This window comes from Helianthus annuus, chromosome 16, assembly GCF_002127325.2.
Source record: "Helianthus annuus cultivar XRQ/B chromosome 16, HanXRQr2.0-SUNRISE, whole genome shotgun sequence".
Classification (NCBI taxonomy): Eukaryota; Viridiplantae; Streptophyta; class Magnoliopsida; order Asterales; family Asteraceae; genus Helianthus; species Helianthus annuus.
The window spans coordinates 2,356,224-2,428,312 of NC_035448.2; the positions used below are offsets into that span (position 1 = coordinate 2,356,224).

The following is a 72,089-nucleotide window of genomic DNA, read 5'->3' on the forward strand; positions in this document are numbered from 1 at the left end:
TGCAATCACTCCTTAGTTTGCCACTTTTGTGGTCCATCTCATTATTCTTAGTTTGCCACTTTTGGTGGTCCATCTCATTATTAAAATAATCATCATTACAAATTTTTCAATTATGTCCATGATCACAAATTTTTCTCTCTAAGGAATGGAATAACCGAACAAGCTTCATAGCTTTCCGTTATTTACTTGGTTACACGAATATAAAGTCATTTCAATCTTTTCATACTCTCTTAATGATATTGCTACTTCAAGAGCATATCTTATGTGTGATAAATGGAAATTTTTATCCGGTTTTTCAACATAAATAATCTTTCTCTTCAGTCTTCACATCATATAAAATGATAAATAAATACATGATCGAGTCATATAAGATTTATCGGTACAAAATTGTATATCCTTTTTTTCAAACTGATAAAGAGATTTACAGAGTAATACTTTAGATGTCATATCTAAGCATATTATACTTTATCATGATAATGATAATGATAATAAACCACAACTTGGCTTCAGTTATTCTAATCAATATCATTTATATAAACAAACGATTACATATAAAAGACATATATGAATGCAATACTAATAATATACACAAAGTTTAACTATGCAATACATAACGTTATAGCATGTTATCATATAAAACAAATTATGCTAAAAACATTATGATATAAGATGCTTTTCTTTCATCAATTATAAAGAAATACACATAGATACATACATGCACATATATATCATATCTGTACAAATACATCTCCACTTGTCGATACAAATATATATAGCATAACATTCAAATTTCTATCATTTTACAAGTTATATTGAATATTTTAAAATAATTATTTTGACATACAAATATATCATGTATACGTTCGCATATTATTTTTCAGTGAAGTTAAAATATTAAAAAGTGTATGATAAGTGAACCCCTAGAACTGGACGAGATCCAAATAGATAAAGCCACCAACAATAAACCATAATATACTATTCTTAAAAGAAATCGTAGCCTACCTTTTCTCTAATTCAAATTTAAATTGATTTTGAGATTTTGTTACCAAAACAATAAAAACAAAAGGAGCCATGAATCGTAGATAGATTTTGGTAGGTATTATTTTCTTAACTTTTTAATCGTTGTAACTAGATTTATAAAAAGTTATAATTTCCACATAAAATATGCTATTAAAATCACAAAGAATAAAGGTTATACCATTTTAGTAATATTTTGAAAGAAATATTAAATATTAAAAATTTAAGAAAACATTATTCCTTAACCTATACCTAACATTATTCTGTTAACAAAGCGTATTAAGTTGATAACTATGGGCGAGTGTTATAAATATATTATTATATTATATGGTTATCAACTCCTAAAAAAGACCGACTTTTTCTCCAAGTTTTCTTCTCCTATATATACTACATTGTATCTCTTGTATTAGACATATCTATCAATAAAATATCAGTCTCTTTTTCCCTACATATATTTCTCTTATTGTTTGTTATTAGGCTAGTAGGTCGTTGTTTCACAACACACACAAGTAATACTGTTTCCTATTAACTAAACCAACCCATCCGGCTCCACCCTTAGTCCCACTCCTTGTTTGATCATGATGTTTAGGGTGATCGGGGCGTTAGCGTGTAGGGGTGTGGTACTCGGGTTGGTGTGGCAACGCCGCCACCATTGAAGCGGGTGTGTGTTCGGAAAAGGCTTGAGGCTGGTAACGAGTTTGATTTTTTAAAATAATTTGTGTAACATGTCATGACGTGTTGCTTGAATGTCGGTCCTATATATTAACGCACTACTAGAAAAATGGTCATTTTGCTACCAAAATTTCCTACGCAAAAAAATGTGTCGCAAATTCTGACACGTTTACTACGCATTTCCTCCGGAAAAAAGACCTTGATTTTTTTGGCCAATTTGCGACACAGTTGTGACAAAAATACTAATTCTAAGTATTGTGTCGGAAATGCGTAACAACTTGCTACGCATTTACGACGGATGAATTGTATTTATATTTGAATTATATTTAAACGTTTAATTATTATTATTATTAACTATTGCATCGGAAATGCGTAGTAACTTGCTAAGCATTTCCGACGGAACTATTATTTATTTGTTGGAATTAGATTTATATGTTAAATTCATTTAAATATTAATTGTTGCGTCAGAAATGCGTAGCAACTTCCTACGCATTTATGACGAAATATTTATTATTATACTTAGATTATATTTTAATGTTTAATTAACATTACTATTAATTATTGAGTAGGAAATGTGTAGCAACTTGCTATGCATTTGTGATGGAAAATTTATTGCGTAGGAAATATGTAGCAACTTGCTACGCGTTTATGACGAAATATTTATTATTATACTTAGATTATATTTTAATGTTTAATCAACATTATTATTAATTATTGCTTAGGAAATGTGTAGCAACTTGCTACGCATTTGTGATGGAAAATTTATTGCGTAGGAAATGTGTAGCAACTTGCTACGCATTTGTGATGGAAAATTTATTACCATATTTAAATATTTAACTAGTTTTACACATGGCTAACAACCCATACTTTAACCTTCTAAATTTAGACTTGAATTGAAAAATTATTGAAATGTTTGAAAATGTTGCATGTTATGTCCTTTAGGTGCGGTGACGGCAGTTGATTTCGGTTCGACGGCGCTCGTGATGATGGGTGAAGGTGAAGGGGTGGATGTGGTGGTGGGTTAGTTCGACGACGGTAATGGTGGTCATCCGGTGTGACGGTGATGGTGGTGATTCGTTTATCTTTAAAATTGCCGAGTATGTGGTCGTTATGTTGTCTATCACCTGGGTATCATGGTTGCTTCTTTTACGGAAAATAATGAGGGCGCAAGTCCAGAACTTCCATGATGCTAACATATGTGTACATAATGCATAAGACCATCAATTAGTGATATTCCTATCACATCCATCTCATGAATAAGTGATTTTTAATCACATTGTATACATCTATCATCCGAGAGTCAAGTTCGTCTCTTTGTCGGTTAATACCCCTTAAAGGACATTTTTTACTACGTCAACATCATAACGCTCATTCAACAACGTGAAAAAAAACTTTGATTCTATTTGATCATTCCCAGCAACAACAACGTGAAAAAAAACTTTGGATTCATTAAAGTTGTTGGATTTGATTCTTTTTTTTTTTATTTATAAATTTCTATAAATTTATGTTCGTAGATTTTACACATATTTTGTTTGTAAATTTCTATAAATTTTTTATTAATGTTATTGAACTTGTATAGTTGAATTTTTAGTTTTATTTGCTTTTGTATCCGATCTCCCGGATGTTTTATAATAGAATAAAATTAGAAAAAACATTTTTTTTAAAACAAAGCATATTTTTTCTGACGAGTTTGTGACACAAAATCCATCGCCAAAAACCTTTTCTTTTTTCATTTTATTTATTACAAATTCGTCACAAATGTGTAGTAAACAGGTAGTCAGAAATTTGTCATAAACTATAAACTATTAAAAAATATAAAAATATAAAAATTAAATTTCGTGACAATTGTGTAGCAAAAATAAAAAATTAACTTCCTTTAAATGGGTAGGAAAATGCGTAGAAAATGTGTAGCAATTTGTGACAGCCCTTTTCTGTCAGAAATGGGTAGGAAAATGCGTAGAAAATGCGTAAGAAACCAGTTTCCTACGAGTGGTTTTCCTACATATGCATTTCGTCACAAATTCGTAGAAAATTGCGAGTTGTGACGCATTTCCTATGAAAATTGGTGTCAGAAGTTTTATTTTTTCTAGTAGTGACGGTGGATAAGTCACATGTCATGACGTGTTACTTGTAAGTTTTGTGTCACGACACATGTCATCTTGCGAAACGTGGAGTCTCGTGAACTGAGATATACAAGATTAATAGTTATTTCAAAAGAACAAAGTTGTTTTTTTGACACATGAGTAAAAAAATATTGTATTACATAGTTGATGGTATTTTAGTGCTATTTTTGTGATTTTCCGATGATCTAGAAAAAAATGAAGTAATATTTGAAGAGGGTTTTAAGTTAGAAAAATATAGGAATTTTCAATTTTGTACTTGTATATAGAGGTGCACAAACCGGGTTCTGGGTCTAAAACGGTTCATTTAATATGATCAACATCGGTTTTTGGCTTAAACTAGTTTAATTTTGTACTTGTATATAAAAGTGCACAAACCGGGTTCTGGGTCTAAACCGGTTCGTTTAATATGATCAACATCAGTTTTTGGCTTAAAGTAGTTTATGCGAAGAAACTTGTTGGTTTGATTTGAAACCAGCTTGGGTCTTTAAAACCATTTATAATTGGTTTCAAAAAAGGAGTTACCGAATCAATTACAACCATACGATTCAGTTCGATTCTGGTCCAAACTGCTTTCTATCAAACAATTTTATGGGTTTGGTTCGAGTTAAAAAGCAGTTCCCTTTCCGGTCCCTTCTTTTGCACCTCGTATGCTTAAATTAATTTGGGATGCGCTACACATCAATCTCTTTATGGGCTAATTTCTTGTATTATTTCAAGTTTACTTTTACCATTTAGTTATTTTTATAAGAGGTAGGCTGACGGACTCTCTGTTTTACTTTTCACACCCTTTTTAAAAAAAAAAATAGTTTTGAAGTTGTCAAATTCTACCCTTATAGAAATCTTTACTTTTAATTATCGATCTACACTGACGACGTTCATGGAAACACCAATTGCATACGCAACCAACAGTACGATTCTTCTCTGGTGTTAACAAACCACCATGAAACCACCAACTCATCTTCTTTCTCCAAGTCCCGATTTGAAGCCTACAACTGCCTTCAGTCTGCCACTGTCGCATTTGGAGAAAAGCTTACTATTTCCGGGATTGTGGCACTCGGAGGTCAATCCAATGGTAAAAGCTCGCTTCTAGAAACTCTTCTTAGCTTTTGATTTAATGTTCAGGAGGTCAAAATGGGTACCTGTCGCCCGCTCATAGTTTAGATGGTCCATGGTCCTACCGCTCTTTATTCTTGGTGTCGTTGGATGACGAATAAGTGAAAGGTGGGATTAGCATGGGGAATATTTAAAGGTTGGATTGGCAATGACCAATGACGTCTAGTTGGGATTATTATAGGCCAATCCCCCCTCCCCCAATTTTTTTGCTTTAATGCATAAAGTACAATCTAAAGAGGTTAAATTAGTGTTTCAAACACTATTTACACTTTAATCCACTCATCTTACTATCACATCTAAATCTGTCATCTTTAACAAAATTATAGATATTTAGTTAGTAGTTACATTTTATGACCTTATAAAAACTAACTACCCATAAGGGTTTTAAACAATTATATTTTTTTGTACATTAATAATTTTTTTTAAATTACATAATAAAAACGAGTATTTTGTTCTTTTTAATTTGAGTATAGTATTGCTATAGTTTTGTCAATTAAAAAATGAGTTAATTACTATTTTCGTCCCTGTGGTTTGTCAATAATCACTATTTTAGTCCATTATTCTGTTAAGTACACATGAATTAACCATAATGCCCTTATTAATAAAAAACAAAAAGATATCTAAATGAGTTAATTACTGTTTTCGTCCCTGTGGTTTGTCAAAAATCACTATTTCAGTCCATGTGGTTAGGGCTGTTCATGAGCCGAGCTGAGCCGAGCCAGGCCAAGCTCGGGCTCGGCTTGATTATAAACCGAGCTGGCTCGGCTCGGCTCGGATTTGAAACCGAGCTGAAAATCTAAGCTCAGGCTCGGCTTGGTTTTAAACCGAGCTAGCTCGGCTCGGCTTGGTTTGGCTCGATTTTATAAAAAAAAAAACTAATATATATCTCTTAAAATTTAATAGCCTAAAATATTATTCAATAATTTAAAAGAATATATTCAAAATAAGTTCAACCTAATACAATTCAAACCAAAATCAAGTTTAACAACGCAAAATAAGTTTAATTTCAATAAAATACAATATTAGTTCATTAGTATGGTAATCAATCTTTAAATATGCCATAAATATCAAATTACAAACCTATATACATGTAAATAATAATCAGTTTTTTTTGTAATATATTATAATGTATATAAAATTAAAACTTATTGTAAGTAAAATAATTCGAGCTAAACCGAGCCGAGCTACAAAGCGAGCCGAACTGAGCCAGCTCGGCTCGTTACGAGCCGAGCCGAGCCGAGCTAGGCTCACTTTCTAACCGATTCGAGCCGAATCGACTCACTTTTAAACCGAGCCAAATCGAGCGAGCTTTTTCCGAGCTAAATCCGAGCGAGCTCCGAGCCGCGAGCTTTTTGAACAGCCCTACATGTGGTTTCACTTTCGTAACCATTTTAGTCCAGTCTCCTAACACTGTATATTTTACCGTTAAGTTTTTAATGAAATACCTAAATTACCCTTGTGTTAATTAAATAAAAAATCATGGAAATTTAAAAGATTGTATTCTAGGACCCACTTGTTAAAACACAACCCCACGCTACCGCCCCCAGTCCATCCCTGCTCTCATTTCCGGCAAAAGTTTCCGGTCATCTTCTCCGGCATCACAACCCCACCCTCTTAATGTTCGGCGACCCATTATCCCACCCCAATTAATATATTCCTAGCAGCATCAATTAACATAATAACTTTAAAAAATAATGCTTACCTGGATATTTTCTCATTCTAAAATCCAAAATTAAAATTTTGAAACCATATATATAAAAATAGTGCTAGACTTCTACTTCTACTAAAGCCATGGTTGGTCGAACCCTACAATCCAATTTAAGTCCATATGTCATACATCAATAAAATCATATAAATCCAATAATAATATCATATAATTCCATATTTAATTAAGTAATTTAGGTATTTCATTAAAAACTTAATGGTAAAATAGACGGTGTTAGCAGACTGGACTGAAATGGTTACGAAAGTGAAACCACAGGGACTGAAATCACAATTTTTAAACTAATGGACTGAAATAGTGATTTTTGACAAACCACAAGGACGAAAACAGTAATTAATTCATTTAGATATCTTTTTGTTTTTTATTAATAAGGGCATTATGGTCAATTCACGTGTACTTAAAAGAATAAGTGGATGGGGTTAACGGAGGTGGACTGAAATGGTTGCGAAAGTGAAACCACATTGATTGAAATCACAATTTTTAAACTAATGGACTGAATTAGTGATTTTTGACAAACCACGGGGACCAAAACAGTAATTAACTCTAAATAAATAATGATATGTTAAGTGATTAACACTGTCTCAGGATGAGCAATAACAGAATCGTTAACCGAAACCGAACTGAAAGCAGATGGAATCGAACCAAAATCAATCAAAAAACTGAATTAATGAAAACCAATTATTGATTTTTTTTCTACCCTCGTTTAAGCAAATTTAACCGAATCGCACCATTCATATTTTCATATAATTTTTTCCTTTTACACCTTCAAGTCATATATTTCATATTTTATACCTTAATTATATGTATTTATACTTCCATTTCATGTATTTCTAAGAAAAAGTTTTAGCAAAAGTCTGGCATTGCCTTTTAACCGAAATTAAATGAATCACACCAAAAACCGTTAATCTAACTGAATAAACCACACTATTTAACTGAAAACCAGTTGTTTAATAATATAGACTAACTGATGACTTTAGTGTTTTAACTATTAGAGATACTCTTAGTCTGTAAGGTATGGGCGTCGTTGCCCATGCCACTTTAGTGTTTTAACCATCAATAGGGGGGGGGGGGTAATTGTGTGCTAGCAATTGCATTAGCGAGCTGTTGTGTGTGTGTATGGGAATGGGCTCCATCCCATACCATGTCAGCTGCTAGCTATTGAGAAGAGGCAATAGAATCCGCTAGTTGACGTGGCTAGTGTCGATGATGAGAGTGTGTGGGGAGGACCACCGCACAAGGCCTGCCATTTCGAGGGGCATGTGTTTTTTTTTAAATCCGATATATATATATATGTTAGTTTTTTAAATAGTATACTCATACCAACTCCAAGATAGGCTCATTTACAAAACAATTTTTATGGTTTAGAAGTTAGCCCGTTGGTATCAGGTTTAGTGAGTCAAATACTCATTTGAATTTAAAAAATATTAATACAAACATTATGGAAGAACACGATTTTTCGAGCTTGAACAATGTACATAAATCAAATACGTGGTATAATAGAGCCCTTACCACCTCCAAATCGTATCCTTATAGAAATGGATAAATTTCTTGAGGAGATTTTGCATCTTTATTATTCCCTGGAATGAGGGACCCCAAATTTTAATGCACTGTGGAACTCAAGAATCTTGAAATTATTTCATATAGAGTTTGCAAAGCTTATATAGAGTTTGTAAAATCTATACGCATGTATTTGTTCGATTAAAGACTACATTTTGTTACTAAGAAAATCGTGACTTGTTACTTATATTAAATAAGTTAAAGTTGGATAAAAAAAATTATTCGGGCCTACTTAAACTATAAAAACGTGTCAATTTATACCAACGAGACTTAAGACAACCAGTAAAATTGGTCACTTTTAAAACATTTCAAACTTAAAATAGACCCAAATGGCGAAGAAACGAGGTGGTGTGCAGGACGTTATTGAGATGAGGTGGCTATGGACGTGAGCCCATTAGGCCATTACACATATTCTAATAAGTTATTTTATAAGGTGCGACACTTGATCCAAGCTCAGGAAGCCGCTACAACCAGTCACAAACCAGATAACTCACATGACTGTTGTTTAATTGGATTCCATTGTTTATTGAACACTTTTATCAAATGATGTTGGTTAATACTTTAACTGCAATGATATAGACGAATGAAATATAGAATAAATCGATATAAACGAATAAAATCCCAATCCGGTCAAAATGTCAACTGTCAAAATACGCAAATTTCATGAGAGTTGACTTTGAAATCAACAGTTGACACTTCACAACTTTAGCACCAATCAGCATGTTTGTGAGGGCAGGAGTAACATCAATTTGTGACCATCAGTAAACCAAAATCACATACTTCTCAAATGCCCACTTTGCAAATCGTGTTTGAACACATGAGGAATAAGGAAAAGCAAAGAATAAAGGAACAACTTTAAGTCGAATGTCAATATTTGTCAATTTTAGATGCTAAAAGTCAAAATTATCTAGTCCATAACAAATAGTCATGTGAAGTTCTATCGTATAAAGTCCATTGGATGATTTAGTGAACGTCCAAGCTAAATAAGGTGTATCTAATGGATATAGAAGTGATATCGATTTTGAGAATATATTCTGTTATGGGAAATAGAGAAGCATTTTTTTTTCACAAGTGGACATCTGTAATTTGGAGAGGATTGAATCAATTTTTTATTGAATGACCAAGTAATACAAGCCCTAATATATATACTGTATACATCATCAGCTCTCTCTAACAGATTACCAGCTCACTAACCAACTTATTAACAAACTAACTAATTAAATACATGAGGGGTAAAATGGTAAAAACACTATAAAGCTAGTCAAAATAGAAATTGACTTATATACAGTCAACATCCCCCCTCAAGTTGGTGGTACAAAAACACCCAACTTGTGCAATAAATCGCGATGTTGTGGTGTAGCCAAACTCTTAGTAAAAATGTCAGCAACTTGAGTATTCGAGCGAGTATGAGACAAGGAAATCAAGCCTTCTTGCAATTTTTCGCGTACAAAATGACAATCAAGCTCGATGTGTTTAGTTCGCTCGTGGAAAACGGGATTCTTAGCAATGTAAATTGCAGCCTGATTGTCACATTTTAAAGGAATAGGGGTTACTTTGGGAACTTGAAACTCATGTAATAAACGAGTCAACCATGCCAACTCAGCAGTGACTCTTCTCATTGATCTATACTCAGCTTCTGCAGAACTCAAAGCAACAGTTGGTTGCTTCTTAGATTTCCAGGAAATAGGACAACCACCAAGTGAAATAAAATACCCACTAACTGAACGCCTGGTATTCGGACACGAGGCCCAATCAGAATCACAATAGGCAAGCAGTTCAAAGTCCGGAGAATTATTAAAAAACAAGCCTTGAGAGTGAGTGCCTTTAACATAACCCAGAGTATGTAAGGCTGCAGTCCAATGAGGAACACGAGGGTCCTGCATAAATTGGCTTAAAAATTGGACTGCAAAAGCTAAATCGGGGCGAGTATGGGTAAGATAGTTCAATTTTCCCACCAATTGTCTAAACTGTAAAGGATCTGAAAGGGCATCACCTTCTTTGGCTTTCAGCTGTAAATGAGCAGGAAGAGGAGTATGTGTGATAGGCAACTCTGAAGCATTAAAGTCTTTCAAAAGATCAGTTGCAAACTTTCTTTGAGTCATTAAAATCCCATCAGAATGATGTAACACTTCCATACCAAGAAAGTAGTTTAGAAAACCAAGATCTTTGATTTGAAAAGTAGAATGAAGGAAATCTTTAAGAGCGGATATTTCATCATGATTGTTCCCGGTGACCAAAATATCATCAACATAAATTGCCACATGAACAGTAGAAGTGCCCATAGATTTGGTAAACAAAGAATAATCGTTAGAAGATCTAACATATCCTTTAGATTTTAGAACAGTGGACAATTTACCATACCATTGACGAGAGGCTTGTTTCAAACCATAAAGTGATTTTTGAAGCTTCAAGACTTGATTAGAAGGTAAGGTCATGCCAGGAGGAGGAGACATATAAATTTCTTCATCTAAGTCTCCGTGCAAAAAAGCGTTGTTGACATCAAGTTGGTATAATGGCCACTTCAATTTGGTAGCAAGAACAATAAGACTTCGTATGGTAGTCATCTTGATAACAGGGGAAAAAGTTTCATTGTAATCAATTCCCGGTTTTTGAGTGTCACCTCTGACTACTAGACGAGCTTTGCACCTCTCAACACTACCATTGGCTTTATATTTTATCTTGTAAACCCATTTGCATTTTATCGGTTTCTTGCCTAAAGGCAAATCTACCACAGACCAAGTGTTATTGTTTTGAAGAGCTGTGAATTCCTTATCCATGGCCTCTTTCCAGGCAGGAAACTGAATGGCCTGTTTGTATGAGTTTGGCTCATGTAAAATATCAAGATTGTGAACAAAATTTTGACTTGAGGCAGACAAAGCATGAGAAGAAACATTATTTGTGACTGAAGTAACATTTGTGACAGTATGACAACAATCGACAGGCGTGTCAAGGGAACTATGAACATTATTGCAAACATAATCTTGCAAATAAGCTGGTGGAACAGATGGCCTAGTAGATTTTCGAAGAGGAATAGCTGGAGAATCAAAAACAGGAACATATGAAGAGGGATCAGAAATTGGAGAAGAAGAAAAACTAGGAGAAGAAGAAGAACTGAAAGATGGAGAAGGAGGATCATCAAAAAAAGAAAAAAAATTATCAAGTGGAGGAAAAATAGATGAAGGATTTGAAGAGGTAATAGAGGGAAAAAGATGTTCAAAAAACACAACATCCCTAGAAATAAAGACAGAATTGGTATGAAGATTATAAAGTTTATAACCTTTCTTACCAAAAGGGTAACCAAGAAACAAACAAGGTAAAGCTCGGGGTTGGAATTTATCACGCCCTTTTGTAATTGTTGATGCATAACAAAGACAACCAAAAGCTTTGAGGTGTTTATAAGTGGGAGGTTTATTTGTTAAAACTTCATATGGAGTCTTTCCATCAAGTAAAGTAGTGGGAAATCTATTAATGAGATATGTGGCTGTCAAAACACAGTCTCCCCAGAATTGTAAAGGAAGATTGGACTGAAATAACAAGGCTCTTGAAGTTTCTAACAGATGTTTGTGTTTCCTCTCAACAACACCGTTTTGTTGAGGGACATGAACACAACTGGTCTGGTGAAGAATACCTTTACTCAGAAGATATTCTGCATGTTTATGACTAGTGCCTAATTCAAATGCATTATCAGATCTAATACATTTAATTCTGGCATGAAACTGTGTAGCAACCATTTCTATAAAACCTTGAAGAACAGAAAAAGCATTTCCCTTGGTTGCTAACAGATGGGTCCAAGTAGCACGACTAAAATCATCTACAATGGTTAAAAAATACTTATAACCATTGTAGGTTGATGTATTGTAAGGACCCCAAATGTCAATGTGAATTAAATCAAAAATTGCAGATGTAGATCTGGTACTATTAGGAAATGGCAAACGATGTTGCCTAGCCTTAGGACAAATAGTACAATGATCAATAGAATCCATTGATTTATTTGAAAGAACATTCAATTGTTTCATCTTATAAGATGGCAAGTGGCCAAGTCTATGATGCCAAACAGAATTCGTAACAACAGAATTACATTTAGAAGTACTAAACAAAGAATGACAAGTGAATGAGATATTGCTTGCTTTGAGGATGTACAGCCCATCAAGAAGGTTACCAAGAGCCAGTGGCTTCATCGTTACAAGTTCTCTCGGTAATCAAGATCTTCAATTGATTCTCTCTTTGTTTTTTTTTAATTCGTCTTGTTCGTCTTGTTCGTATCAATTTCATCCAAAATCACATTGAAATCGAAGACTATTCGCATAATCAACCGTCACATCCTTTCAATTTCACAAATTCACCAGTCAATCGATTCAATTTCATCTCAAATTGTTCATTTCGCTTCACGTTTCTCAGATCTTTCTTCTTCAATCATGTCTGATACAAGTAGCGAAACAATTAACACATCAATGACGATCGATTCGTCTAATCCTCTTTACCTGCATCCTTCTGATCATCCTGGCATGATATTAGTTTCAAAATCATTCGATGGAACTGGATTTGGTGCTTGGAAGCGAGCTATGACTATCGCACTTTCAGCCAAAAACAAATTAGGTTTTGTGACTGGTCAGTTTGTTCAGCCTAATGTTTCTTCTCAAATTCATCTTTGGAATCGTTGCAATGATATGGTAATATCCTGGATCTTGAACAGCTTGTCACGAGAAATTGGTGCAAGTGTATTGTATGTTGAATCTGCACATCAGCTGTGGATGGAATTGAATGATCGTTACGGTCAAGTGAACGGCGCCAAATTTTACCAGCTACAGAAGAATTTGTGTGAAATTGTTCAAGGCAATTGCGATGTTGCAACATATTTCACTAAACTCAAGACAAATTGGGATGAATTGAATGCCATTAATGTGATTCCACCATGTACCTGTGCTACGGCTCATCTGATTGCTAAACGAGATGAAGATCAGCGTCTGATGCAGTTCTTAATGGGGCTGAACTCATGTTATGACACAGTTAGAGGTAATATCCTAATGATGCAACCTTTACCTTCACTAAATCAAGCGTATTCACTTGTTATTCAAGATGAGAAGCAACGTGAAATTCATGCGGCTTCTATGTTTCATTCTGAATCCGCCTCTATGAATGTTAGTTCTCAAATTCATAGTACTCAATACAGCAGATATGATAACAAGAAATCTATTATTTGTTCAAATTGCAAAAAAAATGGGCATCATGCAAGTAAATGCTATAGGCTTATTGGTTTTCCTAAAGATTTCAAGTTTACAAAGTCTAGACGTGGTGCTGCTAATATGGTAGGGGATGAGAAGGATCTGTCTAATCAAGAATTTACAAATCCTTTTCTTTCAAACGATTTACAAGAAAATGCACCTACTGGCCCTTCTATCACTGTTCAGCAGTATAATGAACTCATGCAATTACTACAAAGAACTCAGTTGAACAAAGAATCAAATGCACAGCCTACTACCTCTCTTAGCTATGCTAATTTCGCAGGTATGATGGCTTGCAACTCAACAACGTTTCATAGTAATTGGATTATTGACACAGGGGCTAGTGATCATATGTGCCATAATGCAAAATTGTTCACAAATCTTAAACCTGTTCCAAAACCATTCTTAATCAGTCTTCCTAATGGTCATGTTATCACAATTCATCAATATGGGACTGTAAATCTCAGTCATGAACTCTCTCTTCATAATGTCTTGTTTGTACCAGATTTCAAACATAATCTTCTTTCAGTGTCTAAACTTTGTGCTGACACCAATGGGATAGTGTATTTTTCTAACAAGTGTTGCTTGTTACAGGCCCCTTCAATGAAGAAGCCACTGGCTCTGATACCATGTAATTTGGAGAGGATTGAATCAATTTTTTATTGAATGACCAAGTAATACAAGCCCTAATATATATACTGTATACATCATCAGCTCTCTCTAACAGATTACCAGCTCACTAACCAACTTATTAACAAACTAACTAATTAAATACATGAGGGGTAAAATGGTAAAAACACTATAAAGCTAGTCAAAATAGAAATTGACTTATATACAGTCAACAACATCTTCTCCTTTACTTGAGTAGGGGTCGGGATAATACTTGTTGCGACTTCACATATTCTCATATTCTTGAGTCCTTTATAAATGGATGTCACTCAATAGCTATAAGCATGACAATAGAGTGCAATGTGTCAGAAAATAGACAACGATAAAAGAGGGGGATGTTATATCTGATGGTTCATAGTGTGACGGTTAGTATAACACGTTGTTACTTGAAATGCTTTGTCTATTTTTTCTTCTTGTGATAGATTTGGAATGAGTGTAATGCGGAAGATGAAATGGCAATGAAGAGAGGCCTTATATGAAGGTTAAAGGGCGATTTGGATAGCCAAGGATGACTTGCCTAAAATCATGTACTAAAATGTTGTAAATTGTACCCATACAATGACACAACTTTTGAGGTTGATTTTTAGCAAGTCATCTTTGGCTAGTCTGAAATGCTCTTATCTTTCATGTTAGACCTCTTCTTCCATTATTATTATCGTGTACCGATCTATCTTATCTAGCACACAAATAATAGGTATAATATCTTGTTAATAGGAAACAGTTATCTTCTATTAACTTCTTAAGATTTCTAATCTGGAAATCCTCATTTAAGCTTATATCATTCAACATACCATGTAATATGTTTATGTTTAGAGGTGTGCGTCGAGAAACCTAAAATCAGAGTAACCTGAAAACATAAATCTCAGAGAGTAACTAGATTTACGAGTCTTCATCTTGTTTATTTGTTACCATTGGTAACTAGATTTAAGAGTTAACTAGAAAGTAGAGTAATATGTACCTTTGCGAGCTCAATATTCCAAGAAGAAGTATTGCCATGGTTGTCTTCTTTGTAGAAACTCTCCATAATGTAAGTGATTATTTATCTCAAAAAGTCAAATTTCAAGTTCTAGTGCATGAGTTTAAACTTGTTCCATTATCAAGTCAGCTCGTAAATGAAACTTTTATCATATACTTGCATTCGCCTTATTTGACTTATGATTTAATTATATATGCACTTAGCATAGATTTAAACATAACAATAAAAAAATTGGAGGGTAAGATGGTAATAGAATAATTTTGCTGATCAAAGGTTTTTGACAAAGAGCAACCTGGTCCTCACATATAATTGGATGCCATGTGTTGAAAAATAATATGATTACACTTTTACCTCATCTAAACAAAGACACAAAAACATTGCAAAAACAATGAAAACCAATTCAATTATGAACATGGCAAGTAATTTTTTTACCACGCTGATTTTCCATTATGATAGAGTTGTGTGGTAGAATGTTTTGAACCCTTATGATAGAGTTGTGTGGTAGAATGTTTTGAGTTGTTTTGAGTTGTGAATTTCTGTTTTGTTATGTTGTTCGGCTAATAGAATTAAGATTTGGTATGTTTAGTTGTTCCACTAATCATGGATTGAATTGCTTTACAGAAGCAATGGGGCATGCATAAAATTTTGAATTGCTTTTGAAGTTGTTAGAGTTTATTTTAACACATGCAAATATACACCGATCATCAGCCATAGATAGATGGATCACTCTACAGTTTATACATAACTAACTTGCTTTATAAATGTGAAAATGATTATTTGTCTAATATGAACTTTTAACTCTATACCTTAGACCATGCGTTGTGGAATAATGGAGAGGTGACACCTCTCTCATTAACGACATTCACACAACACAACATAGCTAATGGAGGGAGCCAATGGGGTGGTTGTCATTGGGTTAACGGACTTAACGAGGGAAGGGGCTTTTGTTGTGGGGTCATCACCTTTTGCAACCAATCACATGTCTTTCTTTTAGAAAAAAATGTTTTAGTTATTGGTATTGCGTGTTTAGTTATTCCAGTACACCTAGAGGCGTATGGATCGATCCCAATTCTTTTTTTTAACTGATTTAGCATGTGCTTATGTAGCACCTTGGGCACTCAGAGGTGTATGGATCGATCCTAGTTCTTTTTCTGGCTTCTGGAGATGGAATAATGGGTGCACGCAACACTCTCCATCTCATTGGTGCATAGAGTAGATACTTGTGTACCCCTCTGATTCTGGCTCTGGGTGCTTCTGTGTTACATGACTTATTTTGTTATATATGCATCTGATTATGGTTCTGGTTGTAAACCGGATTATGTTTCTGATACGTTCAGTTTCTGATTATGTTTTTTGTATTTTATTATGCATCTATCTCTGATTTGGGTTTGTTTCTACATTGGTTGAACATGTCCGCTTCATCACCCATATTAGTTTTGTATCAGTATTCATGTCAGTATTAGTATTAGTTTCTGATTTAGATTCGGACTTCGTGTTATACATTTAATTTTTGTAAGTGCAGTTCCTGCCCGATAACTGTGCTTTATCAGTTCTGGTCAACGGTCAACAAAGTCCAAGCCAAGCCAAGAATTCGGAAGCTTTATCAGTTCCGAGTTTATGATGTTAAACTCGGATTACGTTGATTATTATTGTTGTCCGAATTATTTATTTTGTATTCCGGACAATATGTTTTGTCCGGGTTTAGTCCCTAGTCTATATATATGTGTTGTATAGGGTAGATTAGGGCAATCCTTTAGAGCTTGGTACACCTCTCACAAATCCCAGCCATCCTCCATCAGTGTGTGGGATTCTAGAGAAAGAGGGGGATATTATGTGTTAGTGAGAGAAAGCAAGGTTTAGATCTTTGTGATCTAAACCAACTTGTAGATGATGTGTACTCTTTTGGTTTGTGTAACTTGTGATGACTGATTCAATAATAAAGGGTTTCATCTTCTACATCTTTCTATCTTGTTCATACTTTGATGTTTCATATCTTGAATCAAGTGCAATGTTGATGTTCGTTATCAATCCAGGGGGTCTAGGGGACTTACAATTTTGTGTATGCCCGCATCTATTTTCAGTATTTTTTAAGCGTTTGTCTTATCATCTCAATACCTCTTTTAGTGTCTGTTTTAATATTTGTTTTTGAAATTGCTTTTTTCGTATCAGTTTACAAATTTTTTCACAAGGATTTAACTATTTTTGTTTTAAACTCAGTTTGACTAAATTGTTTTGTTTATTAAATATTTTCAAAGTTACAAAAATTGTTATTGTTATTGTTATTTTAATTAAATTTTAACTTATGAAATTTGATTAAGTAATAGATATTGTTTTTGAATCTAAACAATTATTTGAAGATAATATTCCTAATTAAAGTAACATTTTCAAACGTGAACATTGCTATTATCATATTGGTTCACCCATTATTATTCATATTAAGATTTTATTATTCTTTTAGTATATATATATATATATATATATATATATATATATATATATATATATATAGGGTAAGGTTTATGCGAGAACCATCCTTATTGCGAGAACCGCGAGAACCAATGTGAACACAAAATAAAATCTAAAAGAAATAAAAAAAAGCACTCAAAAATTTTTTTTATTTTTTTTAATAATATTTTTCTTCAAAAAATCGCTATATTTCGTTACCTAAAAAAAAAAAAAAAAAAAAAAAAAAAAAAAAAAAAACTTTTTTTTTTCGACTAACAGTTATCCATGCACATGTGCATATGTATCATTACTTCGACAAATTCGGTAATACGTTATCAGGAATAGACAATTCCACTTTAATTTACAATACCATTAGTAATACACTACTTTTTACATTACCAATATTCAAAATGCACATGTGCATCATTAGGTATAACCATGATATAACGTGTTTTGTAACAAAAAGTTTGTGATTTTGAATGGAGAAGTAGGCCCATATACATGTTTTTGGTTAGTTATATCTAGTGGTTGATGGTTTGGTTATAGTTGTCAATTTATGATGTAATGTGTTGATTGGATGGGTATAAATGGTGTTTACATACATGTAATAAAGTGAAAATATTGTTAATGGTATTGTATTATGGATGGTAGGACGTAATGGTATTGTATTATGGATGGTAGGAGGTAATGGTAGTGTATTATGGATGGTATGATAGATGAAAGGGAAAGTGTATTCAAAGTAGTGTACCAAAACACCTTATTTCATGTTGATACATATAAATGCACATGTGCATTTCTAATATTGGTAATGTAAAAAGTAGTGTATTACATATGGTAGTGTAAATGAAAGTGCAATTGTCTAATATGTGTAATGAATTACGGAATTTGTCAAAGAAATGACAAAAATGCACATGTGCATGCTTGTGTATTATGGATGGAATGATAGATGAAAGAGAAAGTAGTGTACCAAAACACCTTATTTCATGTTGATACATATAGATGCACATGTGCATTTCTAATATTGTTAACGTAAAAAGTAGTGTATTACACGTGGCAGTGTAAATGAAAGTGCAATTGACTATTATTTGTAATGAATTACGGAATTTGACAAAAAAATGATACATATGCACATGTGCATGGATAACTGTTACTCGATTTTTTTTTTTTTTGGATTTTTTTTATTTTTTTATTAACAAAATATAGCGATTTTTCCAAAAAAAAATGAAAAAATTTTTTTGGGTGTTTTTTAGATTTTTTTAGGAATTACTGTTTGTGTTCACACTGGTTCTCGCGATTCTCGCAATAAAGGGTTCTAGAGTGAACAAGGGTTAAGTTGTGAACAAAGTGAACAAATCCTAGCCATTGGTTTTGTTAGATCTTTAGATTAGATTTTAAATCAATTTATTAATTATGTATTAAAATATAATAGGTATTATTAATAGGGGGGTTATTTTAGTCAAATTACAATCATTTTAAAAATGGAAACAAGGGTCGATTTGTTAGGATTTGATACTGAGATACATCTCTCACCCGTAATAATAGTTACTATCTATCAAATTCTAACTAAATATCCTGGAATCTAGATACTTTTCAGAAGAGGCTCTTTCAAAAACCCCTAAACAGCGATTAGAAGAATCATGATGGAGAAGCAATCCGGAGACGGTAGAGAAGCTAGGGTTGACGAAAGTAAGTTTATACTTCATTACACTGATTATTGATGAACGTTAGTGTTAATTTCGTTTAATTTTTTATAATCGATGAGTTAGGGTTTGTTCAATCGGTTTGTTTGGAATCAATATGGTGTTGTTTTATATGTTAAATACAACGATGTTCGTATAAGAATGTAATTTTTGCTGAGTTTTCAATCGATTTCATGATAACATTGTGCCGTCTGAATGTGGGTTATGAATCGGTTGTTCGACAGTGCACTCTGTCGCCGGAAATTCTGATTCTAGCCATGGTTTGGGGGATGAAGATGTTCTTCATATGTTGGTGATAATTTTTCGGTGTACACTTGTGGTTACGGTAGTTATTGTGTACAACAATTTGAAGTACACAAGTGTAAATGGATGTGGTTATAGTGTACAAGTGTAAATGGATGTGGTTATGTGTACAACAAACTTACACATATGTGTACATCAACTGTATGCATATGTGTACAGCTGCAACCTTTGTTTGCAAATCCCATACCAAAAAAGCTTTTTTCAGTAACAAAGCAACAAGATATGTTACAACAAATGTTCATGTGCGTCCACAAGTGTATTAATTTATTTTGAATACGCCTCTACTCAGTACATAAACATTTTATACCAAAAAACAGAACATCATCTATCATAATCCCAGAATATTAAACACAAAATAAGCCCCAAATGTAAGATTTTTTGGAACCAAATAGAACATCATCTATTGGTTGAAGAAAGAAGAGACACACTGGAAATCGACTTAATCGGAAACAAATTCTTCACAAAAAAGACATGTAACTTATATCCAGCAACTAATACACAAAAAAAATTCAACAATTCAAGCTTTATTGTACCAAATATGAACTTCAAACCCTAGATTAAACTTGAATAAAAAAAGGGATAAACCAAGAAACCTAAACACAATCGGACACAAATCAGAGAAAGATGAAACCATTACGTGAATTATTGTGTACCTTGATTACTTAAGAGAGCAGCAAAGCAGGGTCAATTTTTGTTCTTCGGCGGGAGCAGATTTTGCATCTTAGATTACGTCTTGCGTCTTGGATATTTGATTCAGGGATTCATTAGTATTTGAGTTTCCATCTGATGTTCATAACTAAAAATTGAACAGATGAGATAAAGAATTTCGCAAATTTTTTCAAGATAGAAAGGAATCAAGGAATAAAGTAAGCGAAAATCTCATAATTTCGTAAATATAGGAAGTGTAACTGATTATTTAAGAGAAAGAATTATGAATTAATAAAAAAATAAATGTAAAATTACCATCCTATCCTTTTCATAAAAAAACAAATGGATGGTTGAGATTAGTTCACAAGGTTCACAACCAAGGATGTTGTTCACTCATGATCCCTATCCTATATATATATATATATATATATATGTATATATATAGGATTAGGTTCAAACGTGAACAAAATCTCAAGAGTGAACTGCGTGAACTGATCTGGACCATTGATTATTAGGATCTTGATATTTTGAATGGGTGGCATGATTTTAATTATTAGGTTATTTGATACTATTTAATTAAGCTAATAAGGGTAAATATGTAATCTCCATATCATGTTGATTGCATAAATCTCATTTATATCTACGTTTAGGTTTCAAAATCCCACAAATATCTTTCTCTCACATATCAAAGCCAACATTAAAGAAAATCCCACACCACACAGATCCATCGCCCGAACTGCATTACCGACATCAACAGGAAAAGTGGAGATCGAAGGTCGCCGGACTGCATCGCCGACATCAACAAGAACGGAAAAGATTAGAAGAGTTGATGAGGGAGAGAAGTAATCGACTGTGGTTCAACGGCGTACAACGGCGGTGGAGCCGTCTGTGACGGCGGCTGCGGTTAGGGGTTCGGACGCGGCGGCGATGAACGGTGGCAACAGGGCACCTTCCCCCTTGTCACGAAGTCCCTCGGTTAGTGAGGTATTTGTCATCGGTGAATATTTGTTAAGGTATCTGTTATGTATATGATTTTAAAAGAGAAATAAGATGTTTCTTGCATACTTGAAGTTTGGGTACATACAGTAGTTAACTATCTTGGCCAATGTGTATAAATTGCCTACGCTTGTAAGTCTTGGTTAAGATATAGAGAATTGTTAAATTGTTGTGAAGTATATATCTTGGAAATCTTGTGGCCCGTAGTTAAAATCATATTTGCAGATAATTTGTGTGATAGTAATAAGCTGTTTTAAATATAAAATTGGGAATAGAGTAAAATGGTTGTTGTTGGAGTATGCTTGATCTGGAAGCCGATTGTTTGCCTTTAATCCATTGTGATTTTGATTGTGAAAGGAAAGTGTGCACATGTTGATAACAAACTGTTAGTTTTGGCATTTACATATATGTTTGTTGATTTATTGAAACAAGGATGTGCGTCATGACTGTGAAATGTGTCCTTTGAAACTCCTACATAATATGATTTTTTTTATTTGAATTGTGTATCAAAATTCATTAGAAATAATGGGTTGATAGATCTAATAGTTAGCACCACTTGTGATGAAAAGTCGTGAAATTTATAGACTAGGATTTATGTGGATCTATGATATCATGTAGTCAATTTCATGTGGATTAGGATTGACGTTTGAATGCTAGTATGATTACAAATGTTAAGCACAAACTGATTGTTCCTATGTTCATAATAATGTTGTTTGATGTGAACATGTCGCACACTTGGTAGAGTGCCCAAATTTATGCGTTGTACACATGTGTATTCTGACTTTGCTCTGTTTTTATTGCGTTGTACACATGTGTATTCTGATTTTAAAGCGATGTACACATGTGTGTAGCGTCTGTTTTTGTGATATCTCAGAATTTTTTGTGTATTGAATGTGTAAGGTTGTTGATGTACACTTGTGAATTATGCAAAATATTAGTTGATGAGTTTTTTGTGCTATTATAGGAGATGTCGTAACAAGAAAAGTGGAGATGGAAGGTCGATAAGGATGATTCACGTATGAGGTCGACAAGGATGATTCACATATGTTTGTTTGCTTGGTTGATAAGGATGATTCAGCATACAACGTGGCGAATAATTGTAAAAGATTATGTTTTTTGTTTTTCCGATTATGTTGGGTTTATTGTTTCTACGAAACTGGAACTAGTAATTATATGTTTTTTTTTTGTTTGGTTTGGAAAACATTATGGAACTTGTAATTTGTTAAATATAAAATAGTTTTACAGGTATTGTTTCTATGTATGTATTATGTAGCTAATTACACATATGTACGATGCTGAGTACACATGTGTACTGTTCTATTTATATCCAAGTACACATGTGTATACCGTTGAAATATGAAGGTTACGTGGATCTTAAAATTCAAAATTTGAATTCTGGTGATGAAATCTGAAATAAAAATTAAAATTGAAATTTGGTGATTTGTTGTTTGTTTTGATGATTATCTTATTAATAAATAAAACATAATGTGGATAATGAATTTAAAATAGGAAAGATGTAACTTAATTCAATTATTAAAATAATGATTTAAATCTAATTTTTTATATAATTACAATCCTACCCTTAATAACTAAAAAGGAAATCAAGGGTCCAGATCTGTTCACGCAGTTCACTCTTGGGAGGTTGTTCACGTCGGAACCCTACCCTATATATATATATATATATATATATATATATATATATATATATATACATATATATATATATATATATATAAAGTAGAGTAGGGTTAGCACGGAAAGTGTGTTTTTCCTAGAAAGTCTAGGAAGCGATCTGGTCCATCCGATTGGTGTGTTTAAGGGTTGAGATTAAATCAATGGCAATCTTGTAATATTTGAGTTTAATTAATTGATTGTTTTAAATGAATAAGGGCAATTTTGTCAAATGGCCGTTTTTTTAAATCAATTAGATAACTGCAATCCCTACTTTCATGGGATTTTCCCTCTCTCTCTCCATTATTGATTTGATTTTCTCTCTTTCTCTCTCCAATCCAACCCTAAACATAATAAACCTGCGATCTCTACTCCCCCTTGCTGTTGGCGACGCAAAACAGGACCCCAAAAGCATTCAGATTTCGGTTCCAAGGCTTGTTGATACTTCTTTTCTTCACTAGGTATTCATATCTTGTGTTGTGATTAACGTTCTTGAAGTGCATATACGTTTTCGGTCTTAATCTGCTTGTAACTTGGTTGTGTTTTTTCTGTTTAATTGATGATTGTAGAGAGGCATGTAAACACAGCGTCAAGAATCTGCTTGCTGTTAAAACACAGCGTCAAGAATCTGCTTGCTGTTAAAACACAGCGTCAAGAATCTGCTTGCTGTTAAAACACAGCTGTATGAATCTGAATGATAAAACACATTTGTATGAATCTGCTTGCTGTTAAAACACAGGTGTATGAATCTGAATTGCTGTTAAAACACAGTTGTATGAATCTGAATGATAAAACACATTTGTATGAATCTGCTTGCTGTTAAAACACAGTTGTATGAAGCTGAATGCTAAAACACAACTGTATGAATCTGCTTGCTGTTAAAACACAACTGTATGAATCTGAATGCTAAAACACAACTGTATGCATCTGCTTGCTGTTAAAACACAATTGTTTGAATCTGAATGCTAAAACACAACTGTATGAATCTGCTTGCTGTTAAAACACAGCTGTATGAATCTGAATGTTAAAACACAGTACCAAGAACATGCTGATAGATTCCAGCAAGAAAACGAAGGAATGATTGATATTAAGTGAGATCAAAAATCGAAAACAAAAAATTCCAAAATTTATGGATAGTTAGTTATTGAAGGTAATTTCCTAAAATAAAAATAGATTGTGAAAGTACATAAATGCCCTTTTAGATAAAATCCTTCAATGCCACATGTCGCTTTCTTATTGCTTCCTAGACTTTCTAGGAAAAACACACTTTCCACCCAACTCCTACTCATATAAAGTATATCGTATATTACGGCTTAACGTACTTCACGTACGACAACATGCGTGATTTGTTTATAACATGCGTGATTAATGTTTTCAATAGGTGTGATTATTGTGTTTCAAGATGCGTGATTTTGGATTTTTGAGTTATAATGTGCGTGATTTTAAAATGAACGTGCGTAATTACCTGTCGTATGTGATGTACGTTAAGCCATAATATATGTTAACCTTCCTATATATATATATATATGTGTATATATATATATAAAGTATATCGTACATTACGGCTTAACATACTTCACGTACAACAACGTGCGTGATTTGTTCTATAACATGCGTGATTAATGTTTTCAATATGCGTGATTATTGTGTTTCAACATGCGTGATTTTGGATTTTTGAGTTATAACGTGCGTGATTTTAAAATGAACGTGCGTAATTACCTGTCGTACGTGATGTGTTAAGCTGTAATGTACGTTAACCTTCCTCTATATATATATATATTATTTTTGTTGTTAAAATCTCTTGGTTATGTTACGCAATTAATAACATGCTTATTTTTATTGCCATATCAATGTGATTTTTTTTTTTGCATGGTTGATACCGGTGTACGATCACAGTTTGTTTAAATTACGATATACTTTTGCGTTGTTACTTTTTTATGTTTAGATCCGAGCCGTAACTACAATGAACCAAACACATGTAGATGTTGTTTTGGTTAATTTTAATACCTTTTTTTGTTTTCTTTATCCTTTTTCGTGGTGTGCAATATTGATCGAACTTTCACCACGTCCTTGCCGCAACGTTGTTTCGATTAAAGTCTTAATGGCCTATATTAACAGTTCAATACACCATACAACAAATTTAATTTTGTTTTTTTATTCAACCTAGTTTAGTTAAAAACAAATAACTCTAAACATGTTTAATTAACTGTTTTGCTTGCTTATTTTTGTGGTAGTTTAGATTAAAGCCTAAATGAACTAATAGTAATCTATCGATATACCACATAATAAATACATCCTCGCCAGTATCCTCCTACGACCATGTTGCGAAGCGCAGGCTCAAATGCTAGTTATATACAATAGCATTTCTAATTGTGAACACTAATAATTCATTATCGGTCTTTTTTTTGGTTTAAGGCTATATTATTGTTGTTCTTGTTATTTTTATTATTTCTTTAATTAATTTACAATTCATTATTGGTCTATGTTGGTTGTACGACTACCATATTATTATTTTTTCTTTAATTAATTAATGTCTCTAAACCCAAATTTTAATAAAGTTATTATACGACTCCTAAACTCTAATAATTCGTTTTTATAAACGATTTACGATAATAAACGCTTAACTATAAACTCTAATAATTCATTTTTATAAACGATTTACAATAATAAACCCTTAACTTTAATAGATCTATAATATTGAAGTTTAATTATAATTCTTTTTCTATAAACGATTTACGTTACAACTTATATACGACATTTAAAGTTTAATAAAGTTATATATTTTTTTCTTTTTTAATAAATATATGTTCTTTTATTTTATTTTTATATTTTACTTATTATTTATTTAAATTATTATAATTAAATCTAACTTTTAACTCAAGACATGTTATTTAACTGTGTCGCTTGCTTATTTTTATCATCAGTTAGAATAAAGCCTACAGGGTCTAAATTAACGCTTCAAATATATACCAGGGTAAAAAATAATATCTTTTATTTACCTTATTATGGTTCAAGTTTACTTTTAACTCTAGACATGATAATTAACCATGTTGATTGCTTATTTTAACCATCGTTTAGATTAAATCATACATGGTCTATATTAATCCATCGATGTATCATGTAACAAATGCATCCTTGCCAACACCCTCCTACGACCCCGCTGCAAAACGCAGGCTCCGGTGTTGGTTTTCAACAAATTCGTTCTTTTAAAGATCGTGCGATTTTAAATGAATTTTAAAAGTTTCGGCTTACGTATTGTCTTTGTTTCGGTATCTGCTTCCCATGTCGGTTTACGGACTTTATCATAAAGTATTTTGTTTAGAAATCCAGGTTATTCAAATCACTCTACTTCTTAAATATAATTTTTCAAAGTTGGATACTTAGTTAGTTTTGTCTAATAATGATTTGCTATTTAATATGATAAATTATTATATCTAGATAAAATTCTAATGTTCAATATTATAAAATAGTTTTGCCAAGTATCTCATATTAAAAATATTTGCATTGTTAAACGATATTTTAAAATGAGCCCGTTTATACAAAAAAAAATGGTTATATCGGTTTTGTGTTAGGTTCGGTATCGGTTATGTACCTGAATAACTTTATTTCCTTATCAGTTTCCATTATAGTTTTAGATCGGTTCTTGTATTAGTTTCAATATCAGTCATGTGTCTACATCTGTATTTCCCTTATCAGTAACGGTTTCAGTTCAGTCTCTATTCTGTTATGTTATGTTTTGCTTTCTGTTACGTTTACTTTACTTGTATTGTTGATTTCTCCGTTACTGAACACTTTTTGGCTCAGTCGTATTTTTCTTTTTGTGTTTTTTACATGTAATCGGAGAATATTTGGGGAATCAGTGAGCAGCGTTAGGAAGTTGCTAACCAAGATTCTTTGATTATGTTATGTAATAAAATGTAGTTAGGCACTTTTTATATGTTATGGATTAGTTTTTGCATTTGATATATGTATTAGTGACACGCTAGCCCTAGTCGGGTTCGGGTGTTACATTTATGGTATCGGGCATAAGGCTTTTTCCTGTAGAAAACTAAACCCTTAAAACTAAACCGATGAATTGATGGGTAGATGTTGGGTTAGGATTTTGACTTCTGATCAATCTTCGTAATCATCAGTTTGTGATCTTTGATATATTTGTTAGAGACTTTTTATCATTGATTTCTACTTCCATATTCTGCATCACAAATGTATCAGATAAATTATTCTATCATCAGTATGGAGTTCATGAATGACTCGGAACATTGTCGATGACTCAATCGAAGGAGTACGCCATTGAAAGGAGGCGACTACGTGCCACAAGGACATTTCTGCCATACATGCTTCAAGAGGTGTTCCATATCGGTAACATGTATCCTTACGGAATCGACACATTTATTTAAGTTATCATCTCGCTATTTCTTAAAATTATAACATTGGAGGACCTTTAGGGTACTGATGCATGATTGGAGGACCTTTAGGGTACTGATGTAAGGTGATTGACAATTATGGTCGTGAACGTAATTGTTAATTATGGGTACATACTTGTGCTTTTGGATTCCTATTATGTAGATTGGTGCATATTTGAATCTGTTTACGTTTTGGTACTTCGAATTTCGATCTGTTTTATTTGATTTTGATCGCATTTACATTTAATTTGATTCGGTCCTCATTTACCTTGCCATGTCGGTAACTCCGTATTATTTAATTAGTATGTGATACACCTTTATGCAACCGGAAGTCAGTTCCATAAGTGTTAGATGCCTTAATTTCATAGACAAAAGACACTTGCTCATTTTTGAGAAATTATAGAATATAAAAGAAAAAAATAAGTTGGTACTACTGTCATCATCATTACCATTATAGTATTTAATAATATACTAGCTTATGATTCACACTACTAAGATATAAACTTCTCTTAGTGTCATTTTAATTTGAATGACTTAAAATTTAAGATGTATAATATTAAATAAGTCGACCTTTTTTGAATACTCTAAATTTGATTTTGAACTTTGAATTTTGAATTAATAAGATGTGTTACCGTAACATGTAGTTTTTGTACAACATCAATTTCGATGATGGGGTTATTTTAATATACTAAAAAGGTTAATCTTGAGTAGTAAAAGTAATGTCAGATAACAATATTATGTAAATTAAATAAAAAACTGCTAACTGTAAATTAGTGAATTAAATAATTTCATTACTAACTAATTAAATGTATTTTATGTTATCCGACCCTATTTTTATATTGATATACAATCTTTCTAATTATCTGAACCAACTATGTCGAGTCTAAATTTGATATAATATTATTTCATGGCCATCTAAATTTTAAGTTATGAGGTTTTAATTCTAAATCTTGATTCATATGGATTGATACTTCATGATCTGGACATAAGATATTTGTACATGTTCTGTAAGGGAATCTACTTAGTAATTCTAAATCTTGATTCATATGGATTGATACTCCATGATCTAGACATAAGATATTTGTACATGTTCTGTAAGGGAATCTACTTAGCAATTTTGAGGGCGAACATTTTTTAGAGGGTAGAATTGAAATATACGAAAATTCAGAAACCCAAAAATAATAAATATTGAACTATTATTCGGATCTTATTTGAATGTAAATACGATGGAAAAGTGATTAAATAATTATTGACCAACACCAAACATTTTATTAAACATTAATTAATAAGTTTTTGTACTAAATACACAAATAATACAATAAGTTATACTAATCGAAATTGTAACAATATTTAAGGAATTAAACATGATTATAACTTATAAGTTTAGGTTGTGTTTAACTTAAACCAAATCATGAGGTTCATTTGTATATTTCCTTAACCTTGGAGGGGTCATGGTGAAAAATTGTAATTAATTCCAATTCATATTTTGGATGTTTGGTAACCTTCTTGGGATGTTACAATGTGTAAGTGATTTAAGTCTTGTTACTTTGTTTCAAGCATAAGACTGAGAGGTTGTCAAAAAAGTACATATCATATTTTAGTTTTATACTTTATATTCAATTTTTATATGTTATTTTTTTTCATTAATGTGTTTTATTTGTTGTTAGTGAGGTATGGGCTGAGTAGATAAATGGGCTTAGCTAATATTGCTGATGGGCTGCTTGGTATTGTTGATGGGCTGCTTGGTAGTTGGGCCCGGAATGTTGTCGTTGGACATAAAAGATCAGGTAGTCTTTGAAGGCCTGCCTATATAATGCCTCATTTGCCTCCTTTGTACGCATTAAAGAGAATTTATCAAAAATGGAATCAGTGTGTTTGGAAAAAATGGAAAAAGATTAGTGAGAAACTTATAGAATTTAAAAAAGATTAGTGAGAATTAAAAAGAATTTACTAAAAGAAACCCATTAGAATAAAATTCTGAATCTGTCACTGAATACTTTGAGCATATCCGGTGTGAGATCCTTTAGTTTCTGACAGAAGAAGAAGGGGGTGGTCGGTTGGAGGAAATAAAAAGAATATTATTAAATTCATTATTTTAATTGGTGTTTAGTATTTAAATTTCAAAAGTTATGTGTTCGTATTACAAAAGGTTGCTTGCAATCAATCTTAGGTTAGTCATCATCATACTTAGTAAACCCTATCAATAGCAAAATTAAGTTATTGTCTAAGGAGGGTAAGATGTACATAACCTTACCTCTACCCCATAGAAAGAGAGAGGCTGCTTCCAGTGTAGTTTTGTATCAAGCCTTGTACATAAGGCACATAACACTCAGCAATCGGGACAAAGGTTGATTTGTGTATATACCCCTTTCTTTTGGCTATCAACGTTGCCACATAATGCATGATTAGTCGCCCGTCGCTTTTAACGTTATTTTCACGAAATTAGTAAAATAACGTTAAAATTAGTGCAGTCTCACTTTTCCCCCCTAAGAACCCACACATATACATTATATGCGTACACCGAATCACTTCCTGAAACTTAGGTTAGTGTAAATGGCATTTGAAGAATCTTTGAAAATTATACTATACTTCCCATATGCACTTCTTACAAGTTACAACTATTCTGTTTTCCTTTTAAATTATTAGAAAAGTTTGAAATTTGCAAAAGTATAGAATTATTAAAAATGTAGTTGAGCAGGGGCGGACACAAGTATAGTCCAAGGTGGGCGGGCGCAACCCCGGGGAAAAAAAAATTTAGTGCTAAGTTCCGTCGAAAATCCCGTCCGCACCCCTTGGAATTTTTCGTCCGCACCCCTTGGAATTTTTCGACCACACCCTTGAAATTTTTCGTCCGCACCCCTTGGAATTTTTCGACCGCAACCTTGAAATTTTTCGTCCGCACCCCTTGGAATTTTTCGACCGCAACCTTGAAATTTTTCGTCCGCAGCCCTTAGGTAAAAAGTGTTATCAATTTGGATTTTAAATTTTTTTTAGTAAACTCTTATTTAAAAAAAAATACTACCTAAATTATATAATTTTTAATACCTAACTAACTAAACCCAAATACTCATACCTTTACCCCCTTATAAATTTCCTAACTAGCTAGCCCACTAAGTCTTAGCTCATTAACCAAACCCAACAATATTTCAAACTATAATAAAATAATTAAAATCCAAAACCTTTAGAAATTCTCTCCCGCTCTCTCTCTCTTGCGTCCCTGCACTGCCAACGAACAACATCACCCAGTGACAACAGTCTAGCAGCCGGCGACCACCGTAATCAACCACCATACCACCGTCGTTTGACGCTAAATCTAACCGGAATCCGAACACGGGTAAGTTTGTTTGTTATTTTGATGATTTTGGTTGATATTATAGGAGAAAAAAGGGTAATAAAGTTGTTAAATAGGTTTGAAATTTTGTGTGTTTTGACGTTGTTTATGGTTGTTTAGATGATTTTTAGGGTGATTATGTTGTTTATATATTTTTAGTGTGATTACAACTTACGTTATGATTTCTAGAGCTTGAATAGTTGAAAATTAAAATTAAAATTGAAACATTATATTATGGAGCGATGAACTTATGTTATATAGAGAAAGAATTGCTTAAGAAATTAGTTTTAGATGATGTTTTGGGTAGATTTCAAAAAATGAAAAACCGTAGGGCGTCGACGTTTTAATTATGTTTGTAACAAGGTTTGACATGTTTTTGATGATTATATAAATTTAGTTTGATGTTCGTTTGTTTTACATGACCCGACCCGACCCGACCCGATACGAACCGATTTTTTTACTTATATACCTAGGGGCCTAACATTTTTAAAAATGTTCCACACCCCCATGAAAAAATTCCTGGGTCCGCCACTGCAGTTGAGAAAATTCAAATCGTTTTTGGGGTGATTTTACTATCATGTTTTGGTAACAAGAATCCAACTTGTAATATTCATCTCACAGGATCATAACCGGGTGCTTTTCATTAGCAGTCGTTTAACAATTATATGTTCTAACTTATTTCAAGTTTTTATTGATGGGCTTGATGACCCATTTGTAAAAACAAAGTATTTAATAACACCTAGATTTAGAGGCTTTGATTTCAAGTCCCACAAATGATGACTAAAGAAATTTATCTTTAGAAAAACAATAATGATAATTTCAAGTTTCTAATACGTTTAATATATGGTTCTTAAGATTATATATTATACCCAGTTAAATACCCTAATCATCCAGAAATGTTTATTATTTTTCTCGTCTGCTTTAGGTCTTTCTTAATTCCATGTATTCTTTTAGGGAATAATGGATTTTAATAATCTAAACTATTAGGCGTTAGTCGGCAATGACCCCAACTTCAAAAATAGCCAGCGGTGGTCCCACATATTCACATATTGTAAACTAAGGCCATGGGGTATACTCTAACATCTAGAGTGTTAACAATGACATGGCATGTTAACTAAAATTGCAAACCACTCCCTCCTTGTGTTAAAGTGCATTAAATGAGTTATGTGTTAACATGTTAACCCAATGTTAAGAATTTGAATTAATTATTATTTCCTATTTAGACAAAAACCTATGTAAAAATGCATTAAATGAGTTATGTGTTAACATGTTAAACCATTTCCTTAGAGTGAAATCAAGTGAAATGAGGAAAAAAAGTTGATGTGTCACTTAGGTGGAGTTAAGTTAGGTTAAAGTATACCCAAAGGCCTAATAGACCTTTACTTACATTGCCTTAATTTCTTTTTGTCCCTTATCGTTTTCGCTTTAGTAAAGGTTAATTGGTTTACAATATATGAAAAGCTGGGACCACCACTGGTTATTTTTTAAGTTAGGAACGTTGCCGGCCAATTACTAATAGTTAGGATTATTAAAATCCGTTTTAGGGGACATTTGGTTCACAAAATGTTTTGTAATGGAATTGAAAAATGGAAATAGAATTGGATTTGAAATTACAAACTTAAAATGTTATAAAATGCAAAAGACAAAATTTGTTAGGTAAATTTGTTAAGGAAATTAAAAAGTTATAAAACGCAAAAGACAAAATTAACCCCACCCCTACGAAGGAAAAGCCTTTGACCGTCTTCAGTCTGATCATGTATGGTTTGCTGGCAGAAATTTAATCTTTGTTGCATTATTTATTTGAAGTTCATGAACTCATTAAACAATGATTTTTATTTGTTTCTGACTTCGATTTTTGAAAGTGCTTTCAGCTTTTGTTTCTCGTGAAAAAATAAATGGAACTTGACAAAAGAATTAATTTCATTAACAATTTCATTTGATTGTAGTTAAGAAAAAAATCATTCGATAGTGATGTAGTTAAAAAAAATCATTCGATAGTGATAGCTTGATAGAATTAATTTGATTAAATTAGTTTATTTTTAAGGGATATTATTCTCATTTGTTAAACATTCTGTTGGAATTCCTTGAGTAAGTTGAAGGATTCTTAAATTCCTTCAAGTAAAGGAATTTAATGGAATTTTTTCCGTTCCAACTTAAACACGATTTTAGACAGAATTAATTCCAATTCCAATATCAATAAATAACAAATGTATACAATACAATCTAAAACATGTGGATTTCAAAGCCTGAGGTACAAGCGATGAGGTACAAGCGAATCGATTGTGGGATAACACCCCGTGTGAGAAAGCGAATCGATTTTGAAGTTAATACTTGTGTTGGCTTTGAATAATTTCAATTTTGATGAAACACAAGGTAAGTTTTTACGCTATTCAAGAAACGCAACTTAGTAATATGTCTGAGGTACAAGCGAATCGATTGTGGGATAACACCCCGTGTGAGAAAGCGATTGTTCATGCGGTTGGCAGATCTGGGGGATTGATATCATTGTGGGATCCGGGGGTTTTCAAAAGCAATCGGATTATCACCAAACGGAATTACATTGTGGTTGGAGGGAAGATTATTGGGCAGGAGGGGGATTTCTTTGTATTCAATATTTACGCCCCTAATGATGACGCTAGTAGAAAAGCCTTGTGGGAGGAACTGCTAGTGATTCGGAATTCGCTGGAAGGAACCATAGTCATGCTCGGTGATTTCAATGAGGTTAGATACATCGAGGAGAGATCGAACTCGGAGTTCAACGCAAACAACGCATTGGCCTTCAACAATTTCATCAGGCTCGCGGGACTGTCGGAGTTTAACATGGGCGGGGGCGGTCCAAACCACACATACATTAATAAAGACGGGTCAAAAAGCAGTAAGTTGGATAGGATTATGGTGTGTGATAATTTCTTGGACAAGTGGCCAAATGCCAGACTACTCGCTCTGCCTAGGGAAAAATCTGATCATAGACCCATAGTGCTCTCGGCCGTTTCGGATGATTACGGGCCGATTCCCTTCCGCTTTTTTAATACTTGGCTTTGTGATAAGGACTTGAGAGAAGTAATGGCCAAAGCAATGAGCATAGACGTTACGGCTCCAACAAAAGGGAAAGAAATGGCGGAACGACTGATCATCATTAAGAAGGAGATTAAGGATTGGAGGGCTAAAGTGAAGTCTCTGGAGTTGGGAAATCTGATCGAGGCAAAAAATATGATAGATAAGATAGAGAAAATTGCTGAAACGCGCCTGCTGAATATGGAAGAAAAAAAGACCAGACTGGATGCTTTAAGTCTCGTCGAAAATTTCGAGGCATTAAAGGCTGAAGAGATGAAAATTAAGGCGAGAGCAACGTGGATAAAATATGGGGACGAAAACTCTTCTCTGTTTCATAAAATGGTTAACAGTCGCATCTCAAAAAATCGGATTAACGGTATAGAGGTTGATAATGTATGGATAACAGAACCAAAAGATGTGAAACAAAGGTTCGGGGAGTTCTTTAAATCAAGATTCAAGGAACCAATGCAGTCGAGGCCGAGAATATCGGATGTAGGGTTCAAAAAGTTATCGCCGATCCAGCAAAGCTTCCTTATAGCGCCGTTCACAAAAGAAGAGTTAAAAGCAGCTGTTTGGGACTGCGGTGGCGACAAAGCACCGGGTCCGGATGGGATGTCATTCGCCTTTGTTAGAAAGTTTTGGTCTTCTTTCGAGTCCCCGTTTTTTGACGTTGTCACCGAATTTCATACCCATGGTTCTCTATGTAAGGCAAGTGGTGCATCTTTTATCGCTTTAATCCCCAAATCAAACGACCCTAAAATACCCAACGACTTCCGGCCTATTTCATTGATTGGGCTAGTTCATAAGGTGGTATCTAAAGTTCTAGTTAACAGGCTTGTAACCGTGATCGACGGATTGGTTTCCCCCACACAATCTGCCTTCATTAGCGGAAGGAATATTATTGACAGCCCCTTGATTTTAAATGAACTTTGCTCGTGGGCCAAGAGATCGAAGAACATTATTTCCCTCTTTAAGGTCGATTTTGAAAAGGCGTACGATTGCCTAAATTGGAAGTTTTTAGTTACAGTCCTTATGCACATGGGCTTTCCGGCCAAATGGAGGTGTTGGATAATGGGCATTCTCTATGCGGGTTCAGCGATGGTCTTAGTCAACGGTTCCCCTTCGTCTGGTTTTGCATTCGAAAGGGGTCTTAGACAAGGAGACCCGCTGTCTCCATTCCTTTTTATCTTGGCACTGGAATCTCTCAATTTAATTATGGAGCGTGCGACAGAGTCGGGGCTGTTTAGCGGCATTAAACTCCCGAATGGGGGACCCACGGTGTCCCACTTATTTTACGCGGATGATGTGGTGTTTGTGGGCAACGGTAACAGTGAACAAGCTAAGAACCTTGCAAGAATTTTGCGTTGTTTTTTTCTTGCTTCTGGTCTCAAAGTTAGCCAGTCTAAAAGTAAGGTATACGGTGTGGGGTTGGACGATTCTCAGATGTCGGTGGTGACCACGACCCTCGGGTGCAGCCATGGTGTTATACCTTTCAATTATCTAGGGATGGTTGTGGGAGGCAATATGAATAGGGTTGCTAGCTGGAAACCGGTGGTGGACCGGTTCAACGGGGTATTATCAAGATGGAAAGGCAGATTCATGTCCTTTGCGGGTCGGGTTATTCTAGCGAAAGCGGTACTTGGTAACCTGCCGACATACTATTTATCTCTCTACAAGGCTCCAATGAAAGTAGTAAATACTCTGGAAGGGATAAGACGCAAGTTCATATGGGGATGCGGGCAATCCAACGGCAAAATAAGATGGGTTGGCTGGGAGAGGTTGATTACGGCAAAAAAGAGGGGTGGGTTGGGGCTTGGAAGCATAAAAGAAGCAAACATGGCACTACTTCTCAAATGGTGGTGGAGGCTTAGGGACGATAACGAGCATCTGTGGGCCAAGGTCATTTTAGCGTTACATGGCAGGAACTGGAAAGAAGAGCTGATTCCAGTAAACAAAAACCAACCGGGAATATGGAAAAACATAGCAGCAATACATAAGGATTTTGAAAAGAAAGGCATCGACGTTTACAAAAAATTGGTGTGTAAGATGGGTGGTGGCGAAAAGGTTAGATTCTGGGAAGACGTTTGGTTTTCAAATTGCAGAATGAAGGATTCGTATCCTAGTCTATACAAGTTGGCTGAAAACAAAAGGGCGTTCGTTAAAGAAAATTATAAATCGACAACCGAAGGGGTGGAGTGGGATTGCAAGTGGATCGCTGTCCCGGAAAACGCACAGTGCCGGGCAGAATTTAATTCTATGATGGAGCGACTGGGGAGTTTCCATATAACAGGTGGTAAAGATGTTTGGGGCTGGATGACGAACTTAGTCGAAGCCTTCACAGTCAAAGCAGTTAAAGCCGATCTCAACGCGCTCGGTCCTCAAATCACCAATCTGGACGGAATTAAGTGGTGCAACTGGGCAATCCCAAAGGCCAACTTGTTGGCGTGGAGAAGTGTCCAAGGCAGGATCCCCACACGGGTCGAACTTAGCAAAAGAGGAGTGCAGGTGGGCAACGTACTCTGCCCAAATTGCGGTCAGATGGAGGAAACGGTGGACCACCTACTAGTATCCTGTGCTACAACGAGAGCTCTTTGGTGGTTGATTGGTACTTGGATGCGAATGGATGGATTGTGTTCGACTGGATCGGTAAGGGACTTATTACTTCTGATAGAAAACGCAGCACTAACAAAGAAAAGGAAAATGGCCGCAAAGTGTGTCGCGGTGGCTGCATTGTGGAAAATTTGGCTGTACAGAAACGAAAAAGTGTTTCGAGGTACCTTCTCAACAAACTGCAGAATTCTGGAGGATGTTATGGAAAGCACTTATTTATGGCTCAAGAACAGAGCAAAATTAGAATGTATTGGTTATGAGGAATGGTGTATTATGGGCCCAAATATGATTATGGGATAGATGATATAGGGTCTGTACGTTTTGTTTTGCTAGCTACTGGCTAGCTTTTTGGTTGAATGAAATTCCCCTTTCTGTTAAAAAAAAAAAAAAAGTATTAACTTCAGTTTGTTTATTACATCCTTTTGCAAATAAAAGAAGAAAACATGAAACAGAAAAGCATACCAATTACAAACTTAGCATGTGTGACCACCTTACTTGATGGGAAAGCGAATAGCTCTTTCTTTTTCTTCTTTTACGTACCAAGACGCTTCACAACAATAGTAATGAATTGCAAACTTACAATTTGAACACCTAAAGATCATTTTGTACTGGAGTGTGTCTTGGCACTTGGTGCATTGACCATCGCTTTCAATCCCTTGCTCGAATGAAAGGGGGTGTGGATGTATTTTAATATTGTTATATGTGCCCCCAAACTTCACATTTATAAAATCATGGACATCGTCCTTCCACCTTTTGACAGCATACGTTTCATACTGAATTATTGACGCAGCAGCACATGCTAGATGAATAGACTGCATACACTCACGACAATGATAAAATGTCCACTCGGGATTCAATTCCTCCTCACAAATTTCACAAAAGTACTCACTCTTATGGTTCTCGATTGGAAAGTAACTCAGCTCCATAGGATGCTTGTCACACATGTGCGTAGTTTTCTCGGGTATTAACAAAGCATTCTTCAAGGGTATACGAAATTTATCACAAGTTTGGCAAATGAATGAATCACCTTCTAATGAAAGGAGGTGATTCGGATGAGAATTGTGAGTGATTTCTTTAGGTAAGAAAGCACAATTTACGTCGATGTAGTAACCGCATGTGGCACAACAGTAAGCAAATCCATTGCAAGGTAACCTGCAAAGACCACAATTGAAGACCCCAAAAAACTCTTCGAGGATTTTTGAATGGAAAATCAGAGTGTGGTCTGGGTGATGAGGGTTGTCTTTCAATTCGGTTGGCAGTCGGGAGCACCACTCGTGGAGCACAAAGTTGCAATGATTTTCCTCATTGGCACACACGTAAACTGGACCACTCATAATTGGTCTCAAGCATCCATCGCACAAAAGTTGAATCCTCTTCATTGGGTTATGATAGGATACTGTTCTTGAAGAGGTGGGGCTTGTGGTGTGAGTACATCGTGCATCATCAAGAATTAGTGGGTGCGGATGACTAATATGTGTTTTGGCGACCTCTAATCCATCTTCCTTGAAAAACAAGTGTTTTAGTAAGCTATAAGATGGATCAGGAAATGGAAGATGGAGAAGATTAGGGTGTTCAGCGTCTTCATAGTTTTTAATCATTTTGCCCGTACCTAACAAAACAACATTGGAATACTAAATAAACGAAGAACCAATATTAGATATAGAAATAACTATAAACATATATATTAGGTAGCTGGTTGGTAGGTCTACCTGGAGATGTAAGGATGGACATGAAGGGCTCCTTTCTTGATGTTGCGCAATCTAGATGAGTATAGTATCTGCATTTATCACATTTATATATCCAAAACTTCCTACATGAATAAAACCCTTGAAGGCATACCCTACATCGTGGTCTTTGTTTAGACGTATAATCCGTGTACGGAAAGGAATAAGCGAGGGTGAGAGGATGAATATGGGAGAAGATATCATTCGTAGGACGTTGGATTTGTAACTTTGTAGGTAGGAAAGCACAATGACTATGAATGAGATTAGACCAAGCACACGAGCGACACTGATAGAACATCCCTTTATGTTCCTTCCCACATGCATCACACTCGTATAAAAGTTCTTTGGGCATGCAAATCAGTGGGTGTTTGTGGCTAGGATGATAGATTATATTCTTTTGTAGCCTTTTTGTAACACAATTTGCATCAACATAATAATAACAAATTGGGCAACGATAAAGTATCTCATTAGGCTTACTAAGTCGACCACAAATATCACATTTCCAGTTGTAGCCCGGTTGGTAGAAGACAAGAGTATGACCAGCCTCACAAATGTCTTCCACTCTATCTGGAAGTTCTGCACAAAATTTATGGATAGTGTAATTGCTACATCGAGAACAAGAGTAGTAATACCTATGAAACCAATTGATTTCTTCATGACATAGGAAACACAAGCATTGAAAGTCTTGGTTTGCAACTAATTCATCCTCGTTCTCTTCCTCGTCTTCTTCATACTCATTCTCTTCCTCATCTTCTTCACGCTCTTCTTTACGTTGCAGTTGTTCCGACCATAGATCTATGAGATTCAATGGATGTTCGTGTTTGAACATTATTTTTTCCATTGATAAATAAAGTAGTATGAGAAGAAGAAGAAAGTAAGAAACAGACACAAAGCAAACAAAAAATTAAGTGAGAAGAGATTTAGGAAATAGGGCAACTGAAGATGAGAAGGGGTGAGTTGTGGAAAAGAGGAAGCTAGTGAGCTAGCATTTATAGGCATATAGATACAATATTCTTGTCTTCATTATCAAGTTTATAATGTTATTCATAAGTACGAAAAGGTGTTATTTATATGATTTTGAATTGCAAACACATTCTACAAATTTGTATATGTTCATCATCGTATATGATAGAGGCCGATTCGAGATGGCTAATCTCCCAAGAGACCCATTGAGTGGGTTAGGCTCCAAGAACTAGATAAGAGAAACGAAACAATACTTTTTCAATAATTTTCTTCTTTCTTCCATTAATGATACGAATCCCTTTTTAAAGGCTTACAAAACAAATAAACAATCAAATAACTAACCTAAACATGGCCACTAACCCACTACTTTAATTTAACTAACAATTAGGAAACATGGAAGAAATGCAAATATGCAATAGCAAATATGAGAACGTGCAGATGTATGTATGCATGCTAAAATAAAGGATGTGGTGTTGAAATGGATCTTCACGGGTCGGCTTGCGGTTCGGGTCGTATCAACTCCTCGCCCCTTCAAATCGTCCTTGTCCTCAAGGACAGAATGCATTCTCCACGGCGGTCTCCACTCACGTCGTGCGGTTGCATTCGGGGCAGTTTTAAGGGGTTGCCACGGTGGACGCCACTCGTGTGGCTTTGTGGCACTTTTAAAATACAACGGCTTGCCCGAACCCCCATTTCGTTTCTCCCGGAAATTCTCTGTTGGTCTCAAAGTGCTTGCATCGAACAACTGCATCATGATCGGATCAGGATCAGCGGGTACAAATGGGTCGGAGATCGGCGTCCGTGTTGGCGATGGTGAAGATGGTAACATGATGTTATTTTTGCACATTTGGTTGGCAGTCGTAGGTGTAGTGGCTTGTTTGAAAAGAATTATCAGCTTTTGCATAGTGGCTACAAAACTGGTGTATACCATTGCACTAGGTACGTCAACTTCAACCACATGAACATTTGACAAAAACATGGATGTAGTAGGTGAAAGAGGTGGCTGTGTGGTAACTTGTTTCCTCAGGTGGGGTTTAGCAAGTGTAAACGGATCATGTGATGGTGTTGCAAGGGTTGGCTGTGGTAGTACAACAGGTTGATCCGGTAAGATGTCGGGTGTGGCGGGTGAGGGCGGTGAAATGTGGTGTGTAGTTTCCGTAGGTGTAGGAGTTTCCCAGGGGACATAAATTCCATTTTCAAATAGGTAATATCGACCTTCGCGGGTACTATAAGACCAACCAGCCACAGGGTCGTGATAAAACCCACTTCTAGCATGGTAATACAATCGTGACTGGAAATCCCATTGATAGGAATCTTCGGGCATGACGGAAGGATGAGGACGAGAATGAAAGCACCAAATGATAGAGGCCGATTCGAGATGGCTAATCTCCCAAGAGACCCATTGAGTGGGTTAGGCTCCAAGAACTAGATAAGAGAAACGAAACAATACTTTTTCAATAATTTTCTTCTTTCTTCCATTAATGATACGAATCCCTTTTTAAAGGCTTACAAAACAAATAAACAATCAAATAACTAACCTAAACATGGCCACTAACCCACTACTTTAATTTAACTAACAATTAGGAAACATGGAAGAAATGCAAATATGCAATAGCAAATATGAGAACGTGCAGATGTATGTATGCATGCTAAAATAAAGGATGTGGTGTTGAAATGGATCTTCACGGGTCGGCTTGCGGTTCGGGTCGTATCAGTATATAAATACAGGTTAGATGGATTGGTATTCATGTATCTGTGATCTGTTAGTGTTATTATCTTGATTATTATAATATTAAGATAGTTAAATGATGTTTTAGAATATGATAAGACCTTTCGTGGCACTCCACATCCGGGGCGTGGAAGAATCCGAGTCAACACGTATGTAGCACCTCTATTCAGTGGCGGACCTAAGATTTTTTTTAATGGGGTCCATTTTTTCGGTGTTTAAAATTTTCAAAACAAAACGTTAAAATTTTCAGGTCGGTCCTTGTTCGGGTCGGGTCAGAGCGAGGTTTGAACTAGATTAAAAAAAACATACTTTTTAGGTCGGTCTTTGTTCGGGTCGGGTCAGAGCGAGGTTTGAACTAGATTTAAAAAAATAAAATAAAAAAAAAGCTATAAAAGGATTGAACCCATGACCTCTTGTTTTTAAAGAGAGAGGTTTACCACTACACCAGCTTTTCTTTTCTTTCTTTGGTGTCTATCTAATTGTATTTATGGGGTCCTTATGAAATTTAATATACCGGATCTATAAATTTTTTAAAAAACATTGAGGTTCGGGGACCCCAATCCGTTCAATGTGGGTCCGTCCCTGCCACTTTTACAAGAGACGGGCGTGGAGGGGACATGAATGCACGCATGTGGGGCGTGGGGCATAGAAGGGAAGGCATGGTTACTAACCACGCATGAAGGGTTAGAGCGCTTGCAACATGGCGTGATGGCGTTGATGTGGCGGGGTGGCTTGGTGTGGTGGCCACGGTATGGGTGTGAACCACACTACACATGGTCTAATCGGGTTGTTAAAAACATCGTAAATTTAATATCATTATTTTTTGATTAATAAAAAAGCACCATTTTCAAAAGTCATTAATTAATCGTCATCTAGCTTATAACGATATCGTTTCATAAGTGTTTGTTGCACTTGCCCCACTTGTTGTAACACCTGTCTCCTCCACATCAACTTTCATCAGGACTTCTATCTTACAGGACGAAACTTGTATCTTACGGGATATCATGTCTCTCATGCCATAACCAACTTTTAAATCATATTAAAAAAAAGAAAGAAAGAAAAAGTTAAAACATGCCGATGGTTGCCACACCATGCCTCCTCGACCAACATGTTGCACCATTCCGAGCACCCTTATAACTAACAAATCCATGTATGTAATTATGTAATTATGTAATTTGTAACTTATTTTAGATAGTTTGATACGCAGACTAGAAAAATGATATAATTGTTACCGTGAAATACATGTATTTAATTCATCTCACTCGTCAAGTATGCCTCCAGAATTTTTTTTAAAAGCCGAGTGTTGTATCCAACATATTTTTAGTGAAAGATAATATGAATCACAAGTGTTTTATAACGTAACTTATAGTTAGAGTAAATGTTGAATAATATATTTGTAATACACAATCTACATTAATAACCAACTGGGTGGTGGTCTATTGGCAAAGACAAATTCCTTTAAACACCTGAGTTTGAGAGAAGGAGGTCTTAGGTTAAGTCCCACAAACAACAAAAATAAAAAGAAATTTGTTGTTCAAAAAGAAAAAAAAAAACACCTAAAATTAATGCAAAGTGTCCAACTCACTAGAATTTCTACAAGAGTATATGTCAAGCATGGTATTTTTAAAGGATAATAAGGTATGAATGAAGGTTGTTCAAAAAGAAAAAAAACACCTAAAATTAATGCAAAATGTCCAACTCACTAGAATTTCTACAAGAGTATATATCAAGCATGGTATTTTTAAAGAACTAGAATTATGACACGCCGTAATGCGGCGGGAATTCTTTAGTTATAACGAAGTCGATTTAGGACCCGCACGTTATGTTGAACCTGTGAAATGGGAAAAAATAGACGATGTAAAAACGTTCACCCACACACACAAGTTGCGTCGTGTTAACTCGCAAAATTTAGAACGAAACGTAAAAACGTTAAACCAAAGACGCATGTTTCAATGTGTTGAGTCATAAAATTTAGAACGAAGCATAAAGCATAAAATTTGCGTAAAATTAAAACTATAAAGGACGAAAGTTGAAAGTAAAAAAAAGTTGTGAGAATAGATTGTAAACGATAAAAAAGTTTAGGGTTAAAAGTAAAAAAAAACAAATAGTTTTGGGTTAAAGTAATTTATGAAATACTTTTAGGTGAAAAGAAAAAAAATTAATTGTTTTGAAAAAACCCCAAAGCCAAGATTACAACAACCATATGCATAACCATTTTTCTTTGAAAAAACTCTCAAAGCCAAGATTACAACACTTCGCGAAAGATTAGAAGTATAAGGGACCAAAGTTGCAACAGATGAAAAGCTTTGAGTTAAAAGTTAAAAAAATCAAAGTGGGTAAATCGTAAAAGATGGAAACTTTTGAATTAGAAGTGAAAAATCAAATTAATCAAAAGGGTTAAATTAACAAAGATTAAAACTTTAAACTTAAATTGTCAAAGATTAAAACTTTAGGGTTAAAAAGGAAAATTCCATTTTTTTTGAAACACTCCCAAAACTAAAAATACAACTAACTTATGCATACTTATGTTGCTTATTTATAGGTTTTTAATTTAATAATAAGGTATCTACAAGAGTATATGTGAAGCAAGGTATTTTTAAAGGATAATAAGGTATGAATGAAGTCATGAATAATTACAGCTTATTGCTTGTTTACCATCTATTTCGATGTAAATTTATAAAAAAAAGTTGATACATAACATACATACGTAAAAAAAATTATAGCTGTATTTGGATGATGATGGGATCATGGTTGTAAAATAAGGTCTCAAAGGCCGAGTACTGCCCGAGTAATCGCTAAAAGGTAGGTTGTCGAGGACCAAGCACTCTTTATTTAGGTTGAATACTCCCTGAGTACTCTTCGTCTAGGCTGATTACTTTCCAAGTACTCTCTATTCTGATTAGGAAGCGATTAACGACTTTTATAACCATAGAGATGTGACTATGGGGAAGGTTCTCTTTCCCTGCACTTAACGAAAAAGAAGAAACAAAGTTTCCTCTCATTCTCAGAAGGAGCAGGCAACGCACGAGAATATCCCTTCTTCCAAGCCGGCCAAATATAAGGCCTATTAGTTAGAAAAGGCCAATTAAGCCTAAAGGTGGCCTAAATGGACTATTACCTACAATAACAAAAACGGTTGCCGGTAATAGTTTTTGGATGTGATTGGTTGAGTGGGGCGGCCACATGTCACTCGTAAAAGTCTTTTTTTAGCCAAATTACATTTTTTCCCACTTAAATTTACAATTTTACAACTGGTTTTGTTTTTTTCTTCCTAGCTAAATTATAATTTTGTCCTCGGTTCAAATTTACTGTTTTGCCATCATTTTTGTTTTTTATATTTGTGGCAAATTACGATTTGGCCCAATGTAATATAGTTATGCCATTGTTTTAGTTTCTTTATTTACGAAACTAAGGTAGTGTTCTGTTTTATTTTATTTTTTTACAAAACTATGGTAGTGTTTTGTTTTAATTAGTTGACTCGTAATTTTTGTTCGTGCCAGACGGCTGCCTGGCATACACTCATTTGTCCTGAAATATTACAATTTTGCCCTAGTTTAAAATTATTGTCTTTCTATCATTTTAGTTTTTCTAGTAAAAGTATGGTCGTGTTTTGTTTTAATTAGTTGACTCGACGTAACTTTTTTGACATCATGTTACGAGTAATATGTACAAGTAACTGAAACGCAGACGTACATGTTAATCTTATGAGAAAGAATTATTCGGCTTAACGCCAAGCATGGAAAACTAGTTCAATACAATTTACATTTTAATAAAAATTTTGAGTATATTGAATATTGAATAGTAGATTTACTATGTAACAATAAAGAAGTTTAATAGATAAAGTAAATTATATATGTAGGGACAGTGGGACCCAACAGGTACTACAACTTACGACTCTCGTTAGGCTATGTTTATGGTTCTTTTTTTCTTTATTCTCGACCCCTCAACCCCATATCATTGTTCCTTCTAATCTTTATCTTTTCCTTTAATCCCCAAACCTATGTTATGGTCCCCTTTCCTTTCATTTTTATTTCTTTTCTTCAACACCTATTCTAATTTCTAATCTTTATCTTTTCCTTTAATCCCAAACCTATGTTATCATCCACTTTCCTTTCATTTTTATTTCTTTTCCTTTAACACATATTCTAATTTCTAATCTTTATCTTTTCCTTTAATCCCCAAACCTATATTATGGTCCCCTTTCCTTTCACTTTTTATTTCTTTTCTTTAAACACCTATTCTAATACTAAGATTTTGAATTGTGAACGGTTGTTATTCTTATTGGTGCTTGAAATATTAGATTTATATTAATACTAGGTTATAACCCGTGAATACTCACGGGTTGACAATCTATCTTTGTAACCAAATAAATATATACATATATATTAATAAACGAAAAATTCTATGATGAATAAGGTGTATGAATAAACATTTAAAAACTATTAAACATAACAAAGTAAATGTATATCATACAAAAACCAAATATCCAAAACTTAAATGTAAAACAATTAATCACTACTCTTTTTTTTGGTGAGGTACAACTAACTCAACATTCAACACTTGATGAGTTTCATCAAAAGAAAAGTGAATTGTATCACGCTCGTTAATGCGAGCACGTTTCATGAATCTGGACCATTTGCATAACGCATAACGCCAACTTTTTCCTCTCTTTTCACGTCTGGTACGGTTGGTAAACTCGTCTTGCTCAGGCAGATGCAAAAGTCTAACGGTCATAGGTTTTAAATCAGCACCAAGTTTAGCCATACTTGAAACCTTATCAGGCAGTCGCTGTATTGTTTATAAAATCAAAATTAATAAGAAGAAGAATATAAAAATAATAATGTATTTCTATGTGACTAAAAAAATATATAATTTTTATTATATAGTACTTGCTAAAATAATATTAAAACTTACAAAATCTTTAGAAGCCATACGCCTAAACTTATAAATACGAACATTTTGGTGTTCATCAATAGCTGGCTCGTCAACTACATCAATAGGTGTAACTACAGTCTGAAAATAACATACAACAATTATTATAATAACAATATAGTAATTAAATATATAAAGAACCAAGCAAATGTATACTTACCTCCTCAAGTTGCATATCAGCATAATTAATTTCAACACCATTTTTTCCAATAATTCTTAAATGGAAATAATTTGCAAAACCTCTTGTAAATATTAGATAACAACCGGCCTCCAATTGAAACAAATTAACAATAACATCAAAACCAATGGAGAAACCAACTTTACCAAAAAGCGTTTCAATCTTGACGTGAAGGATTTTGTTGCCTACATCTATAATGGAAATTATATCATCTGAAGTATAATCATAGAAATTAGGCAGTATACACTTAGGAATTACCTGTATAAATAATTAAAAAAAATGTTACTTTTGTAATCAGTTCATAAAACCTAAATATATTAACATAAATAAAATGAAAGAAAAACTAATCTTACAATAAAGTTAGATGTTGTAGGTAACAGAGATGTCCAGAAAGAGCTTTGAAACACACCATCAATGAAATGTGTTAGTTTGAATATAGATAAATCGACAGAATTGAAGAGCAACAAACATCCTTTTTTGAGTTTTAAATGTTTCACAACATTTGACCAACCATGGAAAAAGAAATGTTTTCCTTTGGCTTCGCTTAAAGAAACATTAAATTTTCGACCATCTTGAGTTTGTATCATAACATTTTTGGGTGCTTTATCGTTACCCCACAATTTGGATGCAGCGTCTAAAGGAATCGCCTAATAAAGCAAGGAATCCAAAATAACTTATAATTATAATTGTAAATTATAAACCATAAGATAAGTTTAAATTGTATTTCATGATAACAAATAAAAAAATTATAATAAATGTCTGAATTTAGAAAATACCAGTAAAACTTCGTCCGCTCGATTCATGTGTCTACAAAAGAAAGGTTCTCTAATACTGATTGAAAAACATAAGATATTAATAAAATATAACTTGTTAATGGGTATAATGCACAACAAGGTATAACATTAAAAAGAAAAAAATACCTGGAAGAACTCAGCCATATTTAAAAGCTACAAACACATGTAACGTAGAAAAAACAATTAACAATATGTATATTATAAATTATGAAAATAATTAAATTATTTTTTAATTTCAGTCATAATATATTCTGATTACTTCAAAAACATATAAACATATATGATATATGAAATAAAATGAATTGTGATAAGATATTCTTATCAACCATGTGATAATATATTATTACTTAAAAAACATAAATTAAAACACATACCCAAACGTTATCAAGCATGTGATAATATAGACTTATTAGTTTCAAAACATATTACATAATCCATGGTGATTAGTTACATAAACAACAATGTCATAAAGATGTAAAAATAAAAGTTTCTTATACATTAATAGGTTTAATAAACATACACAATTTAATTATCTTACCTTGTAGATTTAATCCACGATTAAGACCAGCTGAGTTGATTTTGATTCGGACAACTTAGATATATAAACAAACTCTTTTGTTATTATACACAAAAACGAATATCAGAATATATATATATATATATATATATATATATATATATATATATATATATATATAGGAGACATCTAGTAACATATAAAAATTCAATGTCATTACATATCTTTTGAAATTTTATATAACAAATGAAGATACATATTTCCAAATATGTATTGATAGAAATCAATTGTAATTATTCCATTATAATTTGTTACAATTAGATGGAAGTTTCTAAAAATAAAATATCATTACGAAAATAAAATCATTCTTGAAGAACCATGATAAAAGTCAAATGTTATTGAATTAAAAAAAAAGAGATTTCTTCATAATCATCGATATATATTTAGGTTTAATTTATTAATTTTTTATTATTTAGGTTATATGCTAACATAACCTGAATTTCACATAACCACATCATAAGCATATTAACAACATATACATATTACCAAAAGACATGTCTAACAAACCATAAGTACTATCCCAAAGTATCAAAACAAACCAACGATAAAACCACATCTAATATTTATACTTAACCATCTAACATAACATAATAACCAACATTCACGAACGGCGTCTTTTCTTTGTGATCTTGGGTACGACTTTGGTCAACATCAAACGCTTAGAAGGCTTGACGTACGTAAAGAAAAGAGTAGAACCGAAGTCGATGTAATTCAATTTCAAGAAAGCTGGCCACTTTTTAAAACCGTACCTGAAACCCTTCCCAGACTTCTCGCCTCTTGTGCCCAACTTAAGTAGTTCACATTTTTCGTTCTGAACTGTAACATGGTGCAAGTTGTGAAGAGAAAGACACAGATGGCTTGAAACATCAGTCGGTAAACGCTGAGAAAAATATAAAAGGAATAATTACCTTATTGATTAAAAAAAAGAATAGAGCCGAACTCTATTATGTGCTATTAGAAGGAAACAAAAAATATAAAGTATACCAGTTAGCTTTCGGCTTTCTTGGTGAATTTAATTACATCAGTTTGTTTTAACTTTTTTGATGTAGAGCATTTACGGCCAACTTGAAGGGTGGTTGATGTTGTGGATCTGAATGACTTAGACTTTACTTTAGCCTACATAATTGAATAAGACATAATAAATGTAAACATAATATACATAAAATTTTACAACAATAAGATACACGGTCCTTTAAATAATAAAAGTAAGAATTCATGGTTACGGTATCTTACTTGAGAGACAACGTGAGAAGACAGATTTTGCTCAGAAACATAATCAGCTGATTTTCCTTTTCGTTCAACCTAAAGAAAATAAAACAATTAACATATTCATATAGAAGGAAATAATTAAATGAATTATATACTAATTAAGCATGTTTTTATACATGTAATGTGTTGTTTGGTATGAAAAAAGATTTCTAAACAACATAAACTAGGTTTTCACATTAACAAAAACGAAACTTGAAAATATTATTTTTTATATAGAAAAAAAACATCAAACTATATTATCTAATCATAAACAACATTTGTCGAAAGCCCTTTATCTCCAACATAAAACTTTGATTTGAGCTTAGGATGAACCTACAAAACCATAAAAGATTTAACTTATTACATTTAAAAAAAATTCATTAAAAGGATTACATAATGGAAAACAAATACACCGAATAGAATAAAAAGTTTATTATATGTATTGAAATTAACTATTAAATTAAATTAGTATATAACAAACAACCTTTGCAGATACAGTCTCGTGACCAAAAACAATCTTTGACTTTCCTTTTGGGTCATTCTACATAATAAAAATGAATGATAAACATATAAGTATAGAAGAAAGTAATTAGAAGCATTATATAATATATATATATATATATATATATATATATAAGGCACATTGTGAATCAGTTACATTAGACCGATACGAATCAAAGGAAGATGAAAGGCGGTTAGATTCACCAACTATATGACCACCAAGATCTTCATCAACATCACTTTCGTTGGTAATCACATTCTCTTTGTGTTCCGACTACAAAAAAAAATAATATTCAAAAAACCAACAATGTTAACTTCAAGAATAACTAATTACTTGATATTATGAAAAAAAAATATTGTAAGCATAATAACACTAACCGCAAGCAGTAAATCAAATCCATCATCTCCGTAAATAGGATCATCCAACACAACAACGTCAACCTTCTTGAAATACATTTGAGTACCAGTTTCATGATTAATGTGACAACCCAAACTTTCGGGTCAGCGTCATGATACTAACATTTCCTTATTTTATTCATCTCTCTTCTTTGTGCATATCGTGTTGTGCTATTGTAGTCTCGTTAAGTACAGTCTTGTTAAGTATAGTATCGGATTGGTATTTCACGTGCTTGGGCCGTCTACGTCGCAAGTATAATTGACATACTCATGTTACGTGTGGGGCGGGTAATACAGTGCTCATATAGTTGGGCACGCACACTTTATATTGGACTGAATATGGCGAGTTCTGGTGCACACACACAACCATAGCCAACCTAGGACCCACGAGTACACCAAAAACAGGTTGGGCTTGTTCGAGCCCAAACAGTTTATATTGGGGCCGGCTTTTGGTTACATTCCCTGAGGCCAGAACCCGAATGATTTAGTTAACCCAAATAGGCACCGGTCATATCTCCTGCTTTGCATCTTACCACTTCTACCCAATTCGGCTCACATGCAGGTTGGATCGGCCCATTGTTGTATATTACCCAGTTGTATATTAGGGATTAGGAGGGGGTACGTACACTGAGAGAGATAAAAACAAAACCCTAACACACCCCCTACCTATCTTTTGCGTACGACAGTAGAGCACACCCCCTCCGTCGTGATCACCCTCATTATATTCTCCATGTTCTCTCGGTCAGTATTATCTCATGTTTATTTAACGTGTTGATTGTCTTGATTATTTGTGAACAAAGTATGATTTTCTGGTTGTTGTATGCTTTCATTGTGGTGATTAGTTAAAGTTGCAATACATGAATACATCTTGCGTGATCAACCGAACTTTGTATGCATGATGCTTGTGTGTTTAATTGAAGGGATAATAATCTAATGTGCATAATGGTGTTTGCTGAATACTTTGAATCGACAAGAACCGGTTGTGTTATGATCTTGTTATCAACGATGTTATGTAGCGCGATTCTAATTAATTGATTGTTGTAAAACGGAACTGTAAGAAATTAGAGTTGCAGGTGCAAACCCACAACGAAATCGGTGGTTCCTTGCTACACATGGACCCCCCACGAAACCCAAGAGTTTCGTCGTAGGTAGCAGGCTTCGACTGTTATGCGGTTGAATCAAATGATTGATGTTATGTTACGGTCCAATTGAGATCAAGTTGATATTAGTTAGTGGTAGGCCATTATGTATGAGAGGTCCACTTAGAATTCCTTGACTGTTGATCAGCATGAGAAGTACTAGAAGGTATTGGCCAGTGAGATTGGAAAGTAGCAATTGAGTGTGATCATTACAAATTGCCAGCTGACTTCAATTACCAAATATTTAATCACATAGGTATTGGTCCAATAGAAATTGAAAGAGTCATTACTAGTACAATTGTTTCATTCAAAGAATTGCACGTGATCGTTTGACAGATCTCGTACATGCTAGTTGGGTGATGTGTGGTAAATGCACTGCTAGAATTATTGGATTATTATAATTGTAATTGAATTGGGGCCATGCATGAGTAAAACAGTTGGGTTGCACCTAGTCATTGGGCCGCACGATTGTTGTGTGAGTGGACCGTAATGTTTTGGATAAATTTTGTGGGATAGGTACTTAATAACACACCACATTGGGTTGTACGGTACTGTTGAGCCACACACACACCTGATTATATTGCACAACATTGCTGGAATTTTAACTATGGTTGGGACGGTACCCAATTGTGCCGCCAGTTGCCAAGAAAACAACTAGGGGCTGATAAGCTTTATAAGAATGATATATTATGTATGTGTTTTATTTGACCAATCATTAGTGAAGAACTCATATGAGACGAAATTGTGATATGCTGTATTAGGGTATGATTACCTCAGTATATGTGTGCTAATTGTCTAAGGTGTGTCATGAGATCATATGCATCTTCTGTAGGATGTTGATTATGTAATCATGTGATGTATATGTTACGAGACTGATTATCATTGGTAACCATGTTAGGGTTTATTGACCAACTGTGAATAACGTGACATAACATACCGAGCAATCTAAGGTGAGTTCACTACATTTGAGCATGCGTCCCAGTGGTTGGGGACAGTCAGTGGGTATCCCGTGGAGGGATAAGACTTTTGGGTAAAAACGGGTATATTGGTTAATATTCTCACCTATCATTCTTGTAAGTCCCTTATTATGTTACCTGGAGGGTAACGGGTATTAGTTGGTAGCGCTACTTAGGTTTGGCACCCTCACACCGCTCCTAGAGAGGACGGATGTGAACTAATGACCTAGTCGGGCCCAGTACTGGATAGGAGTACGTGGGAAAGGGCAGTCATGTACATCAGGAGCCGTCTTGTTCGGAATTGAGATATTAACAATATTACTTGCATTGGTTATTGAATTGTTTTACATTCATCTGGTGGCAAACGTTTTCTTAAACTGTGGACTCGCCAGCTTTGTCTGATACACTTGTTACATGCTCGCAGGTCATTAGGGGATGGAAACAGGAGCTTGCAGGCTGGGGGACAGGAGTGGTCATGGTCACACTGATGGGCTCATGTGTTGAACACTTAATTATCATGTTGATTAGTATTACTTTATGATACAACAATGCTTCCCCTGAACTTGATGGTTTTTGAATTACTTATGTTTGGGTTTTATTACTATCAAATGATGAAACTTTATTTTTAAACTTATGGATTCAATGTAATTGGTGGCTCATTACTAGTGGTCACACGCCAAACAAGGACACACCCTATGTGGTAATTTGAGGGTGTGACAGTTTGGTATCAGAGCCACTGGTTATAGTGAACTTGGTTTTAAAACGTTTTTATAAAACCAGACTATAACCAAACAGATCTGAAATCGACCATGACACTCAGCTCCAGACTGCAAGGTTCGTTTCTTGTTTACTATTGCATAGTATATCTAGTGTTTGCTTATGAATGATATCACACGTGAATGCACACTTAGCACTGCAGTATGCACTTCTATGTTACCAACCCATGTTACGTGTTTTAAGAGTGCGACTCTTCTTGAACTTTTATGATCTATGTTGTGGCGTCATCTGTCTTATTGCTCGAGTTCGGGGAACCTTTTAGCGCGAGTTAAGAGGCACTGAGATAAGCATGCAAATTGCCTTATTATTATGGGTGCACACATAATAATAATGTGGGGTGCATGTGAGTCTTAGTGAGGCTTAACGAGTGTAAGAGGGGTTCCGCTCTGTTAATTAATGTTATGTTAGAACTCAGCGGTCTATAGGAGTCATAGCAGTGATTGTCTCCTACTCGAACATGATCTTTTCACCCTTTTCTGAATCATTACGAATCTCGACGCTATCGAGTATCACCTGATCACACATCTGAACGTCTAGCGAACTGTGTAGAATGTTAGATGCTAGTACGAACGTCCCTGAGTTGGATGGCTCAGCGTCAAATAATTGGACTATACTTTCCTCACTTATCTTTGTTTGTTGGAACTTGGCATGTTGACGCCTTAGATCCCGAAGTGCGATCACTTCTGCAACACTCTCGCGACATACCGTGTATTACTCAACCGACTTCAGCATTTGAACAACCCTAGTTACCGGCAACGAACAACAGCGATTTGACTTTGATCGAATCCTTAACCCCAGCCAACGACTCATGGGAGTCGACTCTTACGAACCAATCGGGACAAAATCGATGACGCTTGACTGTAGAGCGGACTGTGTAACCGCCCACACCATGAGTAGTGCCTTAGGACGTGGCATGGAATGTGAAAAGATGGACCTTGTTGGTGAAAGGACGCAGGACACCGTTACAGGCAATAATATTAGAGGCAACAGTCGCGGCAACATCAAGGTACTCGTAATCGTAGTCTACAGCATGGAAACGAAGGTGACATTGACAGGGATTGACTGCTGCTAAGACAAGACGTCAACAACCAAGTGAATAATGATAGTAATGGGAACCCTCGCAACTGTAACAACAACATTGGAAATGATGATCGTGGAAGGACATTTAGGGTTAGCGTAAGCGATGCCAGGCATAGCAGCAACATGGTAGCTTATATGGGTAGCTGTTCGCTTCGTCTCTATTCTGCTTGACCCTGATACTTCTTGAAACCAAACCTGATGTGGAATCGGCTGACGGCAAGTCAAATGAAATCTCATATGTTCGTTCGGGTGTAAACACGACCTGGTGGGACGAGTGTTCGACGCCGACCTTCCTTCTACTATCCTCGATGGTTACAACGCAGTAGTCAGTGTGAATTGGTTATCCAGAAATCACGCAGATATACCCAGTGAGGAGAATACCTTGTGTGCAGAATCGTTACTTGTTCTAAAGCATTAGAGTAGTGCAAAAGTTAGCGCCATTTTCAGCTGGGAAGGCCAGAAGTGTCTACGGAGGGGTTGCTCCGCTGTGTTAGCAACCGTTACTAATGATAGGGCTGAGGGAAAAGAGGATCGAGGATCCACTAATTGTTTGTGATCCCTCTCGGTTTGTTCCCCGAGGAACTTTCCGACTTACTTCCACAACTGTTAGGCAGAATCTCAGTTTAATCTCACGCCAGAAACAGCCTTGATCACTCGTACTTCATACTGTCTTGCACAAAGAGGGTTGCAAGAACTTTCTAGTCAATTTCAGGAGCTACAGGGTGGGAGTTTTAGCAATCTAGCTCCTTGTTCTGGGGAGCCCGAGCTCTATTGCGGAAATGAAGGACAAGTCCTTTCGTACGTGTACAAACTACCCCAAGCTTTTATTCGAAACCAACTTAAAATCAGACTGTCACTTGATGGAAAACCCAGGGGAGGATGACTTCTAACACGGCGTTACAGGCACAGTACGGCCACTACGATTTTATGTTCTCATTGTTTAAAGTTACCCAACACACCAGCAGCCTTAGGGATCACATGAGTAGCATGTGCCAACCCCATTTTGCCAGATTCGCCAACCGTGTTTATCTAGGATGTTTTGAATCACTTCCAGGAGGAAGGAGCACCATAAACGACCCTTGTATTTCATTGTAGAGCTTCCAGGGGAGGAGCATCTACGTGCGAAGTCTACCTAAGTATGACTTCAGGGTTCGGGAAGTACACATTTTTAGTCATATAAACAACGAAGTGGGAATACACGTGGATCTCGCTAAGACCCATTTTGTTAGAAACTGATCAACATCAAAGATCCCTTCGAGGATACAGGAGTTTCTTGGCCCCACTAGATACTATCGCAGCTTAATCACATGATTTTCGAAGGTCGCGCAGCTTAAATCTCTTTAGCACGTCAGGGTGCTGTGTTCATGAAAGAGAAAACAGGAGGACGTCTTTTCAGCTTTCGAATCCCAACTTTGCAAAGCACTGTGCATCGGCTTTACCCGAGGGTGCGGATGATTTAGTAGTGTACCATGATGGTTCGAATCAGAGTTCCAGTTACACACCGATGCAACATGGGAAGGAGATAGCCCACGTGGTGGACTTACAGGAACTTCACGAGCCACGACCTGCGGTGGGAGCCGTAGTCTTTGGATTTAAATTGGAGGCATTACTTGGACGGTACCAAATGCACCACTTAGACCGATCACAAGGGCCTCCCGTGTACCCTTGTTTCAAGAGAGCTATGCATGTGATGGCAACGATGGGTGGAACTTTTGAATAAATACTACCGTGAAATCTGGACGTGCACGAGCATTGCAGCTCACTATTGACTTTATCATACCTGATCAGACTCGCCTTGTTCAAATTGAAGAACTGAAGGAAGAAAGTTCTCAAGATTGACCCATGCGGGGCATGGGGAAGCAACCTTTGGCAGAACAGACGATATTTGCTACTTCATGGAACGAATATGGACCTCACTATACAGCAACCTTTGGGAACAGGTGCAGGCAAAGCACACGGGTTTCGATGTCCTATTCATTTGAGTTTTGATAGGATGAATTACAACCTGAAGACCATGTACAGATGACCCGGCCTGAAGGCCTACATAGTGACGCATGAAAACGATGTTTGACTTGTGGGAAAGTCAAGGTGGGAGATTAGCAACCAGAAACGCATACATAGAAATGAGAACAGGCTGTCATGGATTTTATCACTGGTCTACTTACAACTCGAAGCGGAAACATTATCGCCTGGATGATCGTTGATGGACACACGTTACCAGCACACTTTCTTGCAATTAAGAAAACAGACGAGTCTTCACAGGTGTGAATGTTCCTCTGAGAGAGGCGGCTATTAGGCACGAGGTGCCAACTCTTGTTACCTCTGAATTTGATCTATGCATGATTTATGTCAGGGAATACACAACACCCTTGGCTCATGTCAGGACCAGAGCATTGCTATACCCGTTGCGCAAACGATCAGAGAAAACGAACTCTCCTGGCACTCGAAGATATGCTGCGAGCATGTGTGTGACTGGCTTTGGTGCAAGTTGGAAGGACTCTTACCTATGGTTGAGTACTACTGCGGCAGTTATCATCTTGGTAACCAGACAGCTCTGTAGAGTCATTACATATACAATAATGCCAGCCTTCTTGTTACATTGAGATTGTTGACAACTTAATACTGGTCCAGGACTGGTACTTGAAACTTTTGGGAAGGTTGTTTGGATCGGGAGTCGATTGGCGATAACGCGTGACGGTCAGGAAAGCTGATAAACTGGAATATCGCTGTAGGCAATCGTAACGTGTTGAAAGTCTCACCCTAGGAGGGTGTGGAATGCTTGGGAAGCATGGCAAGCATAACCGATGTCACGATGGACGATTCACCAGTTTGGGAAGGATCGGTAGCGTAACCTACAAACTCGAGATACCCGACGAATCGAGTAACGTACGCGATGTCATTTATGTTTCGGATCTAAGGCAGTGGTTGCCTGATGAAACACGTGCTATACCTATACTGAAGGAATTTATCGAACACATACACCAGGAAGTCAAGGTTCGTCAACATAGTCGTGTCACGATCGTGAGAGTTAGTTGGAACTCAAGACGTGGACCGGAGTTCACATGTGAGCGTGAGGATCGGATGAAGCTCAAATATCCTCAACTTTTTTCGAATAATCAATCCAATTCTGGTTCTACTGGTGAATTTCGGGACGAAATTCCTCTTCAAGTTGGGGATGATGTGGCACCTGGGGAAAACCAGCAGTAATCTTGAATTCTCACTTCACTCCTCTGTGATTACTTACCAAATTTCGGGACGAAATTTCTTTCAAGTTGGGGATGATGTGACAACCCAAACTTTCGGGTCAGCGTCATGATACTAACATTTCCTTATTTTATTCATCTCTCTTCTTTGTGCATATCGTGTTGTGCTATTGTAGTCTCGTTAAGTACAGTCTTGTTAAGTATAGTATCGGATTGGTATTTCACGTGCTTGGGCCGTCTACGTCGCAAGTATAATTGGCATACTCATGTTACGTGTGGGGCGGGTAATACAGTGCTCATATAGTTGGGCACGCACACTTTATATTGGACTGAATATGGTGAGTTCTGGTGCACACACACAACCATAGCCAACCTAGGACCCACGAGTACACCAAAAACAGGTTGGGCTTGTTCGAGCCCAAACAGTTTATATTGGGGCCGGCTTTTGGTTACATTCCCTAAGGCCAGAACCCGAATGATTTAGTTAACCCAAATAGGCACCGGTCATATCTCCTGCTTTGCATCTTACCACTTCTACCCAATTCGGCTCACATGCAGGTTGGATCGGTCCATTGTTGTATATTACCCAGTTGTATATTAGGGATTAGGAGGGGGTACGTACACTGAGAGAGATAAAAACAAAACCCTAACACACCCCCTACCTATCTTTTGCGTACGACAGTAGAGCACACCCCCCTCCGTCGTGATCACCCTCATTATATTCTCCATGTTCTCTCGGTCAGTATTATCTCATGTTTATTTAACGTGTTGATTGTCTTGATTATTTGTGAACAAAGTATGATTTTCTGGTTGTTGTATGCTTTCATTGTGGTGATTAGTTAAAGTTGCAATACATGAATACATCTTGCGTGATCAACCGAACTTTGTATGCATGATGCTTGTGTGTTTAATTGAAGGGATAATAATCTAATGTGCATAATGGTGTTTGCTGAATACTTTGAATCGACAAGAACCGGTTGTGTTATGATCTTGTTATCAACGATGTTATGTAGCGCGATTCTAATTAATTGATTGTTGTAAAACGGAACTGTAAGAAATTAGAGTTGCAGGTGCAAACCCACAACGAAATCGGTGGTTCCTTGCTACACATGGACCCCCCACGAAACCCAAGAGTTTCGTCGTAGGTAGCAGGCTTCGACTGTTATGCGGTTGAATCAAATGATTGATGTTATGTTACGGTCCAATTGAGATCAAGTTGATATTAGTTAGTGGTAGGCCATTATGTATGAGAGGTCCACTTAGAATTCCTCGACTGTTGATCAGCATGAGAAGTACTAGAAGGTATTGGCCAGTGAGATTGGAAAGTAGCAATTGAGTGTGATCATTACAAATTGCCAGCTGACTTTAATTACCAAATATTTAATCACATAGGTATTGGTCCAATAGAAATTGAAAGAGTCATTACTAGTACAATTGTTTCATTCAAAGAATTGCACGTGATCGTTTGACAGATCTCGTACATGCTAGTTGGGTGATGTGTGGTAAATGCACTGCTAGAATTATTGGATTATTATAATTGTAATTGAATTGGGGCCATGCATGAGTAAAACAGTTGGGTTGCACCTAGTCATTGGGCCGCACGATTGTTGTGTGAGTGGATCGTAATGTTTTGGATAAATTTTGTGGGATAGGTACTTAAATAACACACCACATTGGGTTGTACGGTACTGTTGAGCCACACACACACCTGATTATATTGCACAACATTGCTGGAATTTTAACTATGGTTGGGACGGTACCCAATTGTGCCGCCAGTTGCCAAGAAAACAACTAGGGGCTGATAAGCTTTATAAGAATGATATGTTATGTTATGTTATGTATGTGTTTTATTTGACCAATCATTAGTGAAGAACTCATATGAGACGAAATTGTGATATGCTGTATTAGGGTATGATTACCTCAGTATATGTGTGCTAATTGTCTAAGGTGTGTCATGAGATCATATGCATCTTCTGTAGGATGTTGATTATGTAATCATGTGATGTATATGTTACGAGACTGATTATCATTGGTAACCATGTTAGGGTTTATTGACCAACTGTGAATAACGTGACATAACATACCGAGCAATCTAAGGTGAGTTCACTACATTCGAGCATGCGTCCCAGTCTTTGGGGACAGTCAGTGGGTATCCCGTGGAGGGATAAGACTTTTGGGTAAAAACGGGTATATTGGTTAATATTCTCACCTATCATTCTTGTAAGTCCCTTATTATGTTACCTGGAGGGTAACGGGTATTAGTTGGTAGCGCTACTTAGGTTTGGCACCCTCACACCGCTCCTAGAGAGGACGGATGTGAACTAATGACCTAGTCGGGCCCAGTACTGGATAGGAGTACGTGGGAAAGGGCAGTCATGTACATCAGGAGCCGTCTTGTTCGGAATTGAGATATTAACAATATTACTTGCATTGGTTATTGAATTGTTTTACATTCATCTGGTGGCAAACGTTTTCTTAAACTGTGGACTCGCCAGCTTTGTCTGATACACTTGTTACATGCTCGCAGGTCATTAGGGGATGGAAACAGGAGCTTGCAGGCTGGGGGACAGGAGTGGTCATGGTCACACTGATGGGCTCATGTGTTGAACACTTAATTATCATGTTGATTAGTATTACTTTATGATACAACAATGCTTCCCCTGAACTTGATGGTTTTTGAATTACTTATGTTTGGGTTTTATTACTATCAAATGATGAAACTTTATTTTTAAACTTATGGATTCAATGTAATTGGTGGCTCATTACTAGTGGTCACACGCCAAACAGGGACACACCCTATGTGGTAATTTGAGGGTGTGAAAATTAAAAACGGACAACTCAAAAGTATCATATCCAGCCATTGTAAAAATAAAAGTAGTCCAGGAATCTAATTCAAGATCCCTAATCAACTTAGACCATCCATCAGTGAAAGCACATTTGTCGGACAACGCTTCCATCTTCACATTCCAAATCCTATCACCGAGATAAAGAGTTGCTGATCCACCTTTATAATTGCTGCCATAAAACTGTCCCCAAAATTTGTCCGCCATGAGCTGTATATTTGTTAACAATTATGTTAAACAAAATATGCACAAAAAAATTGACATAAAAAGTAATTATTTTATATACAGTACTTAAAATGAAGTCATCATCAACTCTAATGGAAGTGATAAAAGAGTTATCCAAAACACATGACTTAAAGACATCGAGATACCATGTAGATGGTCCAAGACTGTTGAACACCAGATAATCATTTTTTTGTAAACCACTGTCCGTAACGACTTTACCAAACCCATCACCTAAAACAGGACCAACCCATATTTTTCAATTTCAACAATCCATAAGTTGTCACCAACAAAAAAAATTTAATACGATCACAATATGGGAATTGTTCTCCCTACAGTAATGTAGCAAAATCATTCGGTATTTCCTATAATTTGAAACATAAGACATATAAGTATCAACATATTTTTTTTGTAAACATAATAACAAAAAGTACATACCACTTTTGTAGGACGATGAACATCGACTAACTTCAAGAAAGAACAACTACTTCTCTTTTGATCCATATCTGTAAAATTATTATCAACATTTTTTAGTGCAAGAAATAAAATGATAACATTACAAAATAAACACATTCAAAATAAATAAAATATTTTATTCTTCCAATTAACAATGACTAAAGATGGGAAAATATTACTGATAAATAAAGAAAGTATATATATAAATCAATAGTAGAAACAATAACCAAATTTGACTACCCTATTTTCTGTGAACGTAAATTTTAATCACATTATTATCAAATAATTACGGTTTACCATGAAAAAGGAAATTAAGAAACATAAAAAAAGTGGGAAATTGTTGTAAAGATAACATCAAAATCGGAATCGGATTGTTATTAAAAAAAATTGTGTATAACAGTTGATTGAACAACCGAACATTGGAAAATCTTCTAAATATAACATCAAAATCGGAACATTGCAAAACAATAGGACGTAAACCTCTCAATAGCCGGATTAAAGATGAAGAACATACCTTCTTTTGTTGATTGTAGTGTAGAAGATGAGAGTAATGGCTTCTTGAAACCCTAACCAACAATGGCGGTGAGAAGGGATAACCGAGAGAGGAGGTGAAAGTGATCTTGATGGGTAATGATGTTGCAGGTGATATGATGGTTTTGTTTTGAGTTCCACCAATTTTGAAGTAAATAAAATATAATTACAAATTCACCCCTTATAGATCTCTAATAGTTACAAAACTTTACAAAATCAATTTAACTAACAACTTACCATAAAATAGTACTTTACCAATAGTTTATAAATTGTAATATTTATATTTCAAAAAAATTTTACAAATTGTTTAAACGATTCAACAATATGGTAGTTATACTTAAATAATTTAATTTAAAAGTGAATTATAATTATAATAAATCAAGATGTAAAATCAAATCAACAATTTATATACAAAAATAAATTCAAAACTAAAAATTTGAAATTAAACTTTAATTTTTCAACTACAATTTTCCAAATATTTCTTTGTAAACAACATTTGAAGTTGGTGATAAGTGCATCGAGATCATTCAGCAAGGTGATATGACCTTCGTTTTCCATTGTAGCTACGTAGAAATAAAATAAATTAATAGACTGTTGCAAAAAAATTAGTTTGACTTAAAAAGAAAACAAATGATCTATGTATATAGATAAATGAAAATAAACCTCCTTTTTTGAATTCAATAAATAAGGAAACGGTATAATTTATAATTAGATAAAACGAATTAACATAAATACAAATTTGTAAAAACGGAAAATATACATAGATATGCAATAATCATATTGATTTAAAAAATTCGGGTTGACTTTAAGAATTTAAATATAATTTAAAATTATTAAATTTTTATATATTTTACATATTTTCTATATTTATATAAATATATAAAAAATATATATTATGTAAAATATAAAATGAGGAAAAGTACGGAAATTTAAAATCTATATCTATAATCTATAAGAATATACATATAAAGATTAAAATAATTTTAAACATGCAATATACATTAAAATTATTAGTCTACAAAATTTAGAATCCATATTAGGTAAAATTGCTTGTAAATTAGTAAGGAAATCAAATTATGTATCATAGTTTTTATTATATATAGTCAAAAGTTAGAAAAATATTTACCATATTTTTGTTGTAAATAAAGGTAGGAAAAATAACAAAATATATGTATGTAAATTAATTATTACCATTTTCTTTTTCGTTTGAAATATAAGACATTTTCGAAAAATATATTATTTTAAAAGTCTATATACATTTAAAAACCTAATTCAAAATAAAAAAAGATTACGTAAAGCAATTAACATTATTTCAGTATCGGTTTGGAATAGGTGAAGAAATGTTGTATATGACATGTTAACGGCTACAGTATCAGTTCAAATGGTTGACTGTAGGAATCAATATCATAACCAAAAAAAGTTTTTGATATGGAAAGAAAGACACAAATATGAAAAGGAACGTAATAACAAAATGGTGTTATGCATTCAAACCAAGATTAATAGGTATTTATCAGATTTTTCACAAAATAAGCTTTGTTTAAGTAACAACAGTTCAAAGGATAACATATACAACTATCCACCTTCAACCATGTCAACCACTACATACTACAAACATAACCGTCTAACCATACTTGACTAATACCCACCACAGATCAAAAAACTAAAACAACCTACTACATTAACTGTTCTGCCAAAACGAAGCAAAAAAACCACAAATGCCAAGAGTCACGCACGAGCTCTTTTCTTTATAGTCTTGTGTACAACGTTCGTCAACTCCAAAAGCAGCGAAGACTTGATGTACTTAAAGAAAAGAGTGGCGCCGAACGGGATGTGATTTGATTTCAAGAAAGATGACCACTTGGTAAAACCATACCTGTAACCATCACCAGACTTCTCGGCTCTTGTTTTCATATTACTTAGCTCACAACTTAGGTTCTGGATACTAACGTCACGCAAGTTGTCAACAGATAGACAAAGATCATATGAAACATCAACAGGTAAACGCTGAGAAACAAAGAGAACAGATTAATTATTAAATTTATTAATCAAAGAATTTGTAGATAGTTAATAAAAAAATTATTATAAACACATCAGAAGGTATACCAGTCTGGTTTCACTCACTTTTGTGAACTCTAAAAATGAATTGTTTTTCGACCTTTTGACTTTACGTTTAGGGCAAACATTAGACGGGGACGTGGTGGATCTGCAAGCCTTACGCTTTGATTTAACCTATATATTTAAAATATATAAAATAAGTTTAATAGTTAAAAAGAACTACAATAATTTCATGAATAATTTATTAATAAACATTAAACAACATGTACTTACAGAAATGTTTTCAGAAGGCTTCGTCACATCAATGTCAACACAGTCATCGTTGATAGGAAAGTTTGAACGCGTACGATAGGTGATATTATCGAGATCCATATCAACATTGCTTAACACCTAAAACAAATTAACAACTTCATGATAAAGTAAAATACATTATATGATACAAAATAAAATTTACATATTTAAAATATGTACTAAATTATGTTATTATTTGATATAAACCTTTGGATGAACAGTTTGATCACCATTCACCACAAACAACCTTTGACTTCCCTTTCGTGTCAAACTTCAAAAAAAAAAAAAAGAATAACATAAAAAATAAGCGTATCATGAAGTAATTAAAAGAATCTATACAATATATAAAAAAACTTATAAAAAAATATTACATGACATTCAGAGGTAGCAGACGGAGTATTTTTCAAAGCATCATTCTTTGTATTCCAACCATCCTTGAACTAAATAAAATAAAATAAAATAGTAGCACAATTAAATAGTATACATATATAATACATATAATAAAATCTGTTAATAATTTGAAGTTATTTACTTACCAGCTTCTTAGCTTCTTCCATCTTAATAATTTGGAAGTTGAAAGTCACCAACATTATAACCAGAAAGACATTCTTCAACATGACTTTCATTAGTCTCTTGATTCTCCTTTTGTTTAGACTACATACAAACATTCCACATAATATAAGACTAAAAAGATATTATAAAAAACATTGAATAATAAATTATATAACACTAACCGCAGTCAATAAATCAAATCCTTCGTCTCCATAAATAGAATCGTCCAAAACAACAACTTCAACTTTCTTGAAATATATTTCAGCACCAGTCAACTGATTAAAAATAGATATCTCGAAAGTTTTATATCAAATACTTGTAAACAACATAGTAGCGCGAGTATCTAACGAAAGATCGTGAATCAACTCAGAGAAACCATCAGTAAAGGCACTCCTGTCGGGCCATCTCTCCATCTTAACATTCCAATACATATTTCCAACATACAGAGTTGCCTCACCACCTTTAAAACTTTTCCCGTAAAAATCATTCTAGAATTTGTCCGCCATATGCTGAAAATTATTTACAAAACAACATAAACAAACAGAAATTAAAAAAATAAAAAATTTTATAAAGCATATTTATTAGATTATACATATGACTTACAATAGAGGTATCATCAGGAGAAACATTAGAGATGAAGGAGTTCTAAAAAACACATGATTTAAGTAGAGAAACATAAAATGTCGATCTTCCAATAGCCTTCACCAATAGATAATCATCCTTTTTGATACCAGAATCTTTAACAAATTTGGTGAATCCATCACCCAAGACAGGTCCCGAAACATTTCTTTTAAGTGTAACAACCCATGATAAGTCATCATCAATAAGTTCAGTACATTGATCATATGGAACTTTTCCTCCCCACAATAAGCTTGAAAAATCATAAGGTATTTCCTATGAAATAAAACAAAAAACATAGAAGGTTAAATAACTTATTGTATGTTGAAAAAACGAAAACCAAAGAAAAATACCAAAAATATAGGATGATGTTCATCAATCAACCTTAAAAACGAAGGAGAGTTGTTTTTAGGATACATAACTGCAAAGGAAGTAAGCAATTTTTTAAAAAAATATAACCGTGACCTATTTATAGAAAGAATGTCTAATTAAAGAAACAGACTTATAATTCAAATTTCAAAAATTAACCTTAAAAACAGTAGTCTATTTATAGGAAAAAAATAAATTTTAAAAAGAAATTAAATATTTCTTTAAAGCTAAATTGAACAAATGATAACTGAAAAATCAAAGAATATGAACTTCAAAACATTGATAATTTAATAAGAATAAAACACACTATATATATCAAAAAAAAAAAACAATACCAAAAACATTTAAAAAATAAGATAAACTAACCTCTGTTGCTTGACGAATGGTGGGATTCAGATTGTTATAACGGATGTAAGGAATCACATGAAAAAATACAACAACCAAAATCATTAACTGCGTAAATGTGGAATAGATGATTAAGAAAAACCCGGAAACTTGATTTTATACATAACAAAAATCAACAAAAAACATTTGATGTAGATTTTGGTTTAAGAAAAAAATAAACATGTTCAATCTCTTAGATTAAAGATGTATACTACATAAACAACAGAGTAAAACAACATACCTTCAAGATTTATGGTCGGATCTACAAAATCAGAAAAAAAGAAGTTAATAGAGTTAAATAAAATTAAACATGTTCAATCGCTTAGATTAAAGATGAATACTACATAAACAACAGAGTAAAACAACATACCTTCAAGATATATGGGCGGATCTACAAAAATCAGAAAAAAAGTTAATAGAAGTAGAAAGAACAAAGATTCAACATACCTTTAAATACAAAGGAATAACATAAATTCAACATCAGATCTTCATTCGGAACATATAATAACAAAGATTTAAGTTCGATTTGGTGTACGGAATAACATAAAATCAATATCCGATCTTCATTCAGAACATATAATAACAAAGATTTATGTTCGATTTGGTGTATTTACCTTTGATCTTGATTCAAAGCATCATTCTTTGTATTCCAACCATCCTTGAACTACATAAAATAAAATAGTAGCACAACTAAATAGTATACGTATCTAATAGATATAATAAGATCTGTTACTAATTTGAACTTATACACTTACCAGGTTCTTAGCATCTTCCATCTCAATTTGAGCAGCTATATGTTGATCAAACTTGGAGTCTTCAGTGTCCTAAAAAAATGACACCATAAATATAAAAAAAATAAGAATACAACAATGTACTGGTTGTTAAAGTTTGTTAGTATATATTAAAAAAATAGTTACATACATTAAAAATAGACTCAAAATTTGAAAGTTGAAAGTCACCAACACTATCACCAGAAAGATCTTGTTCAACATGACTTTCGTTAGTCTCATGTTTCTCCTTGTGTTTAGACTATATATAAAAAATCCACATTATTAACAATGTTAAAATAAAGTTCAACTAATAACATAGTATTAATAAATAATAAGAAATAAATTATATAACACTAACCGCAGTCAATAAATCAAATCCTTCATCTCCATAAATAGAATCGTCCAAAACAACAACTTCAACTTTCTTGAAATATATTTCAGTAAATGTTAAGTGATTAAAAATAGATACCTCGAAAGTTTTATATCCAACACTCGTAAACAACATAGTATAGCGGGTATCTAACGAAATATCGTCAATCAGCTTAGAGAAACCATCAGTGAAGGCACTTATGTCGGGCCATCCCTCCATCTTAACATTCCAATACCTATTTCCAACATACAGAGTTGCCTCTCCACCTTTAAACCTTTCCCCGTAAAAATCTTTCCAGAATTTGTCAGCCAGGAACCGAAAATTATTTACAAAATAACATAAACAAACCGTAAAAAAAACAAAAAAAAAATCTAATACAGACTTATTATATTATAAATATGACTTACAATAAAGGTATCATCAGGAGCAACCTTAGAAATGAAGGAGTTCTCGAAAACACATGATTTAAATTCAGAAACATAAAATGTCGATGTTCCAATAACGTTGACCAATAGATAATCATTCTTTTTGAGACCAGAATCTTTAACGAATTTGGTGAATCCATAACCTAAGACAGGTCCCAGAACATTTCTTTAAGTCTAACGACCCAGGATAAGTTATCATCAATAAGTTCAAAACATTGACCATATGGAACTTTTCCTCCCAACAATAAGCTTGCAAAATCATACGGTATTTTCTATGAATCGAAACAAAAAACATATAAGCTTAAATAACTTATTGTCTGTTGATAAAATGAAAACCAAAGAAACATACCAAAAATATAGGATCGTAGTCATCAATCAACTTTAAAAACGAAGGAGCGTTGTTTTTAGGATCCATAACTGCAAAGGAAATAAGGAATTTTCTAAAAAAATATAACGGTAACTTATTTATAGAAGCAATGTCTAATTACAGAAACCGAGTTATAATTTAGAATACAAAAATTAACCTTAAAAACAGTAATGTGTTTATGGAAACAAAAACATCTTTAGAAAGAAATTAAAGGTATCTTTAAGCCTAAATAGAAAAACTCATAAATCATTCAGAACTGTGAAAGCACCGGATCGATGACATACATCAAACATTGCACTTGATTCAAGACATGAAGAACAAAATATGAAGAACAAGATAGAGAAATGTAGAAGATGAACTCTTTATTGATGAATCAGTCATCACAGATTACACAAACCAAAGGAGTATACATCATCTACAAGCTGGTTTAGATCACAAAGATCTAAACCCTAGCTTTCTCTCACTAACACATAGTCTCTCTCTCTAGAATTCACACACAGGAGGAACAAGTTGGGAGAGGAGCACAAAGCTTTCTCTGAATTCGTTGCCCTAATCTACACAATACACACATATATATAGGCTAGGACTAAACCTCGGACAAACCAATTCTCCACCAAAACTCAGACAAGAGTTTTCCCTAAACTTGGACAAGTTGTCCCTAGGAACTTCTTAGGGACAAATTCTCCCTAGGAACTTCTTAGGGACTAAGTTTGGACACTTGTTCAATAAAGACCCTAAATATTGGAAGCCATGCACTTTTCACCCAAAGTGCATTAACAACTCCCCCTTGATCAATGAGGTCTTCATGTGGTCTTGAATTCTTCGTTATGGTTGACTTTAACTTGGACTTCTGCTTTGGTTGACCAGAACTGATAAGCGACAGTTACCCGGCAGGAACTGCACTTATAGTCTCCCCCTTAACTGTTGCATCAGTTCTGTGTGGCATCGATAATCTTCAATAACGGATACTGCACTTAGAGACTCCCCTTTAACTGAAGATATCATGTCAGCTTTCAACTTTGGCTGAGACTTGATCTTTCTGGTAGAGCACAGCGATCTTCAACCCTTCTAATTAAAGACTTGCTGACGATCACTTAAGGCCGCTTTGAGAAACCCGAAGAATCCAACATCAAACACTGTACATCCTCCCCTTCAAACTACTCCCGAATCAAATTAACGCGAACCAACCTACAACCACATGTAGGAATATCGCTCGATACATTAATCTTCAAACCTAACCGGTAGCAGAAAGAAACATTGGATTTCCAATGCCCAACCTTGAACACTTCAAACTTCACAAAGACATGAAGCTCAGTTCGATAAGTTAATAACAAACTGAACTTTGTAAAAGTACATCCACCATCTTGATCAAAAGTCTTCAACCCTTCATGTATGACCTCATCTCATCACGAATCTTCATTAATCAATCTACTATCTTCACGAATCCCCTGAATCCCCGATGGCTTTCATCTCCGACCTTCCCCTCAAATCAAGAAGCCCCACATTATTTCGAGACCAGAACTAATCTTCTCTACTCTAAGTAGCAACTTAATAAGGCTCAATCTTCAACTAGTCGTCAATCGAAAATTCAGCTTCATCATGTCAACACTTGATAAATAACATAAACACACGTGACAAAAACTCCATCACACACGAGCTATTTCACGCACAAGCTTTACATTTACAAAGAAAACAGGAACTTCAAAATTTTTTACTCCCCCTTTTTCTTTGTAAACAATACAAAAATCTAAGCAAGTCGTATTCTCTTCACCTCCTCACCTGATCCGGACAACATAAGTACCATAAAACTTTTCGATAATCCGAAACCGAATTCAAGTCTTCAAACTACGCATAATTCTGACTCTTAGTTAGTTATCCGGTACCCCAGGTAACCCGGAATAACTAAAAAAACTCGGAACATGCACAACTCGAAACTTCCGAACTACACAAGCTTCTAAACTTAGTTAAAAATCCGGTACCCCAGGTAACCCGGAAGCATAGAAAATTCGGAACTTGTAAAACCCGAAAGCTCTTTAAACCTCGAATCAGATCATCGGAATAGTACTTAGAGTACAAAGAAATTCAGAACAAGCAAAGACATCCGAAAAACCCATAACCGATCACCAGTTCGTTGTAAAACCGTTCGAAGCTCATTTTCCAGGCCCCGCAACAGAACCGTACGACCGTAAATCACTGATAAATACCCATACCGTGTCAGTAGGCGCCTCCGAACAACCACCTGAAACACTGTATAACTTCAACTAATTGGAAACGAATTGCAGTCATCACCAAGAGTTTCGTGCGATTCCGACATTCATTTCATTAAACAACTTTGGGCTCACCATTTAAGTAACGAGACAAGCACAAAGTCCAAGAAAAATAATAATCATGGCCCAATGATTGGAAATCTCAAACCCTAGCCGCCAACCCCAAACTGCAGCCATCATCAACATTCCGTCACCGCCATTCTCCATTATGTCACCGGCGACCCCCAGCTGGAAATCGCACTTCTGGTCATTCTCTAATCCCAGTTTGAAAACTCGGGGATATGATATGAAACTCGGAGACTTATACATTCGGAACAGAAACTCAGGGACAATGTTACAGTTTTTAAGAACTCGGAGCATTCACACACAGGTCCAAACTCGGAGATGTGAACTGAGACATTTAAAAAAAAACTCGGAGATTCTGACCTGTAACTCGGAGCAGAAAGTTTTAAAAGACTCATAAAACTCGGAACTTGTTATCAAACTTGGAAACAACAGAGACCTCGGACCAAAGAAACAAAACAAAACTCGGAGATATCAACATCCTCAGAGCAGTTTCACAAAGTCTCTTTGAAACTCGGAGCTCTTTGAAACAGTACAAACTCGGTGCTGTTTGAAGCAGTACAAACTCGGAGCTCTTTGAAACTCGGAGCTCTTTGAAACTCGGAGCTCTTTGGACACACAAAGGCTCTTTGAAACTCGGAGCAGTTTCACAAAGGCTCTTTGACGCTCTTTGAAAAACTCGGGACAGAAAAAAAACTCGGTGTTTACTGTTTTGAAAACTCGGTCCCAGCAGTTGAATAACAGTTGACTGAACCTCGTACATCAAAACTCGGAATGCGATATTGTTTAAAACTCGGAGAACATCGAAGTTATTTAAGACTCGGAACAGTTATCATAAAACTCAGACAACTCGGCAGTAATAACATACGCTTCAAAACTCAGACAAACAGCTTCAAAACATATATGAGACGGACAAACTCAGACAACTCGGAACATATATGAGACTTTTAAAAACTCAGAGACAGATGCAGGAATATAAAAACTCGGAACGGTTATAATAACTCGGAACAGACAAATTTTTTTTAAACCTCGGACCAGACTTTCAGACTGTAAAAACTCCTTTTCAAAACTCGGGGTCATGATGAACCTCGGAGCTGTAAAGAACTCGAACCTCGGACCAAACAAACAACGTTTCAAAAACTTACCTCGGAGCACAAACCTCGGTCTGTGTTATAAAAACTCAGACAGAACGTTTTGGTCAAACTCGGGACAGTACAAAAACTCGGGACCTGTTCAAAAACTCTGAACCAAGAAACTGTTATATTTGGTTAAAAAACTCGGGACCATGTTACTATATCATTCAAACTCGGGCTAAGTTTGAAACATAACCAAAAACTCGGACCAAAGAAACGACAAGACTCGGGAACGTTTGAAAAGAAAAACTCGGAGCTGTTTCACAAAGGCGATACTCGGACATAAAAGATCTGTAAAACTCGGTCAGTTAATTCACAAAGAAACTCGGACCACTGTTTTCTGTTTAAACTCAGACAAGTTCAATGAAAACTCAGACAAGCTAAAGCTCAGAGGAAACAAATCTCCGGACTTTCTCCCTAGTGTGACTTCACACTAGTTCACCAAAACCACGGAAACAACAAACTCAGAGTTTTAAAAAACTCAGACAAGTTTAACACTAAGAAAAACTCGGACAGAGCAATTTTTGGATCAAACCTCACATCTGCAACAACTTGGAGAACAAAACAACCACGAACAGCTCCATTTTCTTCAACTTTTCTGCAAAATCTTCAAGTCTTCAAGATGTTTGGCGGAAACAAACATCAAATCAAGAGCAATGGTGATTAGGAAGGCGGTTAGACCATTCCGAATCGGTAACCATGCTCTGATACCACTGTGAAAGCACCGGATCGATGACATACATCAAACATTGCACTTGATTCAAGACATGAAGAACAAAATATGAAGAACAAGATAGAGAAATGTAGAAGATGAACTCTTTATTGATGAATCAGTCATCACAGATTACACAAACCAAAGGAGTATACATCATCTACAAGCTGGTTTAGATCACAAAGATCTAAACCCTAGCTTTCTCTCACTAACACATAGTCTCTCTCTCTAGAATTCACACACAGGAGGAACAAGTTGGGAGAGGAGCACAAAGCTTTCTTTGAATTCGTTGCCCTAATCTACACAATACACACATATATATAGGCTAGGACTAAACCTCGGACAAACCAATTCTCCACCAAAACTCAGACAAGAGTTTTCCCTAAACTTGGACAAGTTGTCCCTAGGAACTTCTTAGGGACAAATTCTCCCTAGGAACTTCTTAGGGACTAAGTTTGGACACTTGTTCAATAAAGACCCTAAATATTGGAAGCGATGCACTTTTCACCCAAAGTGCATTAACAACTCCCCCTTGATCAATGAGGTCTTCATGTGGTCTTGAATTCTTCGTTATGGTTGACTTTAACTTGGACTTCTGCTTTGGTTGACCAGAACTGATAAGCGACAGTTACCCGGCAGGAACTGCACTTACAAGAACATATATTACTAATTTAAAAAAATAGTGACACAAAATTTAATAAGAAATAAGAAAGACTATACATCAAAAAAACAAACAATACCAACAACATTTAACTAACCTGTTTTGGTAGACGAACATTACGAGTACGAATTTCACAAAAGATTGACGGTTAACCATGGGAAAATACAAACCATAAATCATTCAGAACATATATTACTAATTTAAAAAAAATTACTGAACAGAAAGGATAAAATTAAATATTACAAACTTAAAAAAGATTAAAAAAAAATATAAAATTTAACTAACCTCTTTTGTTTGTGAAATTATCGGAGTCCGATTTTTATCACAGATTACAGATTCACATGAAAAAATAAACCTAAAAACCAATCTTCAGATCTAAAAAACTTCACATCAAACAATAACCTAATAGATTATATAACAAATAGATCTAGACGATTACAGCCAAATTAAACTTAATCAATAACTAAAAACGATAAGATTCGCAATCAAAGAGCTAATAAGCCTAAATTCGTAAATACAAAATATATGTGAGATTGAAAGGAAAAGATTACCAGTAATCAAATCTTGATA

General features: G+C 34.6%; 2 protein-coding genes across 2 annotated transcripts; one reads left to right on the forward strand and one right to left on the reverse strand.

Annotated features, from left to right (window-relative positions):
* The first annotated feature begins 12,394 nt into the window (after nt 1–12,394).
* Nucleotides 12,395–14,256, forward strand: LOC110917105. Its single transcript, XM_022161724.2, has 2 exons — nt 12,395–13,710; nt 14,022–14,256. Exons 1-2 carry the CDS (start codon nt 12,621–12,623, stop codon nt 14,060–14,062), a joined length of 1,131 nt encoding a protein of 376 aa, XP_022017416.1. The 5' UTR covers nt 12,395–12,620; the 3' UTR covers nt 14,063–14,256.
* A 22,361-nt stretch (nt 14,257–36,617) lies between these two features.
* LOC110917025 lies at nt 36,618–38,932 on the reverse strand. The gene is made up of 2 exons (XM_022161642.2): nt 37,943–38,932; nt 36,618–37,842 (listed from the first exon to the last, which is right to left on the reverse strand). The coding sequence occupies exons 1-2, from the start codon at nt 38,796–38,798 to the stop codon at nt 36,725–36,727; spliced, it is 1,974 nt and encodes a 657-aa protein (XP_022017334.1). The 5' UTR covers nt 38,799–38,932; the 3' UTR covers nt 36,618–36,724.
* Nucleotides 38,933–72,089: the final 33,157 nt, after the last annotated feature.

What these genes read in the sequence shown, in the direction of transcription:
- LOC110917105 (XM_022161724.2), top strand. Translation starts at nt 12,621, where the DNA reads ATGTCTGATACAAGTAGCGAAACAATTAACACATCAATGACGATCGAT. An exon ending in TAGCTATGCTAATTTCGCAG is followed by an intron (nt 13,711 to 14,021) that starts GTATGATGGCTT and finishes TGCTTGTTACAG; the next exon opens with GCCCCTTCAATGAAGAAGCC.
- LOC110917025 (XM_022161642.2), bottom strand. Translation starts at nt 38,798, where the DNA reads ATGGAAAAAATAATGTTCAAACACGAACATCCATTGAATCTCATAGAT. An exon ending in GTCCATCCTTACATCTCCAG is followed by an intron (nt 37,843 to 37,942) that starts GTAGACCTACCA and finishes TTGTTTTGTTAG; the next exon opens with GTACGGGCAAAATGATTAAA.